The 72089-nt window shown below is 41.0% G+C and overlaps 1 protein-coding gene across 1 annotated transcript; it reads left to right on the top strand.

Moving 5' to 3' along the window:
• Positions 1-43362: 43362 nt before the first annotated feature.
• pou3f3b (POU class 3 homeobox 3b) lies at positions 43363-47178 on the top strand. Its single transcript, XM_063467362.1, has 2 exons — positions 43363-45328; positions 45732-47178. The coding sequence occupies exons 1-2, from the start codon at positions 44102-44104 to the stop codon at positions 45831-45833; spliced, it is 1329 nt and encodes a 442-aa protein (XP_063323432.1). The 5' UTR covers positions 43363-44101; the 3' UTR covers positions 45834-47178.
• The last annotated feature ends 24911 nt before the right edge of the window (positions 47179-72089 follow it).

Genomic DNA, 72089 nt, shown 5'->3' with positions numbered 1-72089 from the left:
AAACGATGCCAACGGCCACACAACATCAGAGCCTCGGCGCCCTGCCTTCCCACAATCCCCCTCTCCACGGGCAGCCAATCCACTGTCGGACAGGAAAAAATGTACTTTTCTGGCGGCGCTTTCGTCCATTTGAGCGCTTAGGAGGATGGAGTGACACGGAGAGCTGCGGGGAGGGAAAAGAGTGACACAGAAAGCAGTTGGCTTGAATGTCGACGTGACCTGCTGCTTTCCTGTCGCCATGGTGATTTTGATCAACAACCATTAATAATGTGTAAAGCTGTTCATTAAGTCTGGGACTGCTCATTTCCAGCACTTCTTTTCAAAAAAAAGGAAAGGAAAGAAAAATATCTGGTATGAGTGAGCACGAATCCAAGCAAGGATTTGGAAAGAAGCCTCAGCCCGAGCGAAATTTGGATGCGCATCTTTTCCTCGCAGGCTGTGAGAAGCTCTGACTTATTGCCATTCTAATCTTATAGTTGGATGAGAAGAAGCATGTTTGTATGTGTTTAATTCCATAGACGTTTGAACGTTCAGTCCGTCTCAGCTGGTGTCAGTTAAAGAGGAACAAATACAGTAGAAGAAGTGGTAATCTGAACAGTGAGAGGGGAATCTCGCTTATGAGACAGATCATTCTGAATTTAAGAGAGCATGTGCATCCGCATCCTGTGTCCAAAGCCTAGGGATTTCATTTGAAATTGCACCACAGTGATTCTTCTTTCGAACACTTGTCGATAAAGGCTGCATGTACGCATGCATGTCAGACTCTTTAAGTATTGCACTAAATCGAATTAAAGCTGCCGCAGAAACACGTGGTCTTACAGTACTGTTTGCATTCAAATCAGCAGACACCTTTAACAAGGCTGGGTGGCGTTACTGTTAAAAACAGCTTCATTTTTTTACTCTTGTGTTGCAATCACATAAACACGCCTATTAATTTCCTGGCACGTGACGGTCTTGCATGCATACATGTGTCTTTTGATGCACTGACTACCTTTGAAATCCAAAGACGGCCAAACTTTTTAGCTTGTACTACCTGAACTTTGTTTGTACGTAAAACCGTATACGTGAATGTGAGATTGTATTCACAGTATGTTGGGATAGACCTCTTTAATTTATGGCTTTTATCCTAATTGTGAATTACTTTGTAACTGTGTGTTTTAAGAACGGTTGTAGCCATGAAATTATTGTTACTGTGTTTAACTTTCTCCAGTTACAGTTTGTATACTGGTAGCATCTCCGTCCCCACGTAGCCATCCACAGGCTTGATTTAGGCGTTTTCAATAGAGTTAGCCAAACTGAAAGCAAACTGCTGCTGATTTTCGACCTGAGAGCGTCCATGACATTGAAGCCTCATTGGTATTTATTGGGTAGCAAGTATTTCTTTAGTCTTTATAGAAATATTGGCATTTTCCATGGAAACTCTACTAACCTACTAATAACCAAAGCATTAACTAACATGTTTTGGGTGAGGCAGTGTTCACCTTTTTGCAACCAGTTTCACTTAAAGACTGCCAGCAACCTCAATTTGAAAAAAATAAATAAATAAATAAAATTTTTTCTTCCCTAGTGAACTGAGGTCTCCTATGGGTTGTCAACCAGTCTCTTGGCCCATGTGAATGGGGTCTAACATCAGCCAGAATCTGTTGCTTTATGTGTCAAATGAGCCTGTGGTAGTTTATTAAAATGCATTCCTTTTATGCCTTGCTGTGCAACCCTCTCTTTTGATTTATGTCATGAGTTCTGAGTCACTATAACTTTGTTTTAAATCAAATAGCCAATGGACAAGAGGGAAAAGACAAATAAACCCAAAAGCTGTATTTTGTTATAAAATGCCCATGTAATGTAGAGCAAACAGTTCAAACAGCTGCAGCGCAGAGACGAAAGTGAAGGCGGTTGTATTTTTATGTTTATATGTCCTTTAATTGTAGATCGACTGCTTTCGTCTGTTACCTTGGCCGCGGGCTGGGCTCGGCGCCCAGTCAAGGTTGACAGCTCATCAAATTGAGGAAAAAGCATTGAGGATAGGATCCTGACAAGGCGAGGTGGTGGTGGTGGTGGGGGGGGGGGGGCAAGGAAGGGAGGCCCGGTGAAAACACCTCACAGGCTGCAGGCGAAAAACTGCATATTGTAGCTTCAAATCGCTTTCACCTCCTTCTATTGGGTCATGAATCTTGCTGAGCACCTGAGGAACTGTCATCTTTTAATTTAATTTGAAGAACTGCAGTGAGGCTTGGTTAGGCTTTTATGTAAGGGCCTCTTTTTTTTCTTTTTTTGCAGAAAGAGAGGATTCCCCACCTTTCTCCTCTGTGAGGGGCGCCGGGCTTGGAAACATGAGACGTGGGTGGTCAGTTAGTGAAGCCATCAGTCGTAGGAGGTTACTAGTTATTGTAGTAGTCAGGTGGTGCTGGTGGTGGTTGGGGGGAGGAGGGGGTGAGGCACTCAAGCAGCCAGAGTCCACGCCGCTGCATCGCCAACGGGGTGAACCTCAGCTGTTCTTCCCTTTGCTTCCTCCCTTCTTTCTCCCTCCTGACCTTCCTCCTCCTTCCTCCACCTCCTGTTCGTTTCATCCCTCTCTCTCCTTTAAACAGCCGGAGAGGAGCTGTGCTGCTGCTGCTGCTGGTGGTGGTGGTGAGGAAGGAGAAGGGGGGAGAGGGCCTGTCAGGAAAGGAGTGAAATGTGTGTATGTGTGTGTGTTTGTGTGTACAGCTTAGGGAGGGGTCGATATGATGAGGCTTCAGTGTTGTCGAGATGGATTAGCTGAATGACTTTGAGGGGTTTGTTCTCTTGTCTTTGAGCGCACAGCCAACTCACTGTACTCCCTTCCTCTCCCGCCCCGTCTTTCTCTCTGAATCTTCAAGTCTCAGCCTCTGTCCCTATCCTTTTCTGCTTTTCTTTTTTATATATACATAAATATATATATATATATATATATATATATGTATATAGAGCAGACCTCATTAACGATCCTTATTCAAACACAACTACCTGCCTCAAAACATGTCTTCCACTGGGATCGAAAGGCAAAACTGGACTAATTTTCCATTTTTCCACTTCTGTCATCAGTTCATCAGTCTAGTCTAACTAACTTATATACTTTGGGATAATCATATCCAAGATATAACACCAGATGATAATTTTCTTCCATCTTGCAGCAGTAGTTGTTGGTACTGTTGGTTATAACTTAATTAAAACAACATGTTTCCCTTGGCTTTATGGTGAAATTACAATAAAACATTTTTACTTTTTTTAAAACTGAAAAAGTCAACAAGGATTGGTTCCCCTCACTGTAGAAATTCACTCACCGGGCAGTATATTAGGTACACCTGTTCAACTGCTTATCAACATAAGCGCCAAATCAGCAAATCACATGGCAACAATTTAGTGTATTTACACATGTAGACATGATCAAACCGACCTGCTGAAGTTTGAAACGAGCATCAGAATCAGTAAGAAAGGTGATTAAGAGACTTTGGACATGGCATCGTTGTCTGAGTATTTCAGGAACTGCTGATCTGCTGGGATTTTCCCCACCCAATCTGAAAACAAGAAAATATCCAGTTAGAAGTCAGAGAAGAATGAGCAGACTCCTTCAAGTTTATAGGACGGCAACAGTAATTCTTAATAGCCACTTGTTACACAGGATGCAGAAGGGCATCTCTACACTACAGCAGCAGAGGACCACACCAGTGGCCACTCCTGTCAGCTAACAACAGTTAACTGAGGCTAAAATTCACATAGAAGATGTGAAAAACATTGCCTGGTCTGAGGAGTCTCAATTTCTGCTGCAAAATATGGATGGTAGGATCAAAATTTGACCATTGGTGCACATCATGGATGTGCCTCCGACAAAACTGCAGCAACTATGCGACGCTGTCATGTCAACATGGAGCAAAATCTCTGAGGAATGTTTCCAGGGCCTTGTTGAATCATGAAGAATTAATAAAGATCCAGCCAGGTGCTAGCAATGACAGAGTTAGTGAATACATATAGGAACCAGTTAACAACTGAAAGTTGGCTGTCTAAAAGGACTAGCAGAGAATGGTTTCGATCCATTGACCTCTGGGTTATGGGCCCAGCACGCTTCCGCTGCACTACTCTGCTGGAACTCACAATCCTTGGCTTAGAAGGCCAGTGCCTTTTAAATTAGGCCACTGGGGTTGCACACATGGAGCCCCAACATGCTGCATTTTGTTCAGTGTACAGCTGGTTCATTGTGAATAACAGAATGGAGAAAATGTTTATTCAGCTCCTGAGCTGAGCTCTGAGCTCCACTTTGCTTGGGTGGTTTCGGTTGTCTGTGGAGACTCATGAAACCACACGAGGACCAGAGAGGAACTAAGATCTGGATTACTGACTGTAGTTACATTAAACATTAATTCTGTAATATGCCTATATATACAATATATGCCTAAAATAGAAGGAGCAAGAGTAATCAAGAGACAAAGAATAAGATTTTTTAAGCTTTTTTGTTTCCATCATTTATGAGAAGGCTTCGGTTGCATGCAGGTTAAGAGTCTGTGTTTTCAACAAAAGAGGGAAAGCATTTGCCAGAATTCAATTTCAAGACAATCAGTTATTGTCTGTCTGTGCACAGTGTTCCTTTTTGTTAGTTTTTAAAAACTTTTACACAGTCATAAACAGTGGCCAGTGCATGTAACAGAAAGTCTTGGCTCATATATTCACTGGCAACACCAACAGTCCCAAAATTTTTGGCCGCCATCTCCAGAGGCTAAGTCAGCAGACTGGCCGATGTGTTGCCAGATTGCTGTATGGACTCAACTTACTTTTGTCTTTGTATTTGGAGCAATTTACAGCCTCTGCTTGAAGACGTTGTCCTCCCAAGACTTCATCAGTCATATGACTTCTTTCAGAGTGGGGTGGATTGATGGGTTAGCAAAAACATCTGCTTTTAAATCAAAGCATGAAGTGTTTTTCTTTACTTGGAATAATTTCCAAGCTTTGACCACGTCTTTATTATAATAATGATGATGATAAAGATCTTCACAATCAGTCTTTTTAACCAAAACAACATCTTACTAAGGCCTCAATGACACCAGCCAAGAGACCAGGAGGTGATGAGAAACTTGAAAACATGTGACATGAACCAGAAATGAACAAATTCACTTTCAAAGTAAAAGTTTTACTGCAATCAACACATTTCAAGCGTCCCACTTTTACTTTGAAACAAACTGGTCTCTGTTTACAGTTTGCGTTGCACTTTTTCAAAACGTCGCAGCGATTAGCTGTTCTGCAAGACCCTGACCCAAAATATTTTTTTAGGACCAGGTTCTTCACAAGCAACCCAGTGACGAGCAGCTTTCCTTCATCTGCTCGGGTGGGATTGTTATCAAAGACCAATCAAAGATCCACAGCACTACATTGTCACTGCTTCTAGCAGGACTGACACAGAGGCGTTCAGTCATAATCCCGCAGACAGTAGTGACCACTAAACCTGCAGTTCATCTCTTAGTGAGCAGTGTGTCATTACTATTGCAACAACACATCATCAGTAGGGTAAAACTAACCTGTCTTGTGTCGGTCATTATGGAAAGCTGTGTCTCAGGTGTTAGAGCAGGTCATCTACCAATTGGGAGGCAGATAGATGACCTGGTCTGTGACTCCTCCAGTCCTGTCAAACTATCTTTGGACAGGATACTGAACCCTGAGTTGCCTCAGATGCATCCATCAGAGTGGACTTCAGTATAGATAAATAAATGACTATGACTGTGTGAATTTGGGTTGGAGTAAAAAAAAAAAGTACTTTGAGTCGTCAGCTAGAGTAGAAAAAAGCCCATTTACAGTTTAATTTTTCAACTTTCACAACCACTTGGTGACTATTTGGCAGGTTTTTGTACTTCACAGTGTCTTTCATGCAAACTACCGGTGACAACCTACTAGCAACTGAAGCAGTGAAAGGTGGGTTTTTTGTGCAGTACTGTTCCCTGCATCAACACTAGCATCTGCCAATAACTGCTGATCAACCAGTCACCAAATACACGCTTTCCTTTGTTGCCAACTAGTGTCTCAGCATGTGTTACTGGGATCTAACCCAGAGTATTTCAGACATCCGCCATGAAAACATTCACGTCTAGCTTGAACGAACTCTGTGTTTTGCCATTTAGTGTGGAAAAGGTAGATGTGGATGACGCCGGAGATTTTCTTCCAATCCAGATGCAAACTGCAAGTTAACACCAGATTTAAATGGGGTCTTAGATTACGATACCAAACCTTAATAACCTCATATTAATAATAGCCTTGACCTCATAATTGATGTCAAGACAATTTGATGGATACTCTCAATGCTGAAAAACATTTAGTCTTTATTATGACTCCATAGAAAATCAATTTCTTTTCAATTTTAGCACATTAGTCTTTATAACTCTTTGCTGCTTCTTGACCTGCAGCAGCAGTCTGAAGTGAGAGAAGTGATGTTTCTCTGAAGTGAGTTCAGGTTTGTGGATGTTCAGAGTCAGACAGCTTTTGTCTTTCCTCGCAACCCGCCGTTTCTATTATTTTCCCCTCTTTTAGATATTTTCTACTCCTTCTTTCTCTTTGTTGCGTCTGTATTTCTCTTCCCCTGCCTCTCCTTTGCTCTCTCCTCCAGCACTTGTTCCCACCACCACCCCGCCCATCTCAGTGTGTGATTGATGCTGAGAGGTAGCATTAACACTTCTCATGCTGCTAGTACATGGAAGAAGGAGGAGGTGGCGTAATGTACGCGAACGATTGATTACCCTTACTGCTACCTTACTGATGACTTCTCCAAAGATGGCTCCCTTGGAATCGATAACCAGCTCTCCTTCTTTTCTTTCTTCTCTTTTTAACCCCATCCCCCCAAACTTACTCTGTTCCCGCCTCAATGCTCTAAATCAGAGACAAGGAGCTCATGCAGCAATTATGAAGGAAAGGCACATTTGCATACGGAAAAATAATTAAAACAAACAAAGTGAGGCTGGGACCCCCTGGAGAGAGGAGCAGGGAGAAGGAGGAGGGAGGAGGAAGTGAATAATGTGGGCATGGAGAGAGGTTTAATTGCTCCACACCGAGGTTGTGCCATTTATCTTCAACTCTCTGGCTCTGCCGCTATTTCATTTGTCACCTCGGTACAGATGAGAGTTTACGTAGGTGTTCTCGGGATATCTGTTTCAAGGTAAGCGCGCAGACTCACACACACCCATAGACGCTTTGTGCTATCGCGCTTCTAGGAGACAGGTACGAATGCTCTGCTGTCAGTGTGGAAAGATGACTCAGAGCTCTCCAGAGTTAACTGCATCCTTTTTCACACACACACACACACACACACACACACACACACACACACACACACACACACACACACTTTTTGTTATTGTAGTTTATAGGTCTATAAAGAGCCGTTACATAAAAGAGTCCAGTTTTCAGAGAGATGTTCAGCTCTTTGGCTGTCTGTCTCCCTCAGAAGCAGTCATTATGCTCCTAGAGCTTCCACGCCGGCTACTTAGTTCCTCCTCTCGTTTGTACGGGCGTGCACGAGGACAATGTGTGCTTCTGTGCACGCCAGGTTTTATTTTTTTGTGCAAACGTTATGTGAGTTCCTGTCTTCATCTGGTGCATATGCGTGTGTGTGCGTGTGTGGTGCTTTTGAGCAGACTCCCCGCTGACGCCGCGGGGTACGAGTCGTCACGCACTGAGGGCCGTCCGCTACGTCGTAGCCAGAGTGGCAAAACTCCATTTTCAGCAGAGTGTTTGAAGCCAGAGGATGAAAGTCCCTGCTCTCGCTCCCTCTCACTCACTCACTCTCTCTCTCTCTCTCCTGAAGCCTCTGATGGACAACTCAATGGCCAGCCACTTCTTTAATTAAAGCCTCAGCCTGCTTTTTTTATTTATTTATTTATTTAATTCCTCAGATGAACCATTATTGACCTGATGGGTCTGTGAGCGGATATAGATGATATGAGTGGCGTTGAACAGAGTCTGGTCTTTCAGCGTAGTGTTTACTGTATACTGTAGGTGCTTTAGCCAAGAGGCCTTTAAGGAGGCGTATCTTTGAAGTCTCACAGCCAGGAAATGTTGAAGCAGCATCAACCGCAATGCCAGTCGGCTGCAAATGTCATTTTTGAGCTAATCACTATATTTGTACTTCAAATGGTATCTACTTATTTGAAGCTGCAATACTGTGCAAAAGTCTTGAGCTGCAATATGCACCTGTTCAACTGTTCGTTAACACACATGCCTAATCACTCAATCACATGGCAGCAGTTCAGTGTATTTAGGCATGTAGACATGGTCAAGATGACCTGCTGATGATCAATCTAAGCATCATAATGAGGAAGAAAGATGATTGTTGGTCTGAATGTTTCAGAAACTGCTGGTCTGCTGGGAGTTTCTGTACACAACCATCTCTAGAGTTCAAGGAGGATCATCTGAAAAGAGAATATATGCACTGAGCAGCAGTTCTCTGGCTGAAAATGTCTTGTTGATGTCAGAGGAGAATGGCCAGACTGCTTCAAGTTAACAGGAAGTCAAATAACCACTCAAAACAACCAAGGCGTGCAGGAGAGCATATCTGGTTTCACTATACTGGAAATATGTTTCCTGGACTGAAGAGTCTCAGTTTCTGCTGCAACATTCAGATGGCAGGGTCAGAATTTAACGTGGATAACATGGATCCTACCATCCTACCTCATATCAATGGTTCAGACTGCTAGTGGTGTGTGGGGGGGTTCTTGTCACACTTAGTACCAATTAAGCATCATTTAAACACCAGAGCTTTCCTGAGTATTGTTGCAGACCATGTCCATCCCTTTATAAACGCAGCGTACTTATCTAAGCAGCCATCAGAACACACCATGTCATAAAGCCCAGATGATCTCAAACTGCTTGCTTGAACATGATGCATTAATGACAGAAATCTGGCTGTCTAAAAATGCTAGCAGAGGATGGTTTCAATCCATCCATCCAGCACGCTTCCGCTGTACCATTCCGCTAGTAATCACCCCAGATGGGACTCAAACCCACAATCCCTGGCTTAGGAGGCCAGTGCCTTATCCATTAGGCCACTGAGGCTGCACAAAGGGACTCCAAACATGCTGCATATTGTTTAGTGTACAGCTGATCCATTGTGACCTGCAGCAGAATTGAGAAAATGTCAATTCAGCTCCTGAGCTTTGCTCTGAGCTCCACTTTATTTGGATGTTGTTTCTGTTGTTTGTGGAGACTCATGAAATGACACGAGGACCACAGAGTAACCAAGATCTAGATCACTGTGTCTAGTTACATTATGCATTAAGCCCTTAGAGTCTTTGTAGCATCTTGCTAAATTTATGCGAAGAAGAATTAAGACAGCTGCAAGGCTCAAGCTGCTCCAACCCTTTACTAGCAAGGTGTACCAATAAAAAGTCCAGTAAGTTTAGATTCAGTCTAAAAAACCTTCTAGACATGACCGCACACACAAGCACACGAGAACACAACAATCTAACACAGCCACCAAATCTGCGGTGTGTGATGCTGTCATATCATCAAGGACCAAAATCTCTGAGCAGTGTTTCCAGCACCAGTATTAGCAAGGTGTACCTAACAAAGATAGCGTTTACTGTAGGCACAAAGACCGTGTATTATTGTTTAGTGCTTACATTGCAGTCTTGTGTTTCTGTGCTATATAAATAAAACTAAATTGAACTGAACTGAATTAAAGTGACTGGTTTGGTGAATGTTTTCTGTTTTGGAATGGGAAAAAAAACACAACATGAACACAAAGATCTGGGGTGGAAGTGGGTTGCAAAGTGGTTTGCAGATGTAGGACCAGCTGGAGGCTGGCTAAAGCAGCTTGTTATCAGACAGGGTGTGTAGTAAATTCTCAGCTGAGCCAGGGTGAGCTGATGCCAGCTGGCATTCAGATCAGCTGTTACCAGCTCAGGTTCATGGATTGCAGATTTTAGCTACTACCTGAAATAACTGCGCTTGTTTTGTTACTTTTATTTCTGCCCGGTAACTGTTTTCATTTGTTTATTTGTTTTTGTGAGGTCACGTGACTTGTTTTTACACCATGGTTCAGTTGTAATTGGCTGACATGTAGCTAAGGTGTCAGGTCCCGGGCACCTGTCTCAGTTGTTCTCAAAGGCTTTGAAAACAGCATCTAGAAATACAGCAGAAAAATGCATAGATACCTGATAACACTTAAACATAAACATATACCATCAAATAAAACCACGCTTCGTTTTTTCCGTCGCACACTGAAGCTACACCTCTTGGTTTCTCAGCTCAACAACAGAATTAGCTGATTTAACCAAAGCCGGCATTAAACGCTACACGGCGAGAGTGAGCTTGCATGTTTTTTTCTTTCTTTTTCTTTTCCAGATATTTGTAGTCTGCATTAACATTCAGCCAAAGCAGCCTAGTTCACCCTCTGCAAGGAACTCAACATCATCCGAGCTGGCTGTAGCTGCGGGCGAAAACAACAAGGCTTTAAACGCACGCTGTCGAAGAAGAAACACTTTCAGTCTCTCAGAGCTCATTCTAATCGTGTGCTTCCTGTTTTTGTTGCTTTTTTTGTGCGTGTGTGTGTGTGTGTGTGTAAATCCCTTGCTGTTTGTGTGCTGTGCTACACTGCTGGGTGCTCTCTGTGTCTGCACGTTGGATATCAGGCACCCAGGGATCCTTAGAAGCAAGCATTACCAGTTAATGCACCTCTGAAGAGAGCATCTGCACTTAAGACAATTGTAGCACAGATGGGTGTGTGAGTGTGTGTGTGTGTGTGTGAAAGACAAAGAGAAAAGAGAGGATGATGGGAAATAAAGGGAGAGAGAGCTTCCTGGGTCTTTGCGTAAAATACGATCTGCGTTTCATTCCCCTCTCAATCCAAATCCGTTTTCCTCACCTCTCTTCTGGGTTCAAAACATTTGAGGTTTATTTTCAGGACCTTGCAGTCTTACCTTTTTTAACAACAAAGACAGCAGCAAACACACACACACACACACACACACACACTTCCTGGCTATCTAATTTTTGTAGAACTGGCTGTGTCTTCAAGGCAGGCTCACATTTGTACCATCAGTCCCACCGATTCGCTCCAGAAGCCCGAAGTAGAAAAACCACTTTGATGGCGCAGGTGTTAAAAAGGGTGCTTTTGAAAAGCTTCTGGTCTGGAGAAATCTGAAGAGATGATCTGAAAACACACACTGTTTATCAAAGATCAACACAGAAGGTCACAGTTCTGGCACTGATGAACCAAGGATGCTCATGCTGTAGTTACCTGTTAGTTTGTTAATTATCTTTATTGGGTTCATTTATATCACAAGAACCTTCTCCTTAAAGAGCAGCCTGCATCTCATCATCTGTTTTCCTTTAAATTTGACCATTTTTTAGGCAGTGAACATTATCCTGTACGATATGGTCTTTACCTAACTTGTGCATGAGGCGGCTGTCGTTGGGATGTGACTCTATACAAGTAAAACTGAACCAGAGGTTGTTCGCAGGTTCTTTCCTCGATAGTGGCTGAAGAAGGATTCATTTTGTCTTGCACCTTTTCAGCTGACACTGCGATTTACAGACCTCCAGTACGACTTTCAGGTGAGTTATATCACCTGTAAGGCGTCTTCCAGAATTACTAAAGGCAAACATCACACTCGCTACTTTCTGCTTTTGAAAAGTTTGCCTCGCTCAGAGCGTGCGTGTGTTAGCAGCGCCTTTTCAGCTCCAGGGGACAGCAGGATGGACGCTAACAGATTGGACCCCCCATATGGCATGTGGTCCCATCCGGCGATAAATAAACTGGCTACTCTGACCTCTGTCTGCACTAAGCTCACAGTGAGCATGTGCTGCTGTTGGACGGTAGGAGCTCAGCAGGAGGGGAGGTCGTTCCTCCTCCTTCCTCTCTCGGTCCCCTCCTCTCCTCCCCGCTTACTCTCTTTCAGTCCTACTTCTTCAGCGCTGGAGTCAGCGGTCCATCTCACGCCGCAGATTGCCTCTGACAGCCGCGCTATTTCAAGTCGGCGGTTTGAGCTAAATTGGAGTGAGCAATACCACCTGTGCCTGCTGGAGGGCCGCTGTGGTTCGAGCTGTTGCTCTGCAGAGAGGAACTGGGAGGAAGGCGAGGTGTGGTGGGGTAGGAAGGAGAGAGCAAGAAGGGGGGTAAAAAAAAAAAAAGCTGCTACCTGCAACCATCAAAGCCTCTGTTTCACATGCAATCTGCCCAGCTGGCTCCCCTGTGAGGAGGGGTTAGCTCCAAGCAGAGCTGGATGTTTGCTGCTCTCGCTCTCTTTTTCTCACTCAAACATCCTCTTTTTTTTCTTCTATCTTCCCAGATCTCACTTTCTAGTCCTCACCTCTCTCTCTCTCTCTTCTGCAGGTGTAGATAATCCCATCTCTACTCTCTCTCTTTATCCTCCCAGACTTTTTTCCACCTCTTCTTCACACCTTGCTCTTTTGATTTACCCTCTTCTCTTTCACATTTTCCTTCCCGTTCTTTTCCTTTTCTTCTTAAAGAAACATTTATAATGTGGAAGACAAAAACAAATGGATTAAAAACTAAATACACCCCTGATTCAGTAGTTTGTAGAGCCACCTTTAACAACAATAAGTTGAAGTAATCATTCTCTGTATGACGTTATCACTGTCTCACATCATTGTGGAGGAATTTTGGCCCACTCCTCTTTACAGCGTTGCTGCAGTTCATTAAAAATTTAAGGTTCTTAAGGTCCAACCACATAATCACTGCAGGACCTTGTTTCGTTTCTTTTTCAGCCATTCTGTTGTACGTTTCTGCTCTGTTTGGGATCATTGTCCTGTTATATCACCCAGTTTGGTCCAAGTTGTAGCTGTCAGAGAGATGTCTTCACATTTTGTTAGAATACTTTGGTATAGAGAAGACTTCATGACTGCAGGCTGTCCACATCGTGTGGCTCCAGAATAAGTTCGAATCATGACCCCTCCACCACCGTGTCTACAGCTGGTATGAGGTGTTTGTGCTGATATTCTGGGTGTGGTTTTGTGCTTTATGGTCAAACATCACCACTTTGGTCTCATCTGGCCAAAGGACAGATGAGCAAAATACAGATTCAAATTCTTTGAGCATTGGACACTCTGACCTTGAGGTAAAGTTCCTAGGATGTCCAGTCCTGGGAAGATTGTGCCATTGCTTCAACAAACACCTGAATGCTGCACACCAGGAAACTGCTAAAGCTTCTGCTGATGATCAGTTAATGTAGTGCAGTCGACTAGCCAGCTGGCTACTACTTGCCCTCTTAATACAAGCCAATGTGAAAGCAAGGATAAGGGTGTACTCACAGGACTGAGTAGGGTCATGGATGGATTATTCTGTCATGCTGATCTCTGTTAAAAGACTCACAATATTTCATTTCATTATCAGGTCCCAGTACCATCCCCATGAAACCTTTGCAAGCAGTAAGTAATTATATGTGCGATGTACTGAAAATGTTGTGTTTTTGCTCTTAAATAGATGCACTTTTCATTTAAAATATCAGGTCAAACTTTTCTCAGCAAATGAGAAAGAGGAAGCGCAGATTGTCACATCCACTTTAAAGTTTTTACAGCGCAGCATGAAACAATGCAGAATGCACGTACTGCACAATGTTGCACACGTTGATCTTTTGTGGTTTGGGGTAAGAGAAGAAAACCCTGTTACACCCAATCTTTCATACACATTACTGCAGTTATGAAACGAGAAGACTCCAACTACCCTGGAACTGGCTCCTGTTCTTGCAGCGTGAGGTTAAAAGGGAAAGATTAAAGAATATTGCCGCCCTTTTGTGTTTTTCTTTTGTTATGTGAGGGGAAAGAGTCATCATAAAACCCTCATTATATCTTAAAGAACCAATTATGTGATTTTCATATAGTGTTCGATTTATCTTAAGATTGTGAAACTCTTTCAAAAACATCCTTTAAAAGACAAACTCTTACTTGGAAAGTCGTGAATTATGACAGAGAAATCTTCACAGATCCCATGTGGGGAGACACTGAAGGTTAGAAACCTGGTCAAAATATACCAAAAACATTCCTGCTCACCTTAAATCTATAGTAGTTACAAACACACACAAGCCTTTTATAAGCTAGCAAGAGTTTAATTCAATATAGAGAAACATTCACAATTACTTTTCAGTATCTTTTGTCATGTTTTTTAGTTTGTTCACAGAAACAAAACAGCAGCAAAAATCTGGTGCTTCTAGCCAAGCTGTAATTTAAGTAATAAAAGACTCACATTGTGATGAAAATGGTTTTATTTTCATACAACGTTACATTTCCGCACATTCGTATTGACGTTCTGATTTGTCAGCGATCCAAAGCCCGGTAGGCATTTACAGAAGTGCTGCACAGTTTTAAAGTTGAATCAGTAATCATTACAAATTCATCCATGAACAAAATGTACAAACCCACGCAAAATTTATTTTAAATTCAACATCCCAGAGTTTGCAGAGTTATAAAACCCCCTGTGTCGGAGCAAATTTTAAAACCAACCCAAACTAAATTTTTACACTAAATTTAGTTTGGCTTACGACATAAAAGATAAAAACTCCAGGCTTCACCGCACTGATCTGCAAGTATTGTTGCAAAAAACTGCACTCCAATCGATACCTCTGGTATACCACTGAAGAACTCTGGAACCTTCAGTTCCAGAAATTTTCTGTAACACCGATGAAACTCGCAAAATTATGAAATAAATTCCATTGAATGTCTGATACACACTCACCGTATGCTTACGGACATCGATCAGCCAGTAGGTGAAAAGTTGCAAAAATTCATGAAGGCACATAAAAAGATAATACAGTGATAGAAAGAAGAAATTAATCATACTGTAATACACGAAAACTCCTACTGTCTGTCTACTCCTGAAACGTCAGGATTTCAGCAAACAAACCTGGCGCATAGGGACAGTTTAGACCCCTTAAAGATGCATGGCTCAGTCACACAGGTGAAAGTTGGACTGCAACCTCCTTGAGAATTGCTTTCAGTTATTGATTGCAAGAAGTTCCAACAAATAACCAGTCTGCCTCACAAGGTGACTGAGACAGGTTGCCTCCCACCAGGCAACCTGTCTCCAAACAGTCGCGTTTGACTCAAACTCACTGCAATCACTCTCAGAATGATTGCCAACAGGTTGCAATCAATTTGGGTCAATCTGCACTGATGACTGCAATTCGTCTGCGACGTGGCACTGGTTGTATTCTGGTTATAGTCTAATTTAAAATCAATGTCATTTTACTGTAAAACCTCTGTCCTGCAACAACTGCATCACCGTTTGTGGAAGAATTTCTGAATTCATGTTTTTGATCTACGTATTTCAAACTGGACCCTGGTTCAAAATAATGAAAATGAATGTCTATATATGCAGACAGCATTGCACATGGTTGCAATAATTTTGGTTTCCACATACTATTTCCCTAGTGTGGTTTAGCAACTAGTTAGCAGTGGGCTAAAATGACCCATTTTTATCATAAAAACATGTGCCAAGTATATCAGGTTGCCATAATGTAACAGGCCACAGTGTTTGTGTGCTATTTAGGAGCAGCTCAACTAGAAAATAGAACACAAATAAATTCACAAATAAATGCATAGATTTAAGCGTGAATCAGTGGCAATGGCATTTTTATTTATATAATGTATTTCATTATATGTCAACTCAATGTGCTTAACAAACAAACCTGTGTAGGTTTACAATGCCTCAAGGCAGCAAAAAAAAACAGCAACACCTGTTAAGTGTAATTAATTAATAAAGAATAATATATGTATTTTTAAAGCAAATAAGGAGAGAATTACAGGATAATTCAACATTTAATAAAAACTAAATAAATGCAGTAAATTTAGAAGAAAAATAAAACAGAAAACTCTATTAGTTTAACCAATACACAGCATAAAAAGTTGCACATCATTTGTTTATTAATTTATTTATGTTTAAATAATTATTTTTAATTATCTTGTTATGTCTTTATTCTGGCAGTTTCAGCCATATAGTATCCATATAGTCCCGATCATTTTACAAACATAAACCACTTCTGGTTTTTTTGTATTGCTTATTAAGAAATTTGCTTAATCCTGATTGGTGCTCAGAAGCATATGACATCACCATTTCCCAACTGGGCCCTGCTCACTTCCGCCCTGTCATCATTGGAGGGAAATCTAAACATAACAATCCTTAAAATGACATATATGGTATATAATAAATTTTGTTGCTGCTGCAAGTTCTAACATGAATCAGCACGGTCACGAGTGAGAAGCCAAAATGTCCCTTAGATAGAAATAGCACATGTCTGTGCTGCTTTAGTCCGCCAGACGGGCTGATGAGCACACACTAGGAGGAAGGAAGGGAAGGGGGGGGTAGACTGTCTGAGTTTAGGCTCCATCCTCCTCCTCCTCCTCCTCATCCTGGGCAGGATACAGTAGGCATCATTTAGTGGAGAGAGCGGTGGAAACAGTGTGGGGTTAGCCACGAGGTCGCCACACTTACTGCACGGCCGAGCTCATTTCCACTGCTGTCCACAGCTCAGGCTTCCCCTCAGAGAGGCAGAGAGAGAGAGAGAGAGAGAGAGAGGGAAAGGGAAGGAGGGGGGAGAAGAGCAGCCAGTGAAATGGCTCATTCACTTTCTGATCACAGCCTGACACACTCAAACTGACGCGCACACACAGCCAGTCAAACGCACACAGACATCGCAGCCTGTCTTCATTGTGCGGTTATTTGCTATTTTCGTCCCTCACTTCCCCAGTGTCAGGAAATATTTCCTCAGCCCTGACAGTTCACTTTGTGATTGCCATCTCATACCAGACTCGCCAGATTTCATCAAAATAAGCTTCTTTGTTCATGCATCACGTTATTTTTTTTCTTCAAATTTTCTTTTTGGTAATTTCTGCAGACAAAAGTAGAATAAACCAGAGTGCACACGCTCAGTCGCAGCACGCTAATCCCTTTCTCAAACTAATCTGATAAGTGCAGCTAATGATATTTCACTGAGTCAAAGAGGATATAGCTGTCATACACTGGAAGCCCGCTTGCATCCTTTCCTTGCATTCCCCCCTTACACACTCACACACTCACACAGATTTATGTGCAGGCATCCCCGAAGGCACGGCGGTGCTGAACCAATCCGCTGTTGTTGACTTGTACCTCTGCCAACTCTCGCTATGAAGACATCTGATCAGCCAAACGGTCGAATACCTGAGCTACACTCCCGTGCTAACGCCACACGCAGCACTGAGCGCGAGTCCGTTTGCCGTCTGCTCAGAGTAGAAGCTGCAAAACTGCAGCGGCCAAATTTGGTGTCAGTGTGTATTGTGTATCCAGGCCCTGATTTCACAGTGCAGGGAGAAGTTACAGGTTCACGAAATTTCACAGAAAAACAGAAAAAAAACACCTGTTCAGCATGAGAACGCATGCTGGGATTGTTAGAAAAATCAAGCTTCTCTACAAAAGATGTGACAAAATATTCAAGCTACCCGAGAGATGTTTAAAAAAAGAAACTTTTTGAATAGATAAGAGCTGCAAACCATGTTCTGCTGCTACCAGATGAAACCCAAACTCAGTTTTGACAGCCCTGTGAAGGGATTTCAACTTTACTTTTTCCTTTTTTTTAATTTGGCAGGAAAAATGCACATTAATGGACACCAGTATACCAAAAATATGAAATGCAAACATGCCAGATTATAGCAGAACCGCTAATTTACATGTGTAGTCCCGTATTACTGCCTTCATGCTAACGTGTCATATCTCCAGGTGGCCCTCAGGACATTTCCTGGTATTTAAGTAAGTGAATTTTATTTATATAGCACATCTAAAACCAAAGCGCTTTACAACAGAAAAAAAGGTATGTTTTCATCTTGAAGGCAGTCACAGCTGATGCTTGTCTGAGGTCAGTTTTGATCGCCTGATGGTGAAGATTGATTAGGAAGCAGCATATCCACCACATAAGCAGGCTGTAAGTACAAAGAGTGACACTTTATAGCAGATTCCCTAATGCAAAGGAAATCCAGTGCAAGCTCTGACTACTTGTAAACGAGCAGGAGATGATTGACTGACTCCAGTATGCAGTGCGGTAACAGTAGTCCAGTCTACGCGTAACATAAGCATGCATAACCCTTTCCACAAAAATTTGTATTTTTAATATCAGGCCAATCTAAAATCTAAAAGTACGGTTATTCTGAACCCAAACGAGGGTTTCTTATCACGAGCACCATCTACTGTTAACCCAGTATTTGCTCTGTTTTGACACAGTTAAGCTTTACACTTTTAAAGCTTAGATTTTAATGCTTACAGTTACTGAGTGCTTTTATCCCAAAATGAATGTGGCAAATGTAATCATGAATACACAGACAGTAAACCTTTGCATGTATTCATCTTAAACTTTACTGCTGTTTATTAGACATGTAAACATATGATCAACTAAAGTGCATTTCTCCTGTTTTTCCTTGTGTGAGAAAAACTGTTTGCAGTTAGTACAAGTACTTAAATCTATATATGTACTAACAAACAGAGTCAGAGTATCAGTAGTAGTAGTATTCCTAGTTTCCTAATTTTCTTAGATTGTGTCCTTTTTTTCATGTTGCTAGGCTCCACTCTGATAACTAAAAATCACTCTCACTCTGATTGTAAACTTGTCTCCGATACAGTTTCCCTCCACGGCCTCAGTGTCTCATCCAGGGATCGATACTACCACACACCACAGCCCTTTACTCACACTCCAGCCTGGCAGTAAGGGATTGCAGGAAGCCCGCGGGTCAATGGCCGGGTCCCAGTCGGTTGATGGCCGTTCGTTAAAGAGCGGTCGACACGGCGGAGTTGGGTGTTAACGGTGTCAGGCCTGATACTCCCGCCGGGCCGCTTTCTCCTAATGACCGCCCAATCAATAGCCGTCTGCCCTCAGTACTGACCAATCACATTGACATCTCTTGCTGACACATTGAGCCAGTGGGGAAGAGGAAGTTGCAGCTGTGCTGCAGGTCCACCACTTCTGTGAGTGTACTGGAGGACATGTTAGTACCATAGTCACTGTCCCAAACCTTTTTATCTGTCAGCAGGAATCAAGAACAGCTTTATTAACAACACCTCTCAGCTAACTTGAAACTGGATCAGGACTACTTTTAGCTCACTCAGTTACATATCAGTTATGTTAGCATGGTAGTAGCTCAACCACTGCATTACTATTTCATCCACTGATCTACTGCTTTTAATTAATACTATATTTAAAAACTACTCATTACTTTTAGTAACCACTTTTATTAATTATTTGATACATTTAGCTAAAGCTAAAGTTAGTTATTTCGGCATTTTGACTGATAATTTTGGCAAAATTGCTAGTTTAGCTAGCTTTTTCAACTGTTTACACATTATGATTACCTAATACTTGTCTTTATCCACACCATTTTTAAGTGTTTAAATTGCAGTTTTATCTGTTGCAAGTTTATCTGTTGAGATTTTTCAGTCACATGACAATAACTTGTCAGTCATTTCAGATGTGCAACACTATTAAGTTAGTGAGAGCACTCAGTGGCTATCTGACAGCCACCGGTCGCAAGGGAAGAAAATTTCCTGACTTGGTGGCAAAAACTTCCTCGTGATCCTTTTGATCATGACAGCAGATTGCCGTAGTTGCCTCTGCTTTACATGAAAGATGCTGATTTGCAAATTTTTCTGCATGCTCTCACAATTTATTCTATGAGCGGTAGTAAAATTTACCAAAGCGTGTCTTGAACAGAGAATGTTGTCCTCAAAGTTCGCTTTTACCACTCTGTAGGTAGCAGGTGTTTGCAGATAAATCAGTGTCTTCTATGCAAACTACAGGCGACAATCTGAATACTACCAAAACAACTACAAGGAGATTTACTTTACTTTGACAGAGTTCATCTCTAACAATGAGTAGACATTTTTCCCTTATGACCTAGATAACTTTTGAGCAATATGAAAGCCCAAGAGTTTTAGCTATTTGCTAACTTTTTTTTTTTTTAATTTTAGTTAGTTAGTTTATCAGTTAATCGTTTATTTTTAGCTAGTGGTTGAATTTTCCTAACTGTAGTTTGACCTACAATAGTTTACAATAGCTTATCCATACCTTCAGCTGCTAATTTTTCTTCATAACCTTAGGCAACTGTTTCAACAGCAGAATTTGATTTATCCATATAATTTCCAACTATGTATTCAATAGCAATTTTACTGCAAGTCCTAGCTTACTTTTACCTAATAATTTCTAACCTTTTCCTCTTAACTTTAGCTACCTTTTTTACAAACTGCTAAATTAGCATATCCGTACAGTTAGATAACAGTTTCCAGCTGTTTATCTGTACCTTAATCTAATCATTTCCAGGTTTCTATTAATAATTTTATCCCACTATTTCAGTCGTTTATCTAATATGTGAAACTAATCATTTCATTTGTTTGTTCATACAATTTCCAACTGTTTATTCACGCCTTAAGCTAGCAATTTCAGCTGCAAGTCAAAACTTAGTTTGATCAAATAGCTTTTAGGGGTTGTTTATTGTGTATTATTGGCAACAGCTAATTTTGCATATTTATACTGTTAGAGAATCATTTTCAGCTGTTTACTGTTACCTATTAATTACTAATTTCTGAGCTTTTATACATTATTGTTAGCCATTCAATTCAGCTGTTGAACTACATTTTAGCTGTTTGTATTTACTGTCATTTCATTTTGAACATTTCACAATACTGTTAGCTAATAATAATTAATTTAAACAAGTTACCTTTACCTATACTATTAATTCAAATACCACAAATATTTCATATTTTTTCTTTCAGTTTTTGTGTTTTTTCTGCTCAAAGCAAACATAAATATTTATTTTTTTCTTTATGTAATTATGTTTTTATTTATTTGTTCCTTTATTCAGATTAGACAGCTAATCCTTCCACATGGAAACTGCAGAAGTACCCTACCACCAGTAGTTTTACCCAGTTTGGGAATCACTGGGTTATGTGATGCATTTAGACTTTTATATGAATTAACTTTTAACAGGCTACATTTAGAGTGCATATGTTGAAGAGACTTAATTTGTTTCAATTGTAATCGTTTGTGTCAGACTGTAGTGATTACTAATGGCACTTAGCCTCTTCTATTTGCAGAAACAGACTTCATAATACTGCATTGGGCTTTTTTTCTCTCTTTTTTTCTCTTTTTTTGCTTCTGTGACAAATTCACCTGTGTCTCTGCTGGTGAACTTGTTTCTTTTTCCCTCTTTTCTCTTTTGGGGCGAGATATTTTTATCAGCTCCATGGGGTTTCTTTTTGTATTTCTACCTCTGTCTCTCTCTCTCTATGCTCTTGTCAGCTTTTTGGCATTTTTTTTTATTTGCAAATAAACCAAAACCAAAAATATTTATATCTAAATAAAACCAGGAGGTGTTTGAACGTAGCTGGCATTGTTCCCTGTGACACCTCAAATCACCAGCCCTTTCCTCAAATCCATCCATCTATCCGTCACTGTGTGCAGCATCACGGTTTTGTATGTTTGTTTAGAGTGAAGGGGCAGGAAATGGACGAGTTGTGGAGATGAAAGGGGATTCAGGCCACGTGGCAGCGCCTACACTGGAGCCTCAGTCCTCTGTGTCTGTCGCTGAGTCCCTCTGTCTGTCCATCTGTCCCTGCGCCCTCAAAGAGACGTTTATCCCACCACAAGGGTCATTCAGAACACACACACACACACATATATATACAGAGAAGAAAGAAAGAAAGAAGCACACCCTCTTCTGACTGGACAAATGGACACTCGGTGATGAGTGAGGCTCTTCAGGGCGCTTTAATCGCCCTGTCCAATGAAAGTAAAGAGCTTTGTTTTTAACCTAAAAGCTGACTAATGCATAAGATACTTGGAGGACAAAACAGGCAGAGAGCACACCTTCTGTTGATCTGTTTTTATTGCACAGCTTAAAGCAAAGAGACATTGCAAATACAGATTTTTGTGAGCTAAGAAAATAAGCATTTTTCCAGTGTTTCTTTTTTTTTTCTTTAATGGTTAATAACCCACATTTGAAGACACATGTTTTCACTGTGACGACATTGTTATACATCAAATTGCTTTGTAGCACTTTCTGCAATCAAGATAGCTATCACTTTATCCGGCTCTGCTCCACAGCTTTGAAATGCTGCACAGACACAGCGAACAAATCAGCAATAAAATCGATTGTTTTTTCAATGGAGTTTGGAATTAAAACACTGCATGAAGAACAGGCACAAAAATCCCTTCGTGTACAGTGAAAAGTGCATTATCTGACATTACAGCACGGCTGCACAGCTTACAATACTCTGCTACTTGAGCTCATTCATAAAAGAAAAGAAGAAAAAAAAAGCAGGAAAAAAACGATTCATATCAACACATTATGAGCGTTTCTGTCTTACTGTGAGCGCCGAACATCACATTCAACTTGACATGATGTTGAATAAATGGGAATCGTGTACATGATGTAGAAAATTTCCGGTTACATAAACTGATAAGTCCCACCTCAGCTCTACCGAAATGAAACGGTATATCTGAGAGGAGCTGGCGATGGAGTATTTTCAGTAGATGTGACAATGTGACATCATGCTGAGGGGAAATGAGCAGGAGCAGAGATATATTCCCCCCCAAAAAATAAAAAATCTACCGGCTCTATCCCTGAGCTTTACTGACAAAAATGTCTTTAGGTGGTGAGGATTATGGATTAATCTATAATAACTAGTGAAGGGAAAGAGAAAGGAAGGAGAAAAAAAAAACAGTCTTTGGAGCCTCGAGTCTGAGATACTAGCACGAGAAATACTGCCTCATCATCTAATGTTCCTGCTAATATTCCCAAATTATATCGTTTAGACCTGTATCAGCGCTCCAGAATTAATCATCATTTCTTTGACACTGCCCATCCCCAGAGTTCATTAAATAAACTATTTCCCCTCCTCTAATTTCTACAAGTTGTGAAGTCATTTTTTTTTCTTTTCGGTCCCCTTCGCCCCCGCCCCCAACCCCTCCATTTCTTCATAATCTGTTTATCCGCAAGTGTCGCATTACATTTGCAAAGCAGCTGGGGGGACCACTGCCATCTTGTATGGAGGGGCTTCAGCGTGATTACCCGGCCTCGTATTTGGCGCGCACTCAGACTTGTCAAATCCTTTGATCTGAACTGTCTTCATAATCACTTCAAAAAGTCTTCCTGAGAGCGTGAGGGCTTTACAAATGGGCTTCCCACTTTCACAGGGCTACACTCGTACTCCCTCTCAGTCTCTCTGGTTGGGTGTGTGTGCTTCCTGTGCATGTCTGCTTTAGCCTCTGCTTTTCTATTAGTGGGCTAGAAAAGCGTTGTGTGCTTCTGTGTTCATTCTTCTCCACCTTTATCGTGGAAAAAAGACAACTAAGCATCTTCTCCAACCTGCGCGTCACACCTATTCATTTGGAGGTTTGATTTCAGCATTATGTCTAAAGTGGGACGAGTGCTAGGTCAGGTGCATCCAAAACTAGGGCACAGACTTCTTAAACAGTCTATTAGTACAGTTAACTGGGAATTGAGACATTATTTGTCGTAATGTTACTCTAAAATGTTTTCATGGTCAAAAAACCTGCTGGGTGACTCCTAGTGGCTCATTCTGCTCCCACCCTGTCAGTCAAAGTGGCCACACCCTCAATAAACCCTCAATAAATAGGCCTTATTATAACTTAAATTAAAGGTCACCTCCTGTACAGTTGTTGGCGAGAGCTAAATCAGCATAAAGAGCAAAACTATTAATTGGACTGGGCTGTAAACATGTTTATTTCTAATGTAAAGTTTGGCTGTTTAACGTGGGAGTCTATGGGGGTTGACTCACGTTTAGAGCCAGCCTCAAGTGGCCATTTTGCCACTGATGCTTGGCGTACAAACCCGGGCCTGTCAGAGATCTTTTATTTTTGTTATATCACACACTAAAGAGAATGAAAAGTTAGTTAACTGCCACAAATGGCATTTATATTAGCTAAAGATATGCATTATTAGCAGCTATGCCTCTAATAATGCATATCTTTAGACTATAATGGGTGAGCTGTATTAGAAGTCACCCAATGCATAGTCATGAAAAGCTAAACATGTTTAAACCTAATATAAAGATGAAAATTTTAACTTGGGAGTCTTATGTTCAGATCCAGCCTCGAGTGTCCATTGGAGGAACTGCAGTCTCGGTATACATCCATGCTAATAGTACAAATACAGCCAAGCTCCATAAGTATTATTTATCATGTGCTAAACAGTGGATAATATAGCAAATCATCAGCAAAACAGCACTCCCATTAAGTAAATGATTCAGGCAGGGATGTTCTGAGCAGAAGCCCTTCCTCCACTTGCAAACTTGCAACCGTCATTTGCTGCAGTCGCTGCAGTTACTACAGTAAATGCTGTAATGACCCTTTAAACACCTTTAACTTCCACACAGTGAAAACACCTGTGTGGGTGGTGTGCACAGCCCTGCAATTAGGCCACAGCTTGTAGCCCTCCATCGCTTCGGTTTGAGTGAGATTTATGTGTACGCCTATTGCTGCTTCTGTTTAGTCATATGCATATATTATATACAGTGTAATGTGAAGTCCCTGCCCCTCCCTCCTTGTGTTGGGGGGTTTACATATGTACTTCTTTTGTAGTTCATTATCTAAATAGCTGCACATTTCCTTCCTTCTTTCTCTGATATATCCGTCGGTCTACCGCTGGATTTTGGGGGGAAAAGCCTGAACTGATACAGATAATGGTGGCCTTTAAGTATATTTTTAATAACCTGCCCCTGCTGTGCCACCTGAATGTCCCCTCTCTCCCTCTCTGTACATGGATGGATGGATGGATGGAGGTGGAAGTGGTGACGGTGGCAGCAGCAGTGGCAGCAGTGGCGGCAGGGGAGGTGAGGGGGTGTAAAAGGAGCACCCCCGCCCTCCTTCATTCTGCGCTTCAACAATAGCATTTGCATATTTTTATACTCTGTCTTCCTCTCTCCCTCTCTCAAAGAAAACAGCCTGAAGCGTGAATACTCCAGCAGCAGGCGTGCAGAGGAAAACGGAAGCTGGGGAGACGACGTGTCCGCTTTCGCTGGGGGGGAGAGAGAGAGAGACAGTGCAAGCACACACACACACACACACACACACACACACACACACACACACACATGCAGCCCTTACCTCCAGAGGTGTTGCATCAGGGGTGAGGATGAAGGGGGGGACTGGGGGGCAAGGAGGGGTGTCCAAAGTTTGGTGTGTGTGTTTGAGTATATATGAGTGTGTGTGTGCACCAGGGGAGTGTGGCGCTCCTGAAAGAGACAAAGAAAAAACCAGACATTAGAATCAGATGGGCACACTGTAAAAAATAAATACATAAATGCAAAGAAATTTATTAAATCAATTAAAACTGAAGACAACAGGAAAACATGTAGTGAAATGAGCTAAGAAGAGATATTTCATTGTACTTCAGCTTTTTGATTTTGTGCTACTTTACACCAATTCTTCACTAAATTTCAAATATTATGATTTTACTCTGTGTTTTTTAACGTATATTAATTTGAGTTACCTAAGTAATAAAGTAGTTTTAGAATATGATCCTCTCTTAAGAGTTAAACCCCCCAAAAGGTCATTTTCAGCAAGGTAGAAATGCTGCTTACACACTGATACATGGATAATAATTATTAGAGTATATAATATAAAATAATCTAACACTTACAGGGGACATTTATTCACTTTGTGTGCTTTATTTTGAGAACTTTTTGACATCATTTGACTTTGCAAACATATGAATGCAACTGAGTGTTTTTTTACAGTGTGGTATACCGACATTTAATTATGTATCAGATATGAATTTATTGAATAAATAGTTTCATTTGTTTTATTTTTAATTAGTTTAATTTTTTTTTTCTTTTTTTTCTTTTTTTCAGTTCAGCTTAACTTTCAGATCAGGTTTGCTCCTTTTAGTGATTAAATGTTTTATTGTAAATATAAAAAATACATTGTACAATACACCGTAGGTCTCTTGTAAAGCAGAAAAGCAAATGACATAAGTTCTATTGTTCACAAATCATTAGTTTTAGTCTAGTTTTTCATTCTTTATCCTATTGGCAATTTTTATCAGGGGAAAAACTTAAGAAATTAAAACAATCAACACTTTTTGAAGGCGGATGAACTTTAATTCAAACATCTGAGACTCAATAAAGAAACACATCAAAACCTCCAAAAAATGTAACAAACCTGACGAAGACGGAAACGAAATAATTTTTCTGTATCATTTTATTTTTGTTACTTTCACATTAAAGTCTAGCTTTTATTTTAGTTTGCTACAATGTCTGTTTGTTTTTAACAGTAAGTTTTGGTTTTCAGTTTGTTTTTTTAACCATAATATGGTTACTTTTTAGTTGATTTTACACAGAAAACATAGAAAATAACGTATTGCTAAGGACTAAAAGACTGAATTTCTTCCATATAATCTTTAATTATTTTATTTTATCGCATCTTTTGTGCGGCTCACTGTACAGTTTTCCAATATCTCATATTCAGCACATTATTTGAGTCTTTTTCTCTGTATTTATCTGACGTCTTTTAGTGAGGTTGGGGGTTTTTTTTAAATGTGCTCCTACAGTTTTTTTCTTTAAATTTAAGTTACTTGTTTAGATTTAAATAATCCTTCATAAAAAGGACTGTGGCCTGAGCTGCTCTCCTCTGATTGGTCAGTGCCGGGAGACGCTTGATTGTTAGCACCTGATGTTAAGTGTCTATTTGTACAGATATACTGCTCAACTTTTGCTTTGTAATACAAGAAGATACAGACGTAATTAGATATTACAGTGTAAACTAATTTAATGTGGGGATACTTCATATCAAGGGGAAAGAAGGTATGTGTTGTAGCATTTGTGGATACTTTGTCTTTCTGTACTCTTCTTCTTCCCAGTGCTATGAATTCAGGTCTTTAACCTTCAGCCTGCCTGACGTTTAAACATGTGTAAGTAGAAGATGAATCCAAAAATGCAGACTTTTACAGAAAACAGCTATTTGTAACTCAAAAATAATAATTTTAGCAAATTCAAAATGCTTTTAGAAATCAGTACAGTTAGTAAATCTTGTTTTTTGATCTCACATATGTAAATATTTTTTTTGTCTGTCTGTCCTTTCAGGTGAACGTTAAAAAAACACTCCATCCAGGTTGAATTTCATCTTTGTTTTTAAGAAATTCATTTATTTTTATTTTTATTTTATCGTTTAAAAACTTTACTCCATCAGTGAACTTACCCTTCAAAAGTAAAAAAGTAAGTAAAGTTAATTTATAAAACCACTTTCACAGACATAAAGTCACAAAGTGCTTTACAATCAAAACCCTGTAAAATACTGTCGTACCTCATTGCATGCTGTTGCCTATTTACTTCTATTCAGATAAAAATTACTGAATTACTTTTAGGCTACTCGGCCGTACTTGTTTAGATAAAATTTGTGCACCATCGGCTTCTTTTTTACACCGAAAACACAAACTAAATAATGCTTCAAACATTCAGACACAATGACGAACAAGAAAGGTGAAGAGGGGTATTTGACAGCCATCCTGTCAATATTATAAACACAGTCTGCAGTCTTCACATCACACAGTGCTTAATAAGCAACCAAACAGGAATAAAATGACCCTCGAAACCTCCCAGAGAGTGCCACCCAGTAAACATCTAGCTCGAGGTAAACATTCTTGTCCCCAAGAATAAAAGTAAGCTGCTCTAAAGTCTAACAGGAGACGCTTCTTCTCCTTAAAAAATTAAAGAAAAACCTTCTTAGAAGTAAGCTGTCCGTTAGAAAAGAGTCATTGTTGAGCTAATTCTGTGATTCTTAAACTTTTTTTCTGGCAAACAGAAAACAGTTGATGCCCCACACCATCTAATTTTTCAATCAGTTTATAAGAAAAAAACAAACAAAGGATCTCCAAAAAATTGTTTCCACCACTGGAAAAAAAGAACAATTTTTTGCCATCCAAAAGTCAAAATCTGGGGTTATTATCTCAAAATTTCAACTTGCTAACTCAACTTCGGAACTTTGGAGAAACTAATTCAAGAATTTGAGGTAGTAATGTGAAATTTTGAGTCATTAAGTCAAATTTTTAGATAATAACCCAAGATTTTGACTGATAAGTGGCAAAAAACAAAAAACCCACACATTTCAGTTGCAGAAGCAAGCTTTTAATCTGGACTTCAGTTGACTTTCAGTAATAAATAAATATCTGAAGGTGCTCACGCTGTGGGGTGGGCACCTTCAGTCCTTCCAGAATCAGTTGGGATCTTTCTTCATTCCCACTAACTTTGAGATTATTTTGTGTACTTCTTCTTTTCAGTCTTATGTGGGTATGTTTCTGGAAAAGTATCCACTCGATAATACTTGTACGATTTTTTTTTTTTCAGTTCTGGCTCCTCTAAACACACCAAAAGCACCTCTCGTGTCAATTTTAAGGCCTGAAGTGGCACTCTGTGGCACCTTCCTGTGTTTTCTATTTCTAGTTTAATCTATGCAAACGTAACTCGCTTGTGCTGCCTGGCCTATAATATAAGTTTACAAACACTACTCCATACTTTGTGTTGTCAGCTCTTTCCCGGAAACATGTTTGATTTTAAAGAACTACTGGGCATCTCGATGTGGCTAAGGAGCTCGACAGAAAATAAAATGTATGTAAAAGAACAAAACAGTGCCACCTACACAGTTTGATTGGCAGGTTGTTTCTGGAAAGTGCAGCACAGAGATGCAGCAGAACTGCGAGCCATGAAAGATGGAAATGAAGCTGAGATGAATACACTTTCCCCTGGTTTTCACCAAAGCTGCTTTATTGTCAGTGGCATTCTCTTAATTTAAGTCCAACTGGCTTGTACTTGCAGGGTATAAGGAAAAAAAGGCCGGGATCAGTCACTGAATCAAATATTTTGCATACAAATGGCATTTAGAAATGAGAGGATGGATCTGAGGTGTGACACGGGCTCCTGTGGGTGCAGTTTTATCTGCATTGAAGACTCTGAGCAGCGTTACGCAACAGTGTCATTCAGAGGTGTCGCTGGAGGCGGAGGAGGGCACACAGGTTGGATGAATATAGGTTAAAGTGGAGTTCGAGAGAGGTTTACGACATATACATCACCCACAGCGGGAAATCTAAAAGCAGGGCGATGTGTTCCACTAGCAATCTGATACCAAGTAAATACAGGGCCAATACTGCTGATACCAATACTGATACCGATACTTTGATCCTATTAAGGCAGGTTACGTATGGGAGAGCAGTGTGTCATAATGAATTTTTCACAGTTCAGTTGCCTATGTTCTTAACTTCCCAGTAATCGCTCTAGTATCGATCTAATACCGATACCAGCATCAGTATCGATACTATCGATACTTGCATCGATCAGCCTACATCTAGCTTCCACCACACACCTACAACATGAAGGTTTCAGTCTCAAGAGATGCAGATGTACTTTCATTTCACATGACACCTTGCTTTACCTGAAGCTCAGACAAAGAACTAGGAAAACCTCAAGCTTTCTGTCATTTCTTCTGTTTTTACAGTGAAGACATCTTCAGTGGCAATATATAGTAATATGAGCACATGTGATGCCATATGTTGTGAAGAAAGGTGGTTTTTGACCTAAATTGATGACGCCTGACACGCTGAAGTTAACACTACCTTTCAGTCTGTGTGAAAACTATTTAGAATCAGAGCTGAAACTCCTCAAACAACAGATCTAACTTGTTTCTGCTTGGCTAAAAGCAAACCATGCTATTCTGTTATTCATTTTTTCTTTTGGGGGGTAAAGGGAAAAAAACTCTGCTGCACAGCAAATAGAGAGTCACATATTCAATTCACATGTTCACACGCAGCCGACATCACTTCCTGGAACGACAAACTGACAGTGCACGACCAAAAGCCAAGAGCTGAGAGGGATATTTGACTTGACAGTCCATGCTGAGGCAATTTTCCAATGTGGTTGAGCAACAAAGTTCTATTGTGCTTTGCTCTGTGCTGCATTGTTTAATTCTCCTCTAATTACTCATCATTTATACAGTCTAAAGATCCCCACTCAAGGTAAGCTAAATTAAAAAACAAGCTCTGAAATGAAAACAGACTAAAGAGTCTAGCAGGATAAAACCGAGTATAACCTCCTTTCTCTCCGGTTCAGTGACATGCAGTATTTCCCAGCCTGGTTTGCAGCCCGCACTAAGGCCTGCTGGTGAGTAATGTGTGATGGGTGTGAGCTCAGAGGGGTCGGCGGCCAGCGTGCAATCTCCTCAAAGCCGCTTTTGTGGTGCTGCTGGCTTGAACGCTCACTCCAGGCTATGGACAAAGAAGGGAGGGAGGAAATAGGGAGGAAAAGTGAAAGGGGGGAAGCTAGCAGCAGCTCCATGGAGCAGCGAAAGAGAGAGTGTGCGTCTAAGTGTGGCCAATCATACTCCTATTGAGGCTTTTACAGTTGTAACACTTCCAGAAATCACGTCTGGTGTCTCTCCTCGAGACTGTTGCATTAAGGAGTTAAAAGGTCAGAGAGAAATTCTATCGAACAACCCAATCAGGAGGCTGCTTAATATGTACAAATCCTTCAGTGAACTCTATGAAAGCCTGAGTTCATGAGCTGGATGGGTAACCAACTTTAACAGGGAGGGGGTTCATTTGACTCAAATCATGTATCTAAAAAGAATACAATGAAAATAAAGCAAAAAGAACATAGGAGATAGTGAATACATATTGTCACTTATGTGCACTAGCACTCACAAAACAGAGGGTTTTAACTAAAATGCCCTGAAATATCCATTAAATTTACATTTTAAAGAGTGCTAAGAGAGTCGATCCTGTATGATTAATAAGACTATACACTCTACCACCATTACAGACTACACAACAAATTTAAGGATAAGCAAGTTCCTCTAAACCACATCATGACTCGGTACGCTTAATTACGACCATACACATATGGGACACTCATAGAGAAATGTAGCCACAGTTATAGAAGTGCAAAAATATCTGTCTTGGATTGGAGAGGGAAAGCAGGAAAGACATTTTCTCAAGGTGCAGAAGTCAATCTATGAATTCACCAACCACCAAAACAGTGGACTGTGAGCAGGGCTGGACTGGGACAAATAGTCGGGTCCGTATTTTTGGTCCAGGCAACCCACCATGATCGCTCAAAAAATAAAAAAAATAAAAATTTATATATCTATTATACATGCACATATCACATTTCATTTTGTTTAGTTATAGATATTAGAACAGTTTTTAATCAGGTCAAAGTATTCATTCATTTTACCTGAACCCTTAAATCGCTCCCTTCCTAATTATCTCCATCTAGTTGTTACTGGTACTACTGTTCACTGTAGAGCAGCAACGACAGATAACATGTCGCTTCATCTGGCACATTTTGCTGCATCTATTTTTACTTTCTTTTTATTGTTTTCTTTCAGCTTTTCAGCTCCACTTTTTTCCAACTTTTTCTATAAGCTGTGTGAGAGCACAGCAAAGGTAGGGGAGAAGTTTGATTGGGCAATCCAGGCTCAGTAATTAAAATGAACGATTGGGCTGCTGTCAGTGTTTGTATGGCCAATGCGCACCGGTCCAAAAGTGCATCGGCCCACCAGGAAATGCCAGATTACCAGTCCTGCATTTTAAGTGAGGTCATGCTTTAAAACTACAATATATGGACAAAGATCCTGGGCCATCTACAGAATACACCTACAGGAATTGCTCGGCCATGGAAACCAATGCCATGAAGCTCCTGGGTCATGATTTGTGTGCTGATGTTAGTGCCAGACAAGGTTTTGAGCTCTACATTTACTGAGTTTACAGTTGATGGTGGAATACCAAGGAAGGAAGGCATTTCAGTGGTGGCGTCTAATTACAGACTCATGGTCAAATTCAGTGAGCTCTTTAGAGCTGCCCATAAATGTTTGCAAAGGCTAGGTGCTTGATTTTATACACCTGTGCAAATGGAATTGAAAACATATTAACTCAAAGATTAACAGGAGTTGCCCAATAATTTTGTCCACATTAGTGTAGCTGCATAAGCTAATGAATTACCTGTTTTTAGTACTAAAGAGGCACAAGGAAGCACCACAAGCATTAAACTACTGTTATCTTGAGCTGAAATAACTTTTCCACAATGAAGGTTGTATGAAAAGATGTTGTATGAAGTTAATATAATAACAGTACAGTAGAGTCTCTGAATAAATTTAATAGCTAACTTCCAGGTGATATAGCATAGTAACATTACTTTTAGCATGCTAATGACATCTATGTAAAAGAATATAAGAATATAATGCCAAAAGTATTAAAATAATAAACATGATCATACAACATAAAAGGATTCAAGTAATATTGTCAGATTGAAAAGTTGCCCAGAATTTCTCATTTAAAAAGAGGTCAACAGGACAGAGCCTGGGTGCAAGCTAATGCTAATGCTAATTCTAACATAGTTGTAGACTGGGGAACCTAAAATTTACTGCAGGACAGTAACTTGGGAAAATACTGAAGCTTTTTTCTCTTCCACATGGTCATGGCTTAATAAGCAAGAGTTATTGTTCAAGTTTTCCTAATTGAGTTTAATGGTTAAAACCTCACATTAAGACTGTGTGGTCTGATTGAGACTCAGTTAGCTACCATTTAGCACTTATACTGAAACTTTAAGCAAGAGCTGGTTTACATTTAGCATAAAGATGCATTTTCTAGCACTATGATTTGAGAAAATAACATATTTTAGAAATTATGTCAGTAAAAAAATCGATGTCTAACAGTAAAATCCTGATTGTTGCCACGTTGTAATGCTAACTTTGCTAGCATTAATTTTATCTTTTGAGCCAGAGCTAAATGATAAAGCTGATCATCCATGGGGGCAAGAGCTAGAGCTAAAGCTCTAAAAAATAAAACCTTACAACCTCTGAATATATACTCTAAAGCCTAATGCTTTCTAAATATGTAGGGTTAATAAATGGTTATATACTTTAGAATGGTTATACACTTGGAAAAAAACCCTACAAAATGAAAATATCTCCAACTCTAGGTATCATTGCTATAAATGCCTGATCCTTCATGTAAAAGCATAATAAGATTTTCTTAAACAAAGCCACCTACAATAGCTAAACACCTTCAGCATGGCCAAAAGAGAGTGAACTACACAACCTAAACACCCTGTTATGGTTCATATGGCTGCACGTTTGTGACTTCCACTTTACCCAATGTGTGTGTGCAAGAGCTGTAAGCTGAGGGAGGGGAAGAGGGAGAGCCATCGAGAAGAAGATGTATGTAAACCCATTTCCAAACAAATGGGCCCGACTGCACAGCAACGGAGAGAGGTGCCATAAGCGTCCAGCGTGCATAATGCCCGCATGAATCAAGACTTCCCGGCTGTTGAACGTGACCACACAAGCTTGCGTTTGAATAGCACATATCATCAACAACAGTCGCCGACCCTCAACAGCAAGGCCCCATTCTGAAGTTGGGAGTCACTGATCATTATTGTAAACGCCTTGAAACTGGAGGTAGCTAGCCACATTCAGTCACTCATACATGTTTATACAGTTTGTGTATGATGAAGATGCAGTACAATATAGTACATGTAAAACAAAAACAGGGGAGGTTCAAAGTGTTGTGCTGAGGACAAATAAGGGACAAATAGAAGGCTTTTAAGAGCCTATGCAGCAGTACATGTAGTTTTAGTATGCTCTTCCAGGAAGCCATTGCTACCAATAATTTCACTTCAATATGGTAATCAGTGACCACACTTTTAAAACTAATCAGTTTTAAAATGGCTAGCATTGCCATTAGTTTAGCTCTCTAGACCAGAGCTGTAAAATCATAATGCAAGGAGACAAACTGTATTAACTTTAGGACTGATCTGACACTAATAAAGTTGGTTAGAGGGTCTGGGTTACTCTTATCATGTTGTCCTTGGTGCGCCGCTGCCAACTTCTCAGCTAGCTTTTTTTATTCGCATTTTCCAATAGACTTCCAGTTTCATATCATGAATGAAGTCCTGTGGAACTGTAGCCTGAAACTTCACATGGCTAAATTATTGAAACTATTGTCATGTTTTGGATAAAAGGAGCCATTGTTGGATTTTTACAGGTTTCAGTTTTTGAGTATTAGAGATGTCACAAGACCACAAGCCATTTTACAAGATATGCCAGTTAGATTATGCTTTGAAATCATCACCATGACCAGCTAGTGTCATTTAACTACCTTTCTAATATAGTTATCCTTGGTAAGTGGAGGAAGTTTGTCTTTACTGTCACATTTTTTTTAAATTCAGACACATAATTGATAGTTCCCAATAAAAAGGAGTATCGCTTGTTGTAGGAATTGAATGACTCTCATACATCATCTGTAATGTGACCAAATTTCTTTATATTTTCACAAGTTCAATCAGAGCATACAGCAATGTGCAGTATTAAAAACAAAATCTTATTTTTGTCGATACATTTTACAAAAATGAACACAGTGGAGCATGTTTAAATACAAGTCCAGGACAGCTCAAGAAAAAGAATCCTTAGATTATTAAAACAGTGCAAGAGAGTAAAGATCACCAACTTGCAGTAAGAACATTAGAGCCATTATTCTCAGAAATGAAGACTGTTGCTCATGTTTAAAGTTCAAACAATCTGAACGATAAACTGAGAACTGTCTGAATAATATTTGTTTATAAACAGATTTAACCCTCTGATGAGTCTTTTTTTAAGACAAGAAAGAGTATAAGAGCTATAAATTTTGTCCCCTGATTGCTAAAACGTTGATAACAGTTTTTTCGTTTGTTTTTTAAGCCAAAAGTCATATATATATATATATATATATATATATATATATATATATATATATATATATATATATATATATTCTAGCAGCACATGGTGTCCAGGTCCAAGGGCTACAACAAAGTCAACTCTGGCATTCAGCCTGCATTAACAGCCTTGTGCACACTCATTTTAGCATTTTCACCACTCCGATTACACATTCTTTACCTTCCCCTCCATCCAACCTGTGCTGGTCCCATTAGAGCTGTAGATTTTCTGCTCATTTGCTAAGCATCATGGATCATCAGACAGATGCAGGTTTGCGCTGTCTGTCTGCACATGTGCGTCAAACCTGCACCCAGGCACAAACTCACATGTGCGCATGCGTATACGCGAGGCGGAAAAGAAGCCAAAATGTGCAGCTTTCTCTGCTCTGCAAAATGCAATACCCACAAAATGCTTGTTCACATATACACATGATCACCCTGAGAGGCCTGGGTCTGAGCAAGGGCCCTGCCTGGGGATGTGTGTGTGGGGGGGGGGACTACCCTTGATACCCGCAACCAACACAGCATGCATGGCAGCAACAGTATGTGTGTGTGTGCGAGCATGTGTCTACAAACACAGAAATGTGTTTGCACGCATTCGAGAGGCTCCACTGTGACACAACAAGGCCATTATTTATCCCCTGATTGGGATGAAGGCAACAGCATTGGATTTGCACTACGCTGTGGCTCCCATAAAGACCAAGAGACGACATTTCCTCCCCATTTCCCTCATGAATATCAAAGACGAGGCAGCGCCAGCGCCACTGCCACAGCAACACATAAGGAAAAATTACAGCCCTATTATTTTATTTGCATTACCTGTAATAGGCACCATATTGGGCGCTGTATTTATTGCCTTATCAGCAGCAGCTTGGCTGTAAACATTTGCTGATTTATTAGTCATCGGGCTTTACCCAAACATCAGACGTAATTACTGAGCAAATAGCGCAAGGACGGGATCGGGAATTTGGCGGGTTTGCAGTGGATTGACCAGACTTAGCGTGGAGAAAGCAGGCGGCTTTAGCGCTGGAGGTAGAATGCGTCTATCACAGATGGAAGATCTCAGTTTTTTTCCCCGCCGCTGGCTCGGACCCAGACATGCCTATAGTAGCCTCGACAGGGAATCAAGAGAATGGCTATTATTTGTACAGCTCTATATCCAGAGTGAGTCCTATCGGGGATGTGGTTAGTGTTGTTTTTATTCTTTACCTGAGCGCCTGCTTCCATCCAATTATGTTGTTTGTCTTCTCAAAGACCCCAATACCTCTAGCTTTGTGCACCCCCCCCACCCCTCATCCTCCTCCTCCACGCAACCCTGCTCTTCCCCACGCTGTTCCACAAAAAAAAAGTTAGATAGAACTAAATCCATTAAGTTGGTGAAATGAACACTCAAAGACAAACACACACACACAAAAAAGTGGCAGAGCGGGTTACCCTAGGTGCGCCCGTTCTTCTGTTATCCAATTTTACTGGGATTTGGAGTGATTTGCGCCTCTCTCCCCGAGGGAAATAAATACTTTGATTAATGTAATCCTGGGCAGGGAGGTGCCACGAGCCCCCCTCTTCTATCCTCGGGGACCGCCACTGTTTAACAAACAAAAACAAAACAACAACAAAAAAGGGAGTAGAAGAAGACAAGGAAAGAAAAAAAAAGCAGGAATGACGTGCAGAGCGGCTGCAAACCAGGCCGCTGAGCCAAAGTACGAGTCTGTAGAGTTGATTTGCAGCGGATTTGGTTTATTTATTAATTACTCGGCTTAATAACAGAATATCAGTCTTGATTAGCATGTGTAATACAGGCTAATAGAACAGAAAAATAGCAGCGTGTCCGTAAACTGATTTGCATACACAATAAAACTGGGTTTGTTTTGATGCTGTTGCTGCTGGAGGTGGAGTGTGTGTGTGTGTGTCTGTGTTTGTATGTGTGTGTGTTGGTGGGGGTTAAGCATGTGTGTCCATGCTGATGTGGTGCAGGAAAGGGAGAGGGGGATGGATGACTGTGTGGCACCCAGTGAGGGGTGGGGATAGACTGGGACAAAGCTGGAGCACACACACACCTTTACCCACCTCCTCACTCTTTTATTTCCTCCTACATGCGCCCGCCTTCACCTTATTCCATATGCGCTCAGCCTCAGTGCAACTTTTGACCTTTGTTTTTAAATTAAATCATTTTAATTACAATCTGTTGCTCTTGCACAACTTAAAACTTAATTATTTTTTGCCTAATTGAAAGTGATTTTTTTTTTAATTCATTGTCAAAAACACATAGAAAGAATTACTTATATATATATTTATATCCTCTCTTTAAAAAAAAAAAGAGGCACAGCCATCTCTATTTTTCACCAAATTATAACATCCCTGCTGATTTCCAATCCGAAATCAATACCCGGCTGTGCTGATGCAACGCCTGAGCCAGGACTCTTGTTTGAAATGAGCACCAAGCGTCACTACTGAGTGAGTCCTGCGAAAACACTAAACATATAATCTTTACCTCCGCGTTGGCCTATTTGCAAGCTGTAGGCCTATAGTGCTTTCACCGACTAATACGGGGCAATTACCAGCCCCGTGTAGTGCAATATAACTCTACGGTGGCCTTTAATAATAGAATATTAATAAAGAGCCTCTGTCTCGTTTGAATGGCTGAAGTATGTGTGTGTGGAGGAAAAAAAATCCCATTCATGTCTGAAATTGAAGGCATGTTTAATGCTTAGACTCAGTGTGGCCCATTTAATTAGCAGTACAGGAGCTACATTATCATTTAAGTGCTCCAAGTTGGATTCGGCTTTAAATCAACGTTTGGCCCCCGACGTGGGACGCACTCAACGTATGTCACGTGGGGATTAGTGGGGGATAAATTATGGGTGCCCATAGGCAACTTATGGGCAGCATAATTAAAATGGCGGGAAATGCATCAATATAATCTGAATGTTGGAACTTGTAGTGGTGGAGTGCCTCCCCAATAAACCGGCGGATGCAGAAAGTAGAGCCAGAGTGACCAAACTCGGTGATACTGCAAATTCTGACATCAACCTGATACCAAGTAAATACAGGGACAGTATTGCCGATACCAATACCGATATCTTTTACCTATAAAGGCAGCTTATTTAGAGGAGAGCAATGTGTCATGATTTTTAAATTCTGAACACATTTCAATGACCACTAAGTCACTGTGATTTTTACATTTCCAAAATAATTATGTATTTAACACAATTCAGCGGGCTACATACTGAACTTAGGTGATAAAAACAAAATCTGAACCCTATTGCGCCGCTATGATCTGATGCCAATACCAACGTTGGTATCGATACTAACGATATTTGAATGGATCCACCTCTGGATATGTGAGGGGTTTGAGGGGGACAGAGTGACACTAATTTAGTGTTTTTGGTTGTGTAGTGCAGGTGCAGCAAGTATACTCTGAATAAAATCAACTTTAAAATGTTGCTCCTGGCGATCTGTGCAACTTGGCTCCCTGCTACCAATAACCATCACTGTCAGAACGGGTGCATAACGCAGAGTGATAACACCCAGTGCTTTTGCTGCTGCTGCTGCTGCTGCTTGTGGTGATGATGAGGATGATGAAGACTGGATACTAAATGGCCGGTAGAGCAATACGGGGAGGGAGGAATTGCAAGAAAGAGCCTTTGACTTTGCTAATAATTATTAAAGTCCCCGCTTCCTCGTCTGCTTCATATGGCTCAGACTTATGGCTCAGGCGACTGCAGATGGCGGCTGAACCACTATGCATATGAACCGTGCAGGACTGCGCTCTCGCTGATAGGCTCCTGTCCCGGATCGATACAGACAGCATTCCTTAGAAAGCTGAAGTTTTACGCGGAGGTCTAAGACATATTTAGAAAATATATATATAATATATATATATATAAATAGTTTCATTTCATTATATATATATATTGTATGGTGTGTTTGCCCCTGTTTTTCAAAAATGAGCACCACATCTTTGTTGCAGTGACCCACAGAAATCAGTCACTTTTCCTGCCGTGGGCGGGCGATATCTTAATTGCCAATCTTCCCCGTTCAGCCATCGATTCATGCCATAAAGCAGAGTGGGAACGCACCTACGCACTGCAAGAAAATATACATGTACGTAAAGCCCATTTCATGCCATTCAGTCACTCATACTTTAAAAAACAGGAGGGGGGGGGGGGCTGAAAAAATGCACTGGCACACAGCAAGGTGAGGGTGAAAGGATCCATTTTTTTCTTGCAGAATTACATTTTTCTTTTTTTTTTCTCTTTTTTTTAAAGTGTGTGTGTGTGGGGGGGGTAAAATCAGCTAACTAGGTTTGTGATTTAATGAAATAAACTCTTAAATAATTCAAATAAAGCCCACAAATATTAAAGAGGCAGGTTTTTTTGGAGGGGGGTTGCAGTGTAAGCTGCACCATGAGTGAGCGCGACACCTGGCGGCAGCTTCATCATTCTCAATCATCGAGGCCAACAACGACTTGCAAACCGTTTCCTCCACCTCAGCACCGACCGGAGCGCCGAGAGGTGGAGAGGCCTTTAATGCAGCTCAAATACACGAGAATTTATTTAATAAATTACAAAAATTATTTACATTAAAAAAAAATCATGAAGAGTCAAGAATCTGGTGTTGATTTTTGTTCTAATGAATTTAAAGTTAACTTCTGAGATGAGATGAGTCATAAATGAGAAAACATCGTTAAAAGGCGATAATTAAAAAGGAATAACAGACAAATCAAGCGGGTTTGTTTGCCCCTCTCCTCCCGCTTGGAGCGGGCAGCACCGGTGCTGCTGGCCCGGGACACACCGAGCCCCTTTTCATCTCGACTCCAGTGCACAAACATACAGCTTAATGCGACCAGTGTTCCCCCTCTTTTATTGGGCTCACCATGGCTACCAAGCGCTGGGCTCAGAAATGCTCTGCCCCCTGAATCAATGAAGGGAAAGGGGTTTTTTAACCCGTGAGAAAAGGAAAAGAAAAAAAAGTCACACTCAGCAGCTCCTCAAATCAACTTCGACTGTAAAATATAACACAAACTTATTTCCTGTGCCCACTCTTCTCTTTGCCTTTATTTAAAAAAAAGAAAGAAAGAAAGAAAGAAAGAAAGAAAGAAAGAAAGAAAGAAAGAAAGAAAGAAAGAAAGAAAGAAAGAAAGAAAACTTTTCTTGACGCTCACTGGAAGATCTCCAAAAACCAAAACACACACGACAAAATCTGAAGTCATCCACATTCAAATCCGCGCTATTTATAAGCCTTTTTTTCTCTCCTCTCTCCTAAACTTTAAACAAACTCCACAGCAGTGGAGGATCGATTCGTATTAAAACCCATTTTCATACTGCACTTGCCTACGCGAACTCTCTGGAGGATTCCACTGAGGGGTTTCCACTCTCTCTCTCTCTCTCTCTCCCTGCTTAAAAATGTGATTGATTGCACTTTTCTCCGGTGGACATTCGCTACAAAGCAGCACAGCATCTGCCCGATATTTATATATATATATTTAATTTAAAAAAATAAGAAAAAAGAGAAAAAGAAAGGAAAGAAAGAGACGGGATGGCTGGGGCGCAAACTGCGGCGAGCATATTGATTTTTACGCATTCAGGAGAGAGGAAACCAAAAAAAAGAAGACGAAGAAGAAGAAGAAGAGGAGGATACGAGTGCAGGCTGAAATGTCGTTTAAAGGACAGACAAGGTGGTGGTGGAGGTGGGGGAAAGAGAGCAAGCCACGAGCGAGAAGAAGAAGAACAAGAAGGCGATAAACTCCAAAACATCCCTCGTGCGCAAAAAATAAACAAACAAATAAATAAATAAGCAAAGGTTATCGATGATTGTTGACTTACCTCGTGTCCGAGAAAAGTGGAGCTGGTGCCGGTGATGGTCGGTGTCGGTGTGTGTGAGTGTGTGTTGGGTGGTGCTGTGTGTGTGAGGTGGGGGGTAATAAATAAGCTTCACCGTTGCTCGCGTGCAGCCTGGAAACGGTTATCTGTGTGTCTTTTTCCTACGACTCGGTGCTCCCTGAGATTTTCTTCCCTCTGCCTCGACTGAGCAGGAGCTGTGCTCGGCTCCGCTATTATTTTCACCAAAATGTATGAAAATTTATGCAAATGAAAATCAGCACTAACTGTTCGTCTCTTGTTGTACTTGGGGATGATTTTTTTTCCTCTCCCCCCCCCCTTTTTTTCTCCTTTCTTTCTTTCCTTCTTTTTTTCATACACAATAAATGAACCCTACCACCCCCCACTACCCCACCCCACCCACCCCCAATCCTCAGCAGGGGAACTTGGGGGACCTTTTTTTATAGTAAGCAAATAAATAATAAACACATCACATATCAGAGAGGAGTGGGTTTGTTTTCTTTCCCTCACTCCTCTTTTATGTATGTTACATATTTCTTCTTCTTCTGTTCTTTTTCCGGTCTTGTCTTTTCTGCTTATGTGTTGGCTGTCACGTTTGTGCCGCTGGCCGCCTGAGACGCCCTTTCAAAGCGTGCGGCGGTGTGGACTGAGCAGCAGTAATTTAGACAGAAATCCTCACTGTATATTAATGAATGGAGGGGGCCCCCACGGCTCTGGGCCCTAGCCTGCCCATTCAATGTAAACAAATCCACGAGGCTCCCTCGATTTTTGAGCCCAGTCCAAATTAAATCTGCTGGGGATGAGGAGGAGGAGAAGAAGAAGAAGGGAGGAATGAGGGCGGTGGTGGTGGTGGTGGTTCACTGGCATGGAGTACAGAGCTACTCGACCGCCTTATATTTGCTCTTAAATCCCATTTGCAATAAAAGTCTTTGCGTCATCTTTGATTTGGGGAGCTTATGAGGCGATGTTGGGGGTTAAGGCGGGACATGCGCCGCTAATCTGCCTGAAATTCACCTGCTTACAGGCCCAAACCCAGCCAGTGGGTGCAGTGGGAGCTATATATCTGTGGCTTATTACCACCCATTGGTGCATGCGTATATAAGCACGCAGGGAGAGGGGGAAAATAGAGGGAGGGGTGGGGGGGATGTCCTCTCACAAAGGGCCCCATTCATCTCTGGGGGGGGGTCATGTGGTCATCTTGAGTGACGGTGCAGGCCATGTCTCCGTAAAGGGCTGCTCAGCTCGCCCTTGTTTTGGTCACCACTTTTCTTGCCTCACCCCCAGGTGTTTTAAAAGTGACTCAATATCGATACCGATCAATATCGATATTTTTAACCCGCACGTAGGTGAGAGCGGTGTGTCTTTATTTATGACACCAGTCATCATCAATTTGCAAATTCTGAACACGTATTAATAACCACAAAATCACTGAGATTTTTCTTTTAACTTTTAACTTTCTACAATAAGTAGTTAAGCTTTTCGTGCAGTGGCAGAGCTAGAAAATTTTACATGGGGGCCAGCAAGTGTGTGTGTGTGTGTGTCTGTGGAGACGGGGGGGGGGGGGGGGGGGTCAAGGTAGGGTGGCACATATCTCTTTAGAGAAATAAGTGAAACTCACCCTGTATGTCAGTGGAGTCAACAAAATATCCACAGGATATCCACAAAAACTACTATTTTAAGCACACAAAAGTTGGGAGTTGGGGGTCAAGGCTCTACATCAGTTGCCCCCCATAGATCCACCAATGTTTTCGTGTATTTTGAAACTTTTTTGTTTTGTTTTATTTTGTTTTTGTGGAGGCCTATAATGTAAACATACCTGTCTCTAAAGGACTTTTCGAGTCAGCTCCTGTTTAAATGTGCTGTAGGCTGTAAAAAAAATTGATGTGACAGTCAACAAAAAATGGTTCAGACATTTTTTATAGTGTACGTCTGAGTTGGGTTGTTTGTTTGTTTTTTGTCATTTCCAAACAACCCCCCCCCCCCCCCCCCCCAAAAAAAAAAAAAAAAAAAAAAACAACCTAGAACTAACACTCTTCAGCAGGCTACATACTGAACTTGGAGGATAAATACGAAATATCAACCCTATTGTGCTAGTTTCAATCTGATACTAGTGTTGATATCATTATTATTGATATTTGTATCAATCGCCCACATCTGTTAACTGGATGTAAGATACAGGATGGCAGTCTCACTTGAGCCTGTTTTTTGCTTCTTTGTTTGCTCTCTTCAGCAGGTGGATTTAGACAAACCCCACAATCCTGAGACTGTAAAGCCCTTTTTTGTGCACTCACGTCCCAGAGAGGAGTGACTCCCAAAAACTAATCTTTTTATCCACTAAAACGTGCATATTTGTCTGTAAAGACACACGTGGAACACACCGGAGAGCGTTTATCTTGATTTTGGTTTAAATGTCAGTTTATCCAAACTTTATTTCCCCCGCGCTCCTCATCCCGTTTGTGTACTAGCATCTCACCACTATTTACTACCAAGTTGTACCCCAGGTTTTGTTTGGACTGCAATTAAAACTCAGCCAATCGGAACAGCCGGAAGGAGGGCTCGTGCGCCCGGAGCAAGGCTGGCAAAAAAAAAAAAAAATCTGCCAATCACGCCCCGGGTAACCAATCAATGCGGACGCACGGGGGTAAAACACCGCGTCCTCTGGCTGGGAGGTGGGGAGGGTGGAGGACTTGGGGGGTGTTGGAGGGGGGCGGGGCTGTCGGGAAGAGAGAGAGAGAGATATAGAGAGAGAGAGGCAGGGGGAGAGAGAGCGAGAGAACAAGCGAATGAGAGAAGAGGCTCGCGAGCAGCGCCGCGCACTGTTCCACTGGATTGTACTTGAACGGGAGTTTGCGGTTTGGCAGGTTTATACACATCAAAACAGAACAAAGAGACGGGCTCGAGCACGGCCACAGCGCCGGGAAACAAGAGAGGAGAAGAAGAAGAAAGCGAGGGGAGAAATCTCAGCGACTGAATTACAAAAGAACTGAGGACACTCCGCTCATGGTTTCCACATCTACACGGGGACATAAACCGGGACTTTGTACGCTGTGGAGAATTTGCGAGGCTGTTCTTTTTTCTTTTTTTTTTCCTTCTTCTTCGTGTGTTTTGTTTGTTTTCTGCGGCCACCGAAAGTTTGCTTCGGGACAAGCGCGTGCCGTTTTTCTTATTTGAATTTTTAATGTTCGCAGTCTCACCCCAGCGAGAAACTTTCGAGCCGGACAGCACATGGTTTGAAAAAGGGCTTCTGAAAGACGTGGATGTTTTAATCCCTGCAGTAGAATGTTGTAAACACGAGAGGATTTTATCCACTTTTTTTTCTACTCCAGGATTTTTATTTTATTTTATTTTTCCGATGGTGTTTGCCAAAGAGAAAAAAACCCTCCCCGTACTTTTAAAAGTTTGAATAATTCATGAGATACAATTTGCCTGCTCGAGAGAAGTGACTGTTTTAGAAAAAAAGAAGAAGAAAAAAGGGGGAAGAAAGAGAAAGAGAGAAAGGGAGGGGGGTTATCCACAAACATATTCATAAGGGGTTGACGGAATGGCCACCGCGGCTTCCAATCCTTATCTCCCCACCAATAGCATCTTATCGTCCGGCTCCATCGTGCACTCTGACTCCGGAGGTGGTGGCATGCAGCCGGGCAGCGCTGCGGTTACCTCCGGGTCTGGGGGCTACAGGGGGGACCCCACGGTCAAGATGGTTCAGAGTGACTTTATGCAGGGCGCCATGGCAGCGAGCAACGGGGGGCACATGCTGAGCCATGCCCACCAGTGGGTGACGTCCCTGCCGCACGCCGCCGCGGCCGCAGCGGCGGCCGCTGTGGCCGCGGCGGAAGCCGGGTCCCCCTGGTCGTCGAGCCCGGTCGGGATGACGGGCAGCCCGCAGCAGCAGGACGTGAAAGGATCCGGCAGAGACGACCTGCACACGGGCACCGCTCTACACCACAGGCCCCCCCACCTAGCTCCCCATCAGACTCACGCCGGGAGCTGGGGCAGCACCACGGCGGCTCACATCAACTCCATCTCCGGAGGGCAGCAGCAGCAGCAGTCGCTCATCTACTCCCAACCCGGAGGCTTCACTGTCAACGGCATGCTGAGCCCGGGCGGACAGAGCCTGGTGCACCCAGGGCTGGTGAGGGGGAACACCCCGGACCTGGACCACGGCAGCCACCACCATCACCATCACCACCAGCATCCGCACCACCAGCACCACGGAGGCGGAGGAGGCGGAGGTGTCAACAGCCACGACCCGCACTCGGACGACGACACGCCGACCTCGGACGACCTGGAGCAGTTCGCCAAGCAGTTCAAGCAGCGGAGGATCAAGCTGGGCTTCACGCAAGCAGACGTGGGCCTGGCTCTGGGCACCCTGTACGGGAACGTCTTCTCGCAGACCACCATTTGCAGGTTCGAGGCTCTGCAGCTCAGCTTCAAGAACATGTGCAAGCTTAAGCCTTTGTTGAACAAGTGGCTCGAGGAGGCCGACTCTTCCACGGGCAGCCCTACCAGCATCGACAAGATCGCGGCGCAGGGGAGGAAGAGAAAGAAGCGCACGTCCATCGAGGTGAGCGTCAAGGGGGCTCTGGAGAGCCACTTTCTAAAATGCCCCAAGCCCTCGGCCCAGGAGATCAGCAGCCTGGCGGACAACTTGCAGCTGGAGAAGGAGGTGGTTAGAGTGTGGTTTTGCAATAGGAGACAGAAGGAAAAACGGATGACGCCCCCGGGAGTGGCGCAGACGCCGGAGGATGTGTACTCTCAGGTCGGCAATGTGAGTGCAGAAACACCGCCCCCCTCCATGGACTGCAAACGAATGTTCAGTGAAACATAGAAACAGCACAGCAGAATATTTTATATCAAATTAAAACTGTTTAGGACATAAAAGCAACACCATACAGACTATCGCCAAGATAGACAAAAAAACAGAAAAAAGACAGTAAAAAAACATTTTTTTGATACTGTGATTGTGAGGGAATATGAATGAGACTGCAAAACAAAAACAAGAAAAATACAAAAAAACAAAAACAAAAATGTGTTATCTATTTTTCACCAGAAACAAAAAACCTTCACCCCTTCCCTTCTTTTTTTTCTTTTTGTGTCCTCCCCCCTCTCTTCTTCCAGGCCCTTAAAGAAATGTCTTTACCTAAAAGGTTCCTTCTGCTTTTTTCTTTCAGGGGCATTTTTTAGTAGATTACTTAAAAGATGATGCAAGTGAAGCGAGCGACCAGAGGGTGACAACCACAAGTTCATTCCACCAGGTAATTTTGGCGCATTGAGACAACAACCAAGAGGAAACCCAAGTATTTTTTATTATTATTATTATCATTATTATTATTATGATTATGACGATGATGATTCCGTTTTTTTTTTTAAAAAAGAAAGAAAAAGAAAATTCTCTTTCCCTCCAAATCCCCATAAAAAACAAAAAAGGACAAATTAAAAAAATATCACCCCTCATTTCTCATTTTCCTGTGTTTGACTGAAGAACCAACAAAGGACGCCCTTTTTTTTCTTTTTGGGGCTTTTACATTTTAATTATTTTTTTTGTATATTCAGAAATGGGACTGAACCGCCCCTTTCTACTTCTCCATGCCCAACAATAACAAGAGAGAGACAGGAGGGGGGTTAAAAACTGCAACTGTGTGAAGAAGAGTGACATCCACGAGGCTTCCTTTATCATTTGCAGCTTCTTTTTGAGGTGGACTGCATGGTTTCACTTATGGAGAATTAGGGATATATTTTTTTTCTTCTCCTTCCCTTTTTTGTTTGCCATCTTTGAGGCCCCTCACGAGAAAGAAAAGACGAGCAGGACCAGGACTGACCTGAAAAAAAATACAAAATCCTTCACGTGGGAGCTTCTTCGATTCTACCTATTATTATTATTATTATTAATATTATTATTATTATTATTTAATGGACACCACGAGTGGATTTTTTCTTCTTCATATAAACATATATATATATATATTTTTCCCCCCCTCATCAACAAATAGAGACATTTGCAAAAGACTCCAGCTGCACTTCTTTGAGAGAAAAAGGACAAAAAAAGAAAAAAAAATTCTGTTGCCAAGTGTGACTGAGTGGGTGCTGTGGATATCCTATTAATGCTGCCCTTTGTAAGCAGTATTCTTTGGTAGGTTTTAATAAACAAAAAGAAAAGAAAATGGAAAAAAACTGTAAAGGCGGCAATATAGATCACTAGATCAGATACTGATCTGAGTTATTTACTTTATATTTTTCATCCAAAAATGACTTGTTTTAATATTTTATTGGGAATACTTTCAACACGGTAATTTATTTTTCTTGCCCCCCACCCTCCCCACCCCTTCCTCCTCCTGAAGGAACTTGTGTAAGATGCTTTCCCCTCTCTTGTTTTTATTGTTTTATTTTTTGTTTTTGTTTTTTAAAATATGTGTAAATATATATGTATATATATTTACATATATATGAAAATTTTTTTGCCCTTATTTGTTTAATTTTGTTTTCTAAAGGAGCACAAATCACCATAAGCTGACCGTTGTTAGGTAATAAGGGTATATTTTGATGTGATCAGTTTGATTGTAATTTAATTTCAGTAGTGGTTCCGTACGAGCTGATTGAGACACAATAAATTTGTTAGAATGAAACGCAGTCATGTTGTGTTTTCCACTTTTATTTACTCATGTATTTAAAACAAAAGCTCAAAAATAATCCAGATGCTGTTATTTGCGTGCACAGCTGCAGAATAATAATAAAACGCGGGATTCATTTATTAAAAAAAAAAAAAACAGCGCGTGGGATTTGTTGACGCAGTAAGAGTGCGTGAGGATGGGGTAAAGGTGCAGTAGTGTTCTCATCATCATCATCGTCATCATGCCATAACTGTGTGTGTGAGTGGAACATCGCGGTCAGCTGCAGGCCTGCACAGTGCATGTGCTCGTCTGGCTGTTTGTTTACATCTGCTGCCTCTTCAGGGCCTGCGCGAAAAGCAGGAAAGTTAGCCTTCAGGCTGGGAAATGGTTCCTACTTATATTTAAAACAGAAATAAGTAATGTGGATTAAAACGAGTGTCTCTATTGTGTAGTTTTAAAACAAACGACTGTGGTTTTACAGTAATTCTGCTGTTTTGTATATTCACACATATATATCTATCTATAGATAGATAGATAGATAGATAGATAGATAGATAGATAGGTGTGTGTGTGTGTGTGTGTGTGCGTGTGTGTGTGTGTGTGTGTGTGTGTGTGTGTGTGTGTGTGTGTGTGTGTGTGTGTGTGTGTGTATACTACAGATACAGTAGGGCGCTGTGGGTTAGTGTCGCTGCTGTGTGGAGCCTCCTGATGTTCTGGGGTTGTGTGTTATGTAATATTTAAGCTCGCAGTCCAGATAAACACACTCAGCATCATGTTTGGGGTTTTTTTTCATCCTCCTGCTTTAATTCTGCTCAACATTACGAGAGGCTAATCCGCACAATGATTTCCTTAAGTTAGACTTTATAAGCCGGCTGCCTGGCTCTCCTCTGCCCCTCGCTGTGCAGGTGTGTTTGGGTCCACGGGCTCCATAAACCCGGTGGGGCTGACATGTTGTTTTAGGATCCGGGGCAGTGGGTCACTGAGGTTTGTAAGCACCAAGTGTGTCCACAGGCTCAGCACGGTGCAGTCTGACTGGGAAATATACCAGCCAAACAATATCACTAATAGCGCCTGCGCAGTCCAAAAAAAAGCATCTTGTAATGTTTGTCTTCCTGTAGTAAATCTAAATTATTATTTTTATTATTGTTGTTGTTATCATGCAAATTTTGTCACCATGAAAACGTGTCCCTGTCTTTCAAACTTTTTTTTTTTTTTAATTTGTATTGGAAATATACAAAATATATACATATTTTATTTATTTCAAATTTTTTTTCTGGAGTTGTCTTGCTCGCCTATTCAGCAAAAACTCACCAAACGTGTCCTCGCGCTGCAGGATTTTGAATTTCGCGGATGATTTCCCCATACTAGTTGCTTAGCAACTGAATTCAATGATATAGAGAGAAGTGGGCATCATTTTTCTTTGTCTCCATTAGTAAAAGTGGCAGCAGAGGAGGCACGCTGCTGCACGTGAAGCCAGCAAAAAAAAAAAAAAAAAAAAAAAAAAACTTTACACCCTCTCTCGTGCATTTTTGCCTTTTAAAAAATAATATAATTAATTAAAATATTTTAAAATGTGCCGGGCTGCTTGATTAATTGTGTTTAAATTACAAATAAATAAATAAATACGTGGGCGTGCTTATGAGACAGTAAACATTAAAATAAAATAAAAATAAAATACCGCGAGGTTCTAGTTTGGCCTACCTATTGCACGCGCTCATTATGCATGCAGTTCCTGTGCTCTTCTGCATTAAAAAAAAAATCCCAAAGAGAAAGTCACGTGACTCGCCAAGATAAGACCTTCAGCACAGGCAGGAACAATCGAGGTTCCTCTGCAACAAATCCCACACTTGTGCGTTTACATTGCGTTTATGGATTCCAACCAAAAAAAAAAAACAGACACCACAGACACACACAAAGAAGAGGAAGAAGAAGAAAAATAGCTTTGAGAGCATCCAACAGTTTGCTCTTGCACAAATATCCCAATCTAGAGAGAGATTTTTAACCAAAGGGCGACACAAGAAACACACGCAGGAGAAAAAAAAGAGTTTCAAATCTCATAATGGGTTTTGATCCGCCTATTCTCCAACAGCTTTGCTTTTTTCATGGGTTTTCATAGCCGTGTTGGCAGCAGCAGCACGCGGGTGTGCGTGCATGTAGGTGTGCGCGCGCGCACCGGTAGGCCCCGGGAGCTGGGAGCGCTTCGCTTTCCCCGCTATTGATTCTGGGGACGACGGTGGCCCGACAGTCTCGCCTCGCCCGTCCGCGCTAATTAAAGCCGCTCGTTGTCACAGCTATGCGCTCTTTAAAACCAGGCTTCAGCAGGGTGGAGGGCGGGTGGAGGGACTCCAGATTTTTCCTATAAATCCAAACTTTTGATGATAAATATTTCATGGGCCTTCAATCAGCCGCCGATACACACACGCAAAGTCTGCTTGAGCGCAAGAAATCTAATAAAAAAAACAGTTACTTAATGAGATTCATATTTCAGTAAATGCTTCTGTTTGAATAAAAATAAATACACGTGTGTCTATTGGACTGCGACGTTCACGCTTGAATACATCCGCCCAGACTTACAGGTGTTTGGGTTTGTTTTTTTATAACGTTTTTACTGTTTTTAAATAAATAATACGCACCTCTGAAATCATATTTATATCCACCCTGTTTCAGAGGGTTTGAGCGCATTTACCACGCACAGGGTTTCTACTTTTAACAAGGCCCCGCACAACTTCCTCACTTTCTTGGCTCCAGTTTCTCTGAAAGCACACCTATGGGGCAGGTGGGTGCCGGTCTCGCCCTCTGACCTGGTGAAAATGTGCATACGCACAACTGGATTCTCTCTTCAAACCCCCCACCCACCCAACCACACACCCACCCCAAAAACCACCACGTTCATATTTACTCCACGTGTCGGGCGCATGAATATGGATTATTCAGAGCTGCTCTCCGCAGGGAGCCTTCCGCTTCCACGTCTACATGGATTTATGTGTGCTGCAGAAGAGAGAGAGAGGGAGAGAGAGACGCTCAGAAAAACCTATCCCTCTGTCTGCTTCTGACTTCTGATCGTCATTAACAGTGGGTAGGATTTCCAGCCACCATGGCGATTTATTTCACCCCACTCGTGTCCCGGTTGTGGGGCTGTCATCGTGGAAATTTTACGAGAAATTGTGGGAGCTGCTACAGGGTCAGTTTCAATTTTCGTGTGAAGATAATTCCCCATTTTTTAAATTTTTTTATATTACTATATTTACAATTTAATATACATTCCGCAAACTAATAATAATAGTATAATTTATTATCATAAATATAGTTTTATTTGTGAGTTATTTGTAATTTATTCTGAATTATTTATTAGTAATTAAGTAAATAGTTTTGTTTATAATTTAATTTATTCGTAATTTATTTTTGTTTGTTTTGAATTCATTTTACAGCAATTTTACAGATTTTTTTCAAACGCACTATAACTAAGATTGACGCAACTATTTTAGTTATTATTCTTTTACTAGTCATCGTTATTCTTACCCCATTATTATTATTAATATTGTTATTATTATTATTATTATCATCATTATTTGCATATTTGTATGTAACTATAAAAAGAAAGTGTCATGCTCGACATTTACGGGAGACTTTTTTTTCCTCCTCTCCTCTCGACATCAGAATATTTATCAGAGTCAAACAAAAGCAGTAGATCATAACAGGCCTCCGTGTAAATACAGCTTATCAAGACTCTATTGTGGCAGCAGGGAGAGAAGAAGAAGGAGAAGAAGAAGAAGAAGGAGAAGGAGAGGAGGACGTTTTAAAATATGACGTGACTCTCGGGGGTTTCCTCTCTATAAATTGTGAAGGTCATGGTTTTGTGAGCAGGCAGGATGGATAGGTGGAGGAGGAGGAGGAGGGTGGGGTGAATCGAGTCTGAAGGCAGCTCAGCTCTCACAGAGGTAATGTGCTTCAGCACCTCATCTGCCTGCGTGCATTTCAAAAGCGCAGAAAGCCTGCGCGCTGAAGTCTAATGTTTGTGGGGGTTTTCTACTCCTCTTCTCGCCTTTAACTCAGCAACACAAGAGCTTTGATTAGCAGTTTAGATACAAAATGCTCCATTAAAAAAAATGATTATTGATTATTTAGACACGAGATTTTCAAAATAAATTCACCTCAAACGCTCCTGCACATCCCTGTAATTGTTTCTCGCTTTTACACTGATGTGCTTCGGGTTTAAAACACCACTAAAGTTTTTTTTTTAAATTATTATTAGTATCATTGTAATTGTTTGTAATAATCATGTAATAAGCACATAATTCTCGTAAGTGCGTCACGGGAATTTAAATTTCTTATTATGAAGGCGGTAAATAAACACACTTACAGGAAAGTTTAGGAGCAGCGAAATTGCTTTTTTTGTTTGTTTGTTTTAATTCACACACACACACACACACACACACACACACACACACACACACACACACACACACACACACACACAGTATTGCAATAAGTTGTTGTATTTTCCAAAGGAAGTTTTTAAACGAAAAGTAGTCCCGTTTGTTTTTTCTGTTGCGGGTCAGTGCGCAGACTACAGACCCCACACACCCCTCATTAATTATTATATCATATTATATAATATACAACATATAATATATCAAATTAAATCAGGTGTTCATACATGTGTGTGCGCGTAATTATAGTCTCTGCGTGTTGTGTGTGGCTCACTTTGTGTCCCTTAAACGCCTCACTGAGAGGGAAAAGTTATATAGACAAATACAGAAGAAGCCCAGAAACTGAAACTAGACTTCTAACCCTTCTTCATCCGCCTTTAAGCTCATCAAGCACAAACGTGGATCTCTTTTACGCAAAAAAAAAAAAAGGAAAAAAGCTTGAATAAAACCAGCTCACCTGTCAGTTCCCTCCATATTTACCCGCATTAAAGTGACTTAAACAACAACTCCTTCACGTTTTCATGAGTAGTTTTCCACAATCAAAGTCTAATCTAATCCAGACATCTTCTCCACACACCCCACCTCCTCCTCCTGTCCCCCCACCCTCTTTTCTTTTTTTCTTTTCTTATAACCACAGCTTCTCCTCTCCGGCTTCCCTGACCTTACAGCGCCACCCAGTGGACGCTCGGGCTGACTCCACGTTTGATTTTTCCAGCTCCCCTTGTCATTATCTCCAGCAGAATCAACAACATCCTTAATCAGAGTTAATTAATAAACCTGACATTTTCGTTTAGCTAGAGATTGTGTGCAGATTTGCAAAGGTTTTAAGTCACTTTGTGTCATTTTGTGGACTTCAGGCTGGGGAGTTAGCCATGCAGATACAGGAAATGGGTTTAATGTGCATTTATTTAAAAAATAAAATAAAAAATACAATGCTATCCATTATTTATTAATTAAAGCTGAACTTCTTATTGCTTTTTTTATTATCATTATTTAGGCATTACGATCACAGAGCACCGATGGAGTATGTGACGTGTGTTCATCAGACCGACCTGTCAAAATCTCTACATTTTCAGCTTTTCATCACTTAAATAAGAAGCTAAAGAGCTCTTTGGTATCTCCTGTTGGTTCATTGATTGTCTAATCTCCTTTGCAACACTTTTGTACACTTTGTAGCTGTCCAGACGAGTACGGTCTCCAAGTGTTTAGGCCATCCAAGTTAATGCCTTCTTCTTGAGCAATCAAAGCAAACAAGTTGAGAACGTTCTGGATGCTCTAAGAGGAAAACAAGGTGTTCAATCTGTTTCTTGCAGATTCAGCTATAGATGTAACCATATCATCACTGGGAACTTGTTCCTGGTCTTGATATGATTGTTTAAACATTAGGCAGCTTTGGCTGTTTTATCTTTCTCGTTTTTAATTGTTGTAATTTTAATATGTTTGTCTGAAACAGGTCTCTCTTGTAAATGAGACAGTCTCAGTCTAACCTGTATAAATAAAGGTTAAATAAAAAAAAAACTTACTTAATAATATTAATAACATTACTGAATATTACTTAATATTTTTGGCTTTATTTATACTACAGCACTTGGGTATTATCGGTGGCTCTAAGAAACCATTTGATGGTAAATATGATAAATATAATATTTTTTTTGCAAATTACACACAGTTTGCATCTCCCAAAAACTAGTAGCTGTTTTCATGCTTATTTTGAAAATTTTATCACCACCTCAAAGGGTTTCCTGTTGGCATCTGTTCAGCTTTTTTCAGTTGTGATGCAGTTTTGGGAGGGGGTTGAGATCTTGTTTTGCAGCATCCTCGGTTAAACACATGCTCCACCCGTGCTCATGATCCCACATAAAAGACAGCCAACCGGGCTTTATTTGTAGCCATGGGAACCAGGAAGCTAGTTAGTGATCTTTCACATTTTCTCCTGCTGTAGATTCGGGTGACGCGAGGTTGAGACTGGCTTTTCAGTCTGTGCACATGCGTTTGGAAAAGCTGCTTTGTGGTGTTGTTGTTGTTCCTGCTAAGGCTACACCACTGATCTGTTATCATTAATGTGGTGGTTCTTTTCTGTGAAGAAGCGTCTAGTTCACTGTTAGTTTTTAGTTTTATTTAGGTTTGGTGATAGTGGAGGAAATGGCTTTCTTGAACACTTATTTTTGATTCCATGCAGTAATCTGAGTACTTTTATTCACTTAATGTATTGATTTTTTCAGTGGGGTTTTTTTTTTTTTTTGTTTTTTTTTTGTTAATCTAAGTGACCCCCCCTCAGATGAAAAAATGTTGTCAGGGGCTCAAAAATCCTCTTCCATGCCTTTAATGTTTCAGTGAGTTTAATTAGACTAATTTTAAAGTGTGTCTAGGCTACTTTTAGCTTATTTCCAGTTACCCTGTAGTTACTTAACTTATAACTTTCTATACCTGATTTAGTATTTTATCCATTTATCCACTATTCAATTTTAGTTTTGTAGCTAACATCTTGTTTCTATGGTTAGCTAACAAGTTTAGTTATTTATCCATACTTATGTTATGTTTAGCTGTTACTATTAGCCATATTTCTTTGGCAAATCAGTTTATATATATATTATAAACACACTTTTAGCTGTCTATGCTCATCAGTGCATATCAAAACTTGTCAATACATGCTTATCAATAGTTTTATCTGGCTAGTTTGACTCAGTTCATAGCGTTAGCTTAAAATTGAACAGTTAGCTATATTTTTGGCAAAATAACGTAATAATATTATATTCTATCTATACTTTAAGCTTTCATGCTAAAAGTGTTTTACCACTTTTATCAAGCTAGTTCAACTCTTAACTCAGAGTGGTAGCAAATTAAATACTAATTATTTAGCAAATTCATATAGCTATGGGTTTTTATAAATAATTTTAGCTAGCTACTTTAACTTTTTTCCCATTATATTTAGCTAATGATCTGCTAATAATTTGTTAAGCTATGCTACTGGATAATATTTCTCCTGGAAGCTATACTTAATTAATTTAAGTTAGCTGCTCTATAACAAGTTTGTTTATTTATTTCATTATTTTTAGTTACTGATTAATAATTTGACTTTGAGCTGTACTTTTTGCAAAACAGTCGCAATTTTGGCTAGCTACTTTATATCAACTGTTAAATTTAGTTAACATTTGTATAAGTGTTTCAGGCATTGATCACTTTTATCAGTGGTGCAGCTGATCTATTTGAATCTTGTATACATTCCCTTTGGCTTCTATTTTCTCACCCTTATCATCTTTATAACCGGTAATCTTACTTCTTCAGATTCAGCCTATCATTTGCATTATCATTAATATTCCTACTTTTAAAGTGTCTTAGTGTTTCAAAGAGTTGCATAAAGTCTCTAAATTTAACACAAAGTAAAGTGGAGCAAAGTTTAAAACAGAACAATATTCTTGCAGGGACCTTTTGAGATACTCATGGCATGTGTTTCATCTATTCATAAAGTTAGTGAACCCAGCCTGACCTATGACTCTCAGCAAGAGCTTGCTTGCTTCTAAAATCTTGTGTCAAAAAGCTGGTCAACATTTTGAAGCACTCACAGCTTTTGTGGACGCCTACTGACAGCCTGCTGCCAACAACTTCTATTTATGTTGGCTCTGAAAAAACAACAGTACAGAGAGGGGGATTCAGAAGGTGCCAAGTTATGACTTGGTAACCTCAAAAAGCAGAGAAGAAGAAGTGATTCTCCAAAGACGCGCCAAACACTTTCTGCTTACAAGCAGACAAACATCACATGGGGACGACTTCTCGCAAATAGACATGGATTTGGAGGCAGATGTTTTTGAAGTTTGGGCTTTGAGGAGGTAATTCTGGGGACATTTTGGATTTGGTGTGATATCAGGATAGCCAAGATCAGAATGTGGTTTAGCTCTTTGGGACCGTTTCAGTGTGTCTACATGTAAAAATGTGAACATAAGTGTACAATAATGTTCCTCACCATAGGCCTGCACATTAGATTTTACCAGTGTCCTATCCCAGGGAGCGTCACGGAGCGGTGACGGATCTACAAGCCAGACGGATCGATGGCTAGGGGACAGAGACAGGGGTCGGTTGATCCTCAGGGGTGCGTCGGTGACATCTCCTGCTGCAGCTCGCCGGCCGGCCGCCAGCTCGGGTCAGCCATCCCAGCAGGCCCGTTCGCTCTGGCAGCAGTTACCAAGGTGACAGCATGTCAGCGCAGCCCCACAGCGCCACTGAGGGCAGGAGGGAAGGGCGGAGGGGAGCGAGCAGGGAGCCAGATGCATCACCAGTTCTGATGGGTTTGTCAATACTGCTTAGATCCAGGGGGAGCAGAGCCCGCCGTGACACACGCTGGGCCTCTCCAGAGAGCCAACACACACACACACACACACACTCCCTCACACACCATCCTAATGCTGTAGGTGCAGTTTGCCTCGTGGGCACTTACTTTATATCTCTAAATGAAACCTTTGCAGGATATTGTCTTGTCCCTGTTAATGCAAACACCTCTGGGAACATATAGACACCATCGTTTACAGTATGATACATACAGATATGTGTTCACATGGGTATATGTTAGCAAGTTAGATCTCCAACAAGCTCCAGTATCCCTTCACTGGCACCACCTATCATATTCCAGTCTTTAGATTAGTTTGATAAACCTTCATTCTTACTAATTTTTGGAGGCAACCCCCAAACCCTGAATGTTTCTACTATGACTCCAATAGGAGAATATTTAACTTACTTAAGTCGAGTTCTATAATGTCAAAAGTTTTGGCATTGCATAATATATTAGTTACGTTTTATATATAAATACTTAGCTAGGTTAATTATTACAGCTAATGTAGCTTTCTTTCTCTGCCATTTCTTTTAAATTTAGCTACACATTAGATAAATATTTGGTATTTAGTAACATATTAGTCACATATTTTAAATATTTAGCTACATAATAGCTACATGTTCTATTTAGATACATATTTTAGATTTTTTATTTGTTACTTTTAGCTAGCTATATTTATTGCTTTTAGATAAGTCTTAATGCTGCATTTCTACCATTTGCTAATACTTTAAGCACAGTTCATTCACTGTAAGAGGGTCCTGAATTTAAACCCTAGATCTATATGCCAGACCTTCTGGGTGAATTTTTTATGTTCACTCTGTGCTTTCCCAAGTTTCCTCTGGAGCTCTATTTTTTCCCCCAATATCAAAAGTATCCTAGGTTAACACTACCTGTTTTGGCCCAATAGAGTCTAACAAAATGGAGTCTATTTTAGCTTCTAAGTTGATAGATTAGTTGCTAATCTTTCCACAAGGCTCTTTAAAACTGCAAATTGGTTAGCAGGTACTGGCCTTAGTTTTTCATTAGAACATCCATATGTTATCCCACTGGTATAAACTGTGAGAACATAAAGAAAAAAAATATATATGTACACATATTTAGTCTGACAGGTACCTCAACACAAACCCTAACCATTGTCAGAAAACAACTCATAACCCTAAAATGTACTAGATTACCTGACAGATTCCAGCATGTTTGTCTTAGAAATTCACACAGACATGTCGGGTGACACAACTATTGTGTTCTGGACCAGTGTTGGGTGTAACGCGTTACTGTAATTAAATTACTTTTCCACTGAAAAAGTAGAGTAACTAATTACTGTTCATTTTTAGGTATTTTAATTACAGTTACTTACAATGTACTTGCGTTACATTGTAAAATAATTAAACTCGCTGAATATCATTACTTAATTTCAATAATTTATCTTCTAAACGTAGAAGTAAACTCTGCCGCTTTAACATCACTGTAGTGCAGCTGCACGTCATTTCGCGCCAGTTTGCTGCATAGTCGTATTCTACAGCGGAAGATGTCGGACTCGGCTGAAGCGTGTGGCTGTTTTATGAAATGGACATATTCCCATTTCTTCACTTTTCTGAAACAAGCAGACAAGAACATTACAGTAATATGTAAGCTATGTCCTGGGGAGAAAAAACTATCGGCTGCTGTTAATAGCACGAGTAATCTACTCAAGCGCCTGACACCAGAGCATAGACGAACACTTCTGAGTGATCCTTGTTCATCATCCATGGATAACACCGCGGCAACTCCTGCTAAGCAGGCAAAAGTTGATTTTACTTCAGCAGCACAGAAAGCGTCTGAAGGTGAGCTTAAAAAATGATTGCAGGCTACATTGTGGAAGACATGCTACCGCTGCGTACTGTAGAGCAGCGGTCCCCAACCCCTGGGCCACCGGTCCGTGAGTCATTTGGTACCGGGCCGCGAGAGTTGAGTCTCGGGTGTGAAATGTATGGTTTTCAGGGTTTTGATCGGTTTTTAGCGTTATTTTGTTATCGTTTTTTTTGTTAACTCGGTTTTCCTGGGTCTTTTCACGTGTGTTATGAATAAATCTTCTTTTTTTCGGTACCGGTACTAGTTTTATTTTGTTGTATTTATCCGCGACACCTTAAAGGCCGGTCCGTGAAAATATTGTCGGGCACAAACCGGTCCGTGGCGCAAAAAAGGTTGGGGACCGCTGCTGTAGAGTCTCCGTCTTTAAAAAAAATTATTTATTATTTAAAGAGTTTAATTTCTATTGTTTGTCCACTCAAGATTTATAGGGATTTTAAGAAGTATTTAGTTTAATTACTTATTTAGTAATTAAGTTACTTTTCTGACACAGTAATTAGATAAGTATTTTAAATACAATATTGACTAAGTAATTAGTAATTAGTAATTAATTACTTTTTTAAAGTAACTTACCCAACACTGTTCTGGACTTATATGCACAACTGGTTTTGAAAAATTAAACCGTCATCATGAGTTATATCCTCTATGGTTAAACAGATAAAAGCACATTCTGTTCCATTCATACAGTTAGAAAGGATTTATGAGGCTGTTAGTTATACAACTGCAAGTCATTTAAATGATCTCAGTATAGTAGGTATGCTCTGCTTACAGTGCCTATTGTAACAAAGTAAAGTGAGAGTACTGAGAGTGGTTAAATATGCAGTTGTTAGTGTGCCTCAACATTGAGTTGATGGTTCAATTCCAAGACGGCTTTGATATGTAGACAAAAACATGTAGTGTTGATGCAAAGCATTAATCCCACAACTCAATGCACAAGTGGCCATAAATTGCCAAATATTACATTTTATTTCACTCACTGTGTGCTTACACACCACTCTGCATTTAATTATTAGTTATAGATAGTCTCTGGTCCTCTTCCACAGCATGTCTTTGGCCTGTCTTCTTCCCATCACCCCCAACCAGTCACGACAGATGGCCGCCCCACCCTGAGTCCACTTCTGCTGGAGGTTTCTTCCTGTTAAAAGGGAGTTTTTCCTTCCCACTGTCACCAAAGCACTTGCTCATAGGGGTCATATGATTGTTGGGTCTTTACCTTACAAGCTAAAGCACCTTGAAGCAGCTGTTGTTGTGATTTGGCACTATATAAATAATATTGAAGTGAATTTGAGTTTTTGTGTTGTTGTCTTTGACCTAACGTTGCTGTGTTTTGGACTTCAGAGGCACCGTATTTAACCGACAGAACTGTTTGAATCAATTATTGATACGTCACAACACAAATCCAAGTATTGTTTCATTTGTATGAAGCACCTCTGTCACAGTCTTTACCTTGTAGGGAACAGTGACATACTACAAACTCACATATACTACCATTAACAGTATCTTCACAGACTCAGAAACACTCCTCTGCACATGCCCACATGCTGGATAGAGCACATATTTTGTTGTACTCCTGTATCCACACAACAATATTTACAGGGCCACACACTCCTGACTGAATGATTATTTGAGGATTAAGCTGTTGGTGCAGGACTCAAGCTGACAGATAAAAATTACAGTAGTGTGTGCAGCGGGACCAAAGAGAGCGAGGAAGAAAGAGAGAGAGAGAGAGCACGCCTGGCCCATCTGACTCTGTATCTCATTAACCAAAGTGAGGGGTGATGGGGGGGCGGTTGGAAAAGTAGCATCAGCCAGAGGAGCTCAGAGGAGCTCGCAGTGTAACCATTTCTAGGCCGTGGATTTAATAGATTACTAATGATCGGCCACAGGTTTTTCCAAGTTAGACATTAAAAGGCGGACGCCCAAACTGAGATCATTGCTAATCCGTAGGTTTTCACCTCTCCCGAAGCCCCGCTTTGATATGTGAAGAAGAGCGGCGTACACATGCTTGAATTCAAAGCTGTTAGTTTTGGGGAAGGAGAGGTTTACGGCTAATCTAACGCTCCTATCTCGGTGTGGAGAGGTGTCGTTGAAGAAGAAGGTGTGAGGATATGCAGAGCACCTGCGATTCCACACAGGCTCTATATCCAATCTGACCAATCCTCTTAGCAAGAGAGAGCTGAGCTCTGCCCTCCCTCGAGAAGTCTCTTTTTCATTATGTCAGTGTTTAATTTCTAACGAGGGAGAGGAGAGAGGTAAAAATATATATGTATAGTGTAGCTTTGGCAGAGCTTGTTTGCAGCTAATGCCAGAGTGCTACTGTCAATTTTTCATGGCAGTTTCAGAACCACCACGACATCTGCATCCTCTCCGTCCTTCCAGTTGACGTGAGCTTGCAGGAGAAAAGTGAAAAACCCGATTTAAAGACTTTACGTGCGCTCTACCTCTGGCGCATCGCAACACGACTTTAGCAATTAGCAAACACGGAGGTTGCCTGCACTCGAACGCCATTCGAATGGCTTCCGCTGCCGTTTAAAAGCTTTGCTCGCTGAAATAAAAGTAATTAATTGGTGTTATACACCAAGGACATAATTATCTTTTCCAGTAACTGGCACATATTTAATTACCAGTAATTGTTCCCCGAGCCTTGTTCAAAAGTGTTGTGTGCACCAGACAGTTCTGATATATTATACACTAATCCTGCACTTGATACTCAGTCAATTAGGAAATGTGTGTCAAAGAGCAATCATGTAAACAGCACTGTGGAACAACACACATCCTTCTGAGACATGGGCCTTCATCGGTGTCCTTGCACACACACACACACATCTGTCTGCAGTTCCTCCTCAGGGTACAAATCCCTACCTATCCCATTCCTTCCCAAGGTGTTAATGCCTGCCAGATTGGAGAAAAGTAATGTGAGATCATTTCGCAACAAAGGCCACAGATACTGATTAACACGGGGGGCTGCTTTCTCGCCAAGTGGTGCGGTCCCATTTAAAAAGCTAAATTTACTCCCCTGTGCCTTGGGGTGTGTGGGGCCAGAGGCTGCAGTGGGGCCCTTGAACATGAGAACAGGGTTTAATAAGTAAACAGGAGAGGCAGAGCAAGGCGCTTCTGATCAGGGCTTATTTGCCCAGCCGAGCCCCTGGTACGCGCTACTAGCTGATTAGCCCTGCCGATTGTACCTTGTAATTGCAGTGCCTTGACCCCCTCCAGGCAAATATTAGATTTTAGTGGTTTAACCTTTCCAGTCGTCAGAGCGGGGTAAATTGCCCGACCAGATGTTAAGGAGCCCAGCGGTAGTCCGCAGCCCTTCTGATCAGCAGGGAAAAAAAGCTTACAGATTGAACCTTTTCTTTTTAATATTGTCTCAATTTCCTCTGGCCTTTCAAGCTGATTTTTCGCAGCGGTTTCCTTCCCCAAGAAACGGTCATACTCCGATCCTTATCCCTCCTCCTCTGATGTTGGGTTACAAGCGAGACGTATTATTTAAAATCAGTCCAGTCACAGTCATTAGCAGGGGACAAATGATCAATGAAGAGATCAATGGCAGATATTAACCTAGCAATCAGCTCTTCAGTCGAGTCACTCTGACAATTTGTCAGCTGGGGAGGTTTAACACATCCACAGGGACGTCATGCAGCGGGGAAATGATGCCTGTTTACGCCACTGTTACTGTTTTAAAGAAGCACAGAGAGAAGATACCCTTGTAAGTAACACAGTGCAGACGAAGCTACACGGCCTCCATTTCCTTTGCCTTATTTTCCACCCAAAGCTCTCCCTCTCTCTAACAGTAAGACGGAGATTGATGTGGGACTCGCACAAAGCGTCCGTCCAGATGAAGCAAAGTGAAAACATTACTGCTAAAGCTGGAATTTCCCCTCGACTCTTCTGATCAGACCCGGCATTTGAAAAATTCTCCCAAATATGCAAATCTGCTCCCGACCGGAGGCCTGGTTTCGATCAGTCTTTGGAAGCCTGAAAAGGTGTGCCTAGCCAAAGCATAACTTTGAAAAGGTCAAAGACACCACCTCGTTCTTTCGTTCATGATCTTATATGTGGTACAACCCCTGTGTTCTCATGCTTTCACACACTTGTGCATGCAAGCCTTTGGAGGAAACCGTTATAGGATGCAACAGGACGAGGATGAGGATGGCGGAGGGGCAGCGGAAGTTTTTCTTAGGTCATTCCCAGACGTTACGAGAGATCTTGGGTTTCTAGATCCAGATCCTCTTCCTTCCCACCAGGCTAGGGCTAAGGAGGCTGGCAGCTGTGTCTCCAGGCCCCGCTTCACCCCTCGTCTAATAGTTTCCTTCCTCCCCGAGCCTCTCACCTTAAAAAAGAGTCGGATGGAAGAAGGGCAGGAAAAATAGTCATCTTTTCATCCCAGCGATGGACTGAAGTAACCCTTCAGCTGGAGAGGTAACCCAATACTGCCTCCTGCTCGCTGTCTGAGAGGACAGAAAGGAGAGGCCAAGAGGAGAGGGGGGCACCCAAAGTGGTTCCATGTGAGAAATGGAAGTGAAGTCTGGGAAAGACAAAGATTGACACCCTTGACACCCCTCCATCCCCCTCCAACCCCCTCCTTGCCGACCAACTCAAACCGCCTTACCGATCTTTGTCTTCCAGCAAGGCTCGAACGTCAGACAGTGTTGCTTTGTAGAAACTGGGGTCATGTCAGTGCAAAGAAATCATTTTTGACTGAATTTGAACATCATCGGCTCCAGTTTTGGGCCCACCCATATTTCCACCATCATGGTGCTGGTGTGTAGCCAGTTCTGCCTCAGGGCCTTTTCGGAGCCAGGCTATTTTGAAGGATTTGAAAACCAATTGTTAAGTAGCATTGCCAGCAGAAAGTTGCAGTAATTTCTCTAGGAAGAAGATCAATCACTGGTGAATTTCTTGCAGTAGCCTCTCCCATAGCCAATGGCATCAGGGAGTCCAGCTCTGGCTCCAGAGTGCTCTTCCCAGCTTTTTGGTCCAGACACCAGAGACATTTTTTTTTAAGTGGAAATGGCATGAAACCAGTTCTAGAGTAAGCACCAGCACTACACAAACAAGAGTTGGATCCTTGTATTCCTTATAATGGTCAATAAAAATGACATGGAGTTGGACCTTCTCTGGCTTCTGAAATGGGGGATACCACATAGAGTTTGAGAAGCGTAGGCTACATTCACACTGCAGGCGAAAGCGCATCAAATCCGACTTTTTTGACCCTATGCCACCCATATCCGATCATGGTATGACAGTTTGAAGAGCACAAATCCAATATTTCAAATCCGACCTGGGTCACTTTCGTATGTGGTACTGAATCTGATACATATCTGATGTTTTAGAAAGCGACTGCTGTTTGAACGGTCATGTCGCATTAAATCCGTCTTTTATGTCACTGACACAAGACAGACGCCAATTATCAGCGCCGGAGAAGCGCCGAAGAAGACATCGTGAATGCTTCCTGGCCATCCAGTGAAACTGTTGGGAAGACAACGTTGGAGAAGCGTGAACATTTTATTTGTACTGTATAATCTGCAGATTCTGACAGAAATCTGCAACTATCCTTTGAAGCACTGCTCCTCTCTAAAACAGCAATAAGGATAATTATTAGGCCACATGTAAATAACAAAATAACTTTATAACTTAAAGCAAAATTGGGAAACGTAAAGTCTGAAACAAGTCTTTATATTAAGGGCCATCAGTCAAACAATACTGTTTGGTCTGGGTCTAAACAGAGCGCGTTGTGTGTGACGTCTTCTTTTGTGCATGCGGGCCACTTTGAGGGTTCACACTAGAGCGCGTTTGCTGTCACATTTTATTTGTAGTGTGAACAAGCAGACAAAAAAATCGGATTTGATCAAAAAATCGGAATTGAGCATTAAGACCTGCAGTGTGAACGTAGCCATAGACACTGTAAAATGCTGCTGTTTGGCCCTAATCTGAAGACATTTGCTTCTGAACGCTTGAGGAGAATAAAAGCATTAAGTCTCTCAGGGCGTAGACAGTTAATTATTACCGCCTAGAATCAGAAACAAGATGACTAAAGATGTGCTCATTTGCTACACATGGATGTTATTTATCGCTTATCTCAAAGGAGCTCATCTCATAATTAAATACCTGTTAATAGGAGCGAACTCCTTATAAGGGCCATTAGGTGGTGTTCATTTCTAAACTTAGTGATAGCTCTATCTGAGAAAATAAAAAGTTTTACATTATTTTTTAAGATAACTGTTTTTACTGAAACCCATTGAGCAAAAGGATGTTTACACACGTTAAGCTTTGATTTAATGAATTAATGGATATTGAAAGATGTTTCAATGATCAGCAATTCATGCAAAGGTTAAAAAGCGCAAAAATCAACCCCGTTCTACCTCTACTTTTAAGTGCGTAAAGATGGAAACATTTTCTGGCATTTCTGCTCAAAAAAGCAGATTCAATAGGGTCAAAAGCTGTGGAAGGATTACCAAGCCCTTATTTTGACAACTCGCGTTTGCAGTTTCAAGAAATAACTTTCAGTCTTAGACCATTTTTCTGTGGGTTTGAATTTCAGCATCTCACATCTGGCAAACTCCACACACACGTATCTTTATAAAATATGAGTAGAGTTTTATAAAAAGAATAGGCCTCAGTTAGCGCGTTAAATGCTAAAGTTCATGACAGCACAATTAGAAAAACACTGAACACGTATTACTTGTTTAGAAGTGTTTCCAAGAAAAAGCTTCTTCTCTTTAAAATGAGCACTGCAGCACAGCTTAGGTTTGCAAAGTAACATCTAAACAAACCACAAGACTTCTGGAACAATGTCCTTTGGACAGACGAGACCAAAGTGGACATGTCTGGTCATAATGCACAAAACCAAACACCTCACACGAGCTGTCAGTGCAGTGGTGGAGGGGTGATGATTTGGGCTTACTTTGCAGCCACAGGACCTAGACATGTTACAGCCACTGAGTCAGCCATGAACTCCTCTGTATACCAAAATATTTTAGAGTCAGATGTGAGGAAATCTGTCTGAAAGCTTGGACCAAACTGGGTCATGCAGCAGGACAATGATTCTAAGCAAAGCAGCAAATCTACAGCAGAATGGGTGAAAAATAAAACTGACTTCAACATTGCTGCTGAAGGTGGTTCTGCAAGCTACTGAATCATGGGGTGGACTTAGTGTTTCACAGGACTCTAGGCAGTCTTTTTCATATAAGTATATATACATTTATGCCAGGGTGTATTACTTATTTCATTCTAATTCTGCTCTCTTCTTCAGTCTACTCCCGAACGTGCTTTTCTGTTACACTCAGTTCTCTTCCGATTTACCCGCCTCCTGAAGCTGCTGGTGCAGCAGCAGCAGCTCCAGTCTGTTCAGGTAGCTTTCAACCCCTTGCGGAGCCACTCTGAGGAGGAGGCCTAATATCTGCAGACATCTATGGCCACCGCCCAATCTGTTGCACGCTCCATTCATTTCACGCACTGCCAGAAGTGCTTTGTAATTATCCTGATATTGATGAAGGCTGATTCCAGCAGGTAATCGCTGGCAGTTCAGCTGTTTTTACGCATCTCAGCAAAATGTCTCTATCCATTACCAGTGGCAAATTAATTTCCACTCAATGGCCATACTTGTTGATAATCTCTGAATCAGTGTGTGTGTGTGTGTGTGTGTGTGTGTGTGTGTGTGTGTGTGTGTGTGTGTGTGTGTGTGTGTGTGTGTGTGTGTGTGTGTGTGTGTGTAAGAAGAACGATAAGTAATTCCTGTCAGAGCTCTGAACCATAGCATATAACTTGCTTTACCCCACACTGTGGGTGTTAGCCTGACACTACATAGTACACTCTGTGTTTTAGTCTCTGTGTGTATTGACTATTGGTTAAAGTAACAGTTTTTAAATGCTGCAGGGGTGGAAATGTTGTTCATTTTCTTTAATATTATACAATTACACATTTTAAACAGTATGACGTTATTAATAACCAAGTGCTAGGAAGACGGGCCTGAGAATGGAAAAAGAAATTGATAGAGGAGCTGGAAATGGGAATAGGAACAGTAGTGGGATTTGAAATAAATGGGCATGGAGAAACTGGAATAAACTGGAATGATAGTGGTGTAAATGGGAAATGAAGTAAGCCAACTGGGAGTAAGGACACAAAAGGCAGGAATATAAATGGACTAGAGATAGGAAAATACACTCACTGGACACTTTATTAGGTGCACCTTGATAGTAAAGGGCTCAATCACCTTTTGCCTTCAGAGCTTTCTTACTTGTTTGTGGTATAAATCCAGAAAGATGCTTCCAAGACTCATAAAGACTTAATGTTTAATGTAACTAGACCCAGTGATCCAGATCGTAGTTACTCTCTGGTCCTTATGTGGTTTCATGAGTCTCCACAAACAACAGAAACACCAACCAAACAAAGTGAAGCTCAGAGCTCAGCTCAGGAGCTGAATAAACATTTTCTCCATTCTGTTGTTCACAATGAACCAGCTGTATGCTAAACAATATGCAGCATGTCAAGGTCACTGTGTGCAGCCCCAGTGGCCTAATGGATAAGGCACTGGCTTCCTAAGCCAGGGATTGTGGGTTCGAGTCCCATCTGAGGTGATTTCCAGCAGAGTGGCGCAGCGGAAGCGTGCTGGGCCCATAACCCAGAGGTCGATAGATCGAAACCATCCTCTGCTAGATGTTTCAGATAGAAGCTGAATTAGAAACAGTTCCTGTTTGCACCCACTGGCCATGTCTTTAAATCTTCATGGCACAGATTTAACAAGGTGCTGGAAACATTCCTCAAAGATTTTGTTGACATGACTGCATCACACAGTTGCTGCTGATTTGTCGGCTGCACATCCACGATTATAATCTCCTGTTCCACCTCATCCCAAAGGTGTGCTGTTGGACTGAGATCTGGTGACTGTTCGAAACCTGTTTGATATATAAAAAACACAAAATGAAGCAACGTGCTGAAAAATAACACAATGAGTTCAAGGAATTATTCTCAGCTCTTCTCGTTTAAAGGTATCCCTGCTGAATCGACACAAACACAAATATGAGTGTCTCTCATGTCCATGGATGTTCGATTGGCTCCACACTTCACTTGAGAGTCCCGTAAGTATCTGGCAGCGCTGCCTGATACCGAGCCTGTTTGAGGAAGTAACATGTTTTGGTGTTTACAATAGATTTATCAGGACGGGGCTCAGATGTGTTTCAGTGGGATTTGTGCTCATGTTCAAGACTTTCTGCACGCTCAACACGTGTCACACATGTCTGTGGTTGGGATGATTGCTTTATTGGAATGATACTCATCTCAACTATGTATTTGAGGCATACAGACAAAAAAAAGAAGCACAGGCATCATTTCCTTAAAATTTGCAAACTAGCAACAACCCCTCTAAACTCAGAAAAACAGCATCTCACAGTTTATTTGGGTTTCAAATGTCCCAATATCAGAGCTTCTGCTCAGAAGAGAGCAGGAAAGACTTTGAAGCTGATGAATAAGATTGTGCATTAAAGAAATCTATGAAAACTAATATTTCTGCTCCCGGTTTCCCCCTCAAATCTACACTTTATTAAACGTGAGGAACTGAACCACATTTGTATGTCAGTTTTGGCGTTAAGGGTTTAAGGTTATGCACATGTTAGCCCCGGGGGTGTCAAACACGTGGGCCAAAGGGATCAATCTGGCGCGCTGGTTCCACAGAAAGTCATCAATAATTTCAGCTTTGCAGTAATGTAGACAGCTGTGCCGGATGTGGTGAAACCACACAGCAGTGCAGCTTTGGGGTAAGCTGTTTAGAAGTTTAGATTGCAAACAAGTAAAATATAAAATTTTATAGCGATAAAAATTTTCTGTGACCAGCAAATTTGAAAAAAAAATAAGACAAAAGGCCTTAAAACTTGAGCTTAAAAACTTGAGTGTGGTTTTTATTACCCACATACAGAAAGTATTCGACCTCTGACCTCTGCTTCAAGCTTAATATTTTGATCTGAAGGAGATAGTGATAATAATGTCATAAAGAGCTGTTTAACTCTGCCATTGTTTGTGTTGACATCATACAGACATATAGTATAATATATAAGGCTTCTAAATATCACATTACTTTATTTTTGACTTTGTTATGTTGCTGACGATCTGCTGGAGGTTTCTTCCTGTTAAAAAGGTGTTTTTCCTTCCCACTGTCACCAAAGTGCTTACTGGTAAGCAGTCATCTCTCTATTATTGAAGGGTCTTTACCTTACAGTATAAAGCAGCTTAAGGCGGCTGTTCTTGTGATTTGGTGCTATATAAATGAAATTAAACTGAACTGAATAACAATTTGAAACTTTAAACAAAATAAACTTGAAATTTACCCACATAAATAAAAAATATTATGTGTTTTAATATAAAGTATATTAAAAGGGGTTCAATAGGGCAAATAACAAGAGCCTACATTTTGCACTTGTTTTTACTACAAACTTACTATACATATATGTATATAGCTGCCTTGGTGTAGGTTTGCACTCTCAGAGTGCTTCTTGTTCCTTTTGGTGTTTCAGTGAAAGTTAATGCTAAAAGTGTTGAGTTTTGCAAAGCTACGATGCCACTTGCAGAATCAGACCAACATCAGTGCTGCCTTAAAAAATTATTCTTTGCCCTCATGAACACGAAGCAGTCATTTTGAGTCAAATGCACCTTAAATGAATAAAATCAAAGGTTTATTTATTTTTAAAAAATGATTTTTAAGGAAAATATGCTTGGGATACACTGAATGCCTACCAGTAAAGTTAATCTCTTTTTGACCAGTTTCCATTACATTTAACGTTTTACAGCGTGAACGTTTTTTTTCTTTATTAACTAAAACTAAACTGAAAATAGATGTGAAAAAACATTTTGAACAAAAAACAGAGATAAAATATCTTTAATTTTAGTTTTTGTTCATTTTGGCCTGTTGACGCAGGCGTGTTTATTGAGATTTTGGATCACTCTACAAACTTGAGTTAATGATGTTCAAGAACTTCTGTGTTTTTATTTTACTACCTGTACTGATTTTCCCAAATCCTGCCTCTGAGACAGGCCCTCCACACTATAATTAAGATAATATTTAAAAGAATAATTAAAAAGACGAAGCTAACACTGAAAATAATGAAACTTAAAGATTTGAAAACAATAAAAACTAAGGTGAAATAAGAAAATCCACTCTGGAAACTAACCGCAGCTAAACTGAATAAAATACAAAAACTCAAAATGAAATAAAAATAAACTACTAAATTACAATAACTCTTGCACAACATGATTACACAAAAATTTCTATGTAATCTATGTAATCAAATTAAAAATTAAGTTAAATACATTTTGTTCATTTTCTGAGCGCAAAGGAAAGTCACTTTTTTCCCAGCACTTCCCAAAATTAAAAGGGTTAATATCTCAAGTTTTCAAGATATTTTCTCAACTTTATTTCTCAACTTTATTTTTATATTTAAACCTTTTACATTTTAATTAAGTAATTAAAAATGTAAATGAAATAGATTTAAATGTATATTTATATTTTTATTAACCTATTTTCTCTCAGAGTTTTGGCTAGTAAGTCTAAATTTTGCGACAATAACCACAAATGTTGATTCCCCCCCCCCAAAAAAATACTTTTCCATAGAAATAATGGACCCCCTGACTGAGCTGCATTTGAAATAAATGATCTGCCCATTTCCTCTTTTTGCCCATTGCCAGCACATACACATCATAACATGTGTCTATCCCACAGTTTGTGCATCGCAGGATCAGCGTGTGCATTATAGGCTCAGTACATTAAGTGTAATATGTGTGACTCATGGTGTAAATGACCACTTACACTTAAATACAGCCTGCTGTGATGTATTGTGGTGTACTGGAGATCCCCCTCCACCAGCAGCACTAGGGGTAAATAAATACGCCTTAAAAGAATAAATGAGCTTGAGCAAAGTGGCCCTTTGAGTCCCCGTGTTTGTGGAGCAGCCATAATGGATTCTTTAGAGCCGTGAACGGTTTATAGGCATGACAGCCATGTTTCGGCACGATGGGCTTATCCCTACGCAAGGCGCTAAGGATATTAGGGAATCAGCGTAAAGCAGCATGGAAATGATGACTGGAGCAAAGCCTCAACTCGCTGGTATTATAAGCCCTCGATTCTCCAGCACTCCATCCTTAGGAAAGAAGGAAAAGCGGGGGGGGAGCGGACTTGGCAAAGCTCCACAGTGTGATATCCTCCATTATTTCTTGCTCCATCGCTGTTTTAGCTCTACAATTAAAAGGATGTCACTCAATCTGGGGGATCGGGCAAATTGAGAGGAGGTCAGTGTCGCCTATTGTGGCGTTTCCTTTTCAAGACGGTGCTGGAATCCCTGTTGTCCATATGGAGGAGCTGGAAGACAGCCAGCACTCTAATGCCTGGCACTGAGTTGCCATGCATGACAACTGAAGCCCATAAGGTTCCCTAAATTAAATCCTTTTACTTTAGTTTCAGGGCGGATTTGCTGTTTTCACACCAACTGTTAATGTTTTTTTTTTAATTATTATTATTAATAAAGTGAAACAGATACATTCTCTACTTTCTGCATGTTTCAGCCCATTGCATGGTTTACCTGAGTTCACTGTGAGCTCACCAAACGAATATCTCCACCCAATCCACCCACGGTGGCTCGCTTGTCAAAGGCAGGCCACAGCAGAAGGATGATTAATGTCCCACCTCTCACGCCCCACTGTGAATTAGAGACCACAGGTCGAAACTATTTTTCTTGGTGAGCAGGAGCACGCTCGTGGCGAAAAAATGGGGCAAACACTGTTTATCATCTGCCTGACGACAGCCCTCCTCCGGGCAAATTAACCATGCGGCCATATCGACTGGCACGGGCCGGGAGTCGGTGCCCCTTCACTTTGATTAATCTCCCCGTGTTCCTGTTCCAACTCTATCAAAGTAATCTAAGTGAAGACACACAGCATTGATCTGTAAACACAGCATATTACTGTACTGAAAACACACAAACACACAGAGGAGACAGGACCAAAATTACTGCAGGTGTGATTAGAAAAGGAAGCATTTTGTCTCATTTTTGATGATAAATATGTAGGATAATGAAGGGTTTTCATACATGAAGTTGTGACCAGCACCTGGTAAGTTTTTGTACTGTAGTGCTACCTCCAAAGTGTTTACATGAACCGAGACACCGGCTTCTATTGTCTTGCCCGAACTCTTCCTCTTTGGGATTTTCTTCGGATGACAACAAATGGGATTATCTGGCTAGAATAAAGTAAAGCTTAATTAGAAATGTTGCATTTCAGATTTGAAAATACAACAAGGAATAAAGGATACGGGCATCAATGGATAACAGATATCTAATTGATTAAGTTAGAAATGGCAAGCAGAGGAGCTAGGTGGAGGTGGGTTACAAAGCAGTCTGCAGAGGCATGATACGAGGTATGATATGGAATGGCACTGAGATTGCTTGCTGTGCCGGATGAAGACTCCAGTATATCCGCTGGTAACGTCATCATACAGCCACTTCTATTTATGTTCACCATTAAGGTGCGGGTATCCACTGCAGTATTCTCCTATAGGTGTTGCCACTCAGACAGTAACCCTACATCAGCACTGATATAGGATGAGAAGAAGTCAAAAACAGAAGCCAGTTTATTTTTTTTTAATATAAAGTCTCATGGTTACAGAAATTGAGAGGAAGTATTTGCACATACAATTATGTGAAAAAAGGCTTTTCACAGGACTGATGCAGTCCACCCTCACCGCTTCCACCAGGGATTAAGAGTTTAAGTAGCAACCAACTAATCAAATACACTTGATTAATTGATCGTCAAGTGTGGGCACCTCTTTAAAAGCAGAGGTTTGGGAAGTTTGTGGTTTGGAGCATTCAGGTGTCAGTTAATACCAAGGAGGAAAGATATCAGCGATGACCTTAGAAAAGCAACTGGACATTTCCACACAATTTAAAGTCCATCATTCTGAAGTGAGAGAGATTTATTCACCTTTGGAAAAAAATTCAAGACAGTTGCCAATCTTCCCAGGAGTGGGCATCCCAGCAAATTCACTCCAAGGTCAGACTGTGCAATGCTCAGAGAAACTGAGAAAATACCCAAGAGCTACATGTGCGACTCTACAGGCCTCAGTTAGCACATTAAAAGTCAAAGTTCATGACAGTACAATTGGAAAAAGACTGAATAAGTTTGACTTGGAACAGGAGTGTGTCCTTGCAGTAAATAAGCTGCTGTAGGTCACAATGGGTTCAGGACTTCTTAGTGAATTGCTTCTATTTGTAATCGGTGGTTATGGTGCAGTCTTCCTCGATGGTCAATCAAATTTTCTCCATATTTTCGTCGATGTGGTTT

This window comes from Pelmatolapia mariae, linkage group LG23 (genome assembly GCF_036321145.2).
Source record: "Pelmatolapia mariae isolate MD_Pm_ZW linkage group LG23, Pm_UMD_F_2, whole genome shotgun sequence".
Classification (NCBI taxonomy): domain Eukaryota; kingdom Metazoa; phylum Chordata; class Actinopteri; order Cichliformes; family Cichlidae; genus Pelmatolapia; species Pelmatolapia mariae.
This window is presented reverse-complemented; position numbering and strand designations above follow the sequence as displayed.

Excerpts from the sequence above, each read along its gene's own strand:
- pou3f3b (XM_063467362.1), top strand. The coding sequence starts at position 44,102 with ATGGCCACCGCGGCTTCCAATCCTTATCTCCCCACCAATAGCATCTTA. Across the intron at positions 45,329-45,731 it reads TGTACTCTCAGGTCGGCAAT|GGGCATTTTTTAGTAGATTA; the intron begins GTGAGTGCAGAA and ends TTTTTCTTTCAG.